The sequence below is a fragment of the Triticum aestivum genome, chromosome 3A (assembly GCF_018294505.1).
Source record: "Triticum aestivum cultivar Chinese Spring chromosome 3A, IWGSC CS RefSeq v2.1, whole genome shotgun sequence".
Lineage (NCBI taxonomy): Eukaryota > Viridiplantae > Streptophyta > Magnoliopsida > Poales > Poaceae > Triticum > Triticum aestivum.
In genome coordinates, this window is record NC_057800.1 from 64,255,037 (window position 1) to 64,327,125 (window position 72,089).

Here is a 72,089-nt window from a genome sequence, read left to right on the forward strand (position 1 = left end):
ACCTGTTCGTCCGCCACACATCCCTAGCATAGTGAACATGCAACTTTCCCCCTCCGGTTCATTTGTTCGAAAACGCGAAACAACGGGGATATTTTCCCGGATGTTTCCCCCCTTCACCGGTACCACCTCATACCGCGTTAGGGCACCCCTAGCACCGCTACTTGTCATGTCATGCGTCGCTATGCATATGTTTGCTTAATATTTATTGTTTCTTCCCCCTCTTCTCTCGCTAGACACCGAGACCGACGCCGCTGCTACCCAGTCGACTACGGTGTTGACGACCCCTCTCTCTTGCCAGAGCAACCAGGCAAGCCCCCCCTTGATCACCAGATATCGCCTACTCTTCTCTATACTACTTGCTTTAGAGTAGTGTAGCATGTTACTGCTTTCCGTTAATCCTATTTTGATGCATAGCATGTCCTTGCTACTACTGTTGTTACCTTTACCTGCAATCCTAATGCTTAGTATAGGATGCTAGTTTATCATCGGTGGCCCTACATTCTTGTCCGTCTGCCATGCTATACTATCGGGCCATGATCACTCGGACGGTGATCGCGGGTTTAAACTTATACATATATACATGCTATGCAGGTGGTGACTAAAGTCGGGTCGGCTCGTTGAGTACCCACGAGTGATTCCGATGTTGGGGGCTGAAGGGGCAGGTGGCTCCATCCCGGTAGAGGTGGGCTTGAGTTCCCGAAGGCCCCCGACTGTTACTTTGTGGCGGAGCGACAGGGCAGGTTGAGACTACCTAGGAAAGAGGTGGGCCTGGCCCTGGTCGGCGTTCGCGGATACTTAACATGCTTAACGAGATCTTGGTATTTGGTCTGAGTCTGGCTACTGGCCTATATGCACTAACCAACTACGCGGGAACAGTTATGGGCACTCGACGTCGTGGTATCAGTCGAAGCCTTCATGATGTCAGCAACTGAGCGGCGCACGCCGGGTTGGACTGGAATGCCTGCTCTTGTATAAGGGAGGCTAGGTCTGCTCACCGTCCGCATACGCAACGTGCAGGTGTGCAATGGGTGATGGGCCCAGACCCTACGGCATAGGATTTAGACTGGTGTACTGACCTCTCTGTTGTGCCTAGGTAGGGCTGCGATGTGTTGATCTTTCGAGGCCGGGCATGACCCAGACAAGTCTGTCCGGACAAAGGGGATCGAGCGTGTTGGGAAATGTGGTGCACCCCTGCAGGGAAGTTAATCTATTCGAATAGCCGTGATCTTCGGTAACAGGACGACTTGGAGTTGTACCTTGACCTTATGACAACTAGAACCGGATACTTAATAAAACACACCCTTCCAAGTGCCAGATACAACCGGTGATCACTCTCTCACAGAGCAACGAGGGGAGGATCATCGGTTAGGATTATGCTACACGATGCTACTTGGTGAACTTACCATCTACTCTCTTCTTCTGCTGCAAGATGGAGGTGGCCAGAAGCGTAGTCTTCGATAGGAATAGCTATCCCCCTCTTATTCCGGCATTCTGTAGTTCAACCCACATATGTTACCCCTTTTGCCATTTGATACCAATGCATACACATGTAGTGTAGCTCCTTGCTTGCGAGTACTTTGGATGAGTACTCACGGTTGCTTTGTTCCCCCTTTTTCCCCTTTCTATACTCGATTGCTGCGACCAGACGATGGAGCCCAGGAGCTAGACGCCACCGTCGACGATGACTCCTACTACATCGGAGGTGCCTACTACTACGTGCAGGCCGCTGACGACGACCAGGAGTAGTTTAGGAGGATCCCAGGCAGGAGGTATGCGCCTCTTTCCATCAGTATCCCAGTTTGTGCTAGCGTTCTTAAGGCAAACTTGTTTAACTTATGTCTGTACTCAGATCTTGTTGCTTCCGCTGACTCGTCTATGATCGAGATCTTGTATTCGAGCCCTTGAGGCCCCTGGCTTGTAATATGATGCTTGTATGACTTACTTTATTTGTAGAGTTGTGTTGTGATATCTTCCCGTGAGTCCCTGATCTTGATCATACATGTTTGCGTGTATGATTAGTGTACGATTGAATCGGGGCGTCACAAGTTGGTATCAGAGCCGACTGCCTGGAGGAATCCCCCTTCCAACTCCTTGGCCGAAGTTGAGTCTAGACATTATAAAACTTTTACTAACATGGTTGTGTGCCTTATGGGCCCATGTCGCAATTTGGGTGGTATTAGGATCTTTTACTGCTCGATCTTTACTCCGGGACTCTGATCTCTCTTCTATTCGGGTTAAATGATTTTACTAGATCTGATTCTAGGTTCTCGTAACTACTTCTCCCAGAGAGCCCCTTATCACAGATGATCGCCGACTGCACCAGAAGATTTGGAAGATACTCTCCGAGGTTTTCCCGAGACCCTTGTGCCCAGCGACTTTACAATCCCCTACCACTGATATACCCTTATGGATAACTACCTATAATTGTCGTTCATACCTTCATCCTCAGTTGCTCTTGTTATTACAAGATGCCCTAAATTGCTCTCCGTTGTTCCTAAAATCCTTTACGCTTACTGCCTTGCAGTTCTTTACCACATGAATACCCCTATTGAAAATTCCTCGCACTTATTGAGTATCTGTTCATCCCCAGTTGTTTGTATGCTTCATAAGATACTCTGAAATACTATCCGACCTTCTGAGCCTCCTCTTCAAACTATTGCTCTAGAAATACTTGTATGCTTACATTATGGATGCTCCCATATCACTAGCAATATTCACTAGTACCTTTTGACACCATCATTTTGATCCTCTTGATTCAACATGTGTGCGAATGCACACAATCATCAATCAACCCTTCTAAATTATCTTTCCGGCTCAAACGTCATTTTGAACATGAGCTGGTTCTCGACCAAACTATTTGTTGTCAATTGTGCCTCTGGTCTATCCAACTTATCTGTCCTTGATCAGAGCGTCTGCTTCTGATCCTTCATTTTGGAAACCGTAATTTCTTTCTATTTAAGCATCAGACTACTTTCTTCCTCTGAGTGAGTACCGATACTCACATTGGCTCTGTTGTGGATCGCCTGATCCATTGTTGGATTGTTATCCGACAGTGTCCTTCATATTCAATCACCTTGTGAGTTCTTCCCCTGATACATAATGCCTTTGGTAAATTGTATCCTCTGCTTGGCCAACCATACTCTGCTTTCGAGCTTGTGTATTTACTTTTGAAACTTGTGGTATATGTTACTAAGATGCCCGATGGGTTGAACCTATGCCTTCCCCTAATCCGTGAGAACCCAGAAGTTTTCACAAGTCATACTTTTCCGGTGTTCTACCAAATAAAATTCCAACACTACAGTTTTATCAAGACGAGAAGTGAATGAAAGGTTATGCATTGAATAAGTGGGAGTCGACCTTGAACTTTTTGCTCATGCCCATGGACCCGATGTGGAACTTATCATGGAAGCTTCTTGTAGTAATAACTATTTCCTTGATATAATATCCTTTGGTGTCGGTGAATTGATTCTTTTATAATCGTGGTTTCGACCATATGTTCTTCTTAGACCCCATTTCTCAGGCAAGTTTAAGTACTTGTCTTCTGTGGATTAATACACCAGTCCAACCTTTACTTTGATCTTTCGTCGAGTATTATCCCCCTGGTATCTCGAGATTATCTTGGAACTGCATAACCTCTTATGAGTTCTTCATCAAGTACTACATTCTCACTGATTCCAATTTTTCATGAGCTCTGAGTTATTAAACACTCAAAGACATCGATAACTGAATCGAGTCCGCATCGCGCAACTCTTGGTAACCTTCATTACTTATGAATGTGAACTCAATCACGTCATTCCTAGCCTACTCGGCTATATCATTATTGTGCTAAAATTTTAACTGTGCTACCTGGACCTTCTTCTCGGAACACAATCTTTTACGCTGAGCTAAGCTTGCGTTGATTTCCTTGTCTTATCATTCCACCTTGAACAACAAGCTTGGTTTCGAGTTCGTGTCGTACCCATGGTTCCAATAACCTCTTGCTTCATCATTCCTTTGACTTGATATCGTCGATGAGCGATTATATCTTCATGAAACCTCTCGACAAATGTGTCATGATCATCATCAACATTCCGAGCTCCCCAAGGATATCAATTGAATTCCTGATGAGAAATACCATCCGTGCCCTCGATGATTTGTGTTATCATCGACCACTCGATTGCCTTCCGTTCAACACAAACTTGCTCGTGTTTTGTTTTATACCTTGAGATCCTTGCTATCCAGCATTTGTTCTTCTTACCTTGGATTATTACCATCTTTTATGTCAAGAATGTCGTGAGAATTTCACCACCTCTTAAGAATTCTTGATATGGTAATACTTCTCGCCATCTCCGTCATTTCTTGGTCCCCGTGTTGTTTCTAACCAGAATACCGACAAGTGAATGGTGCTGCTTGAATTCTGAGCTTCTAGCAACCCAATTGCTTTGAAGTTACCAGTTGAGAGTTCATTCTTAAACTATTGGTTACTGAATCACCATTCTAGCATCGATCGTACTACCTAAGCCCATATCTCGCATGCACATTTCAACCAATGATTAATTGTGTATATTTTCCTCGAGCATGCATCAAAATAACATTTGATCTGGCAAATGTTATATCCTTGTTCTCATAATGGTGGGAATCCATCTTTTTGGAATTCTCGATAAATTGGCGCTGAGTCCATCAGCCACCTCCTCACCCTCTCCTTGATTTAATGATGAACTCTTGTTTCGGAACTCGCTTCCATAGTTCATTTTCCAAGGATCTTACAATGTCATCTCGTCAATTTGTGTTGCATCTTTTCTTCTCAGGCATCCCAAGTCTGAGTTATCCCGACACCAATCAGATCTGCATCTCGGTCAGATATGATGGTTGGAACATATTCCCAAGAGTTATAACATTGGTCCTTAACCCGATAAGGTGATGTCATCCTAACACACCTGCCCGGAGGGCCTATTGTTATAAGATTCCTTTCTAGCAAGATTAGTCATTCTTCCATGAGTAAATTGTAAGACTTATTCTATGAGTTGTTCCTGATGGATCCCTTGTGTATCCAAAGTCTGATCTTTACCCAGTGACCATGTCAATGCTATCTCGAAGCTTGTCTGTGGTACTCCGATTTTCAACGAGAACATTTGAAGCCCAATGCTAAATGTTTCCTGCTCAATTACCCAAACACCATCATATGGGTAACGTCATGAAATTCCTCTCCCCTTACCTAAGTGGTTTTCTACCTTCTATCCGATCTTGGATATCATACTCTGCTTGTTCTTGGGAAGGATATACCCCTGAAATATGTGTTTAAACACATTTTCCTTTCCATTGTTTTGTTTAATTTGATAATCACATTTTCCTTTCCATTGTTCTGTTTAACCTTCTTGAGGTTTATATGATCTAAGCAGTAATACGTCACTGCTTTTATAAGCACCTCAGTGTACAACTCTGTCAGTAAGACCCTGTTACTATTGTTGTTGACATTCCGGTAACCATCGATGGACGAGAACTTTGCCTATTAGTCCGCCTCGTTCAACGAGCAGGAAGATGGTTCTCTTCGTCCCTCGCCCTTGGTACCGACATTGTTGCCGACATAACTGGCAGGCTACCCTCTAACATGCCTTGCTATCATGACCATGCAAGATGTTATCGCTCCTCCTACTTTCAACCCACATGGTGGGCCCAAAACCCACAGGTCCCGGGATCGAAACCTGACTCTCCTGTACACCCCAGCTCCTAATGGTTATTCGTCACGCTTGGCTTCGTATTTAATTCACGGGCCACCTTCCTAGTGCTCTATTCTGGTATCAGACGCAATACTTACTCTCGCTGCTCTAAACCCCTTTCTCACTCTGGTTCAGACTTCGAGCAACTATCTATCCGCTTGGAACCTCTTATTGTACCTCCATACCTTACTCTCGATGTATTTTAAGTATGTTCAACTCGAGAGATACTCTTATGCTCATTCATGGGTTAACCCCCAGACTGTTTTCCTCATAAGCATTCTATCGTTGCCGAGCTGCCCTTACCCATTCGTAAGTACGGCGGGATAAAAAAAATGATGACGACTTCATCATGATGACCTGAAGCAGAGAATTGAAGACATCAACAAAATGGATTAACTTCTTCGAGAAGAGCAGCCAAGACCGAGAACATACGTTAGAATTTCGTGACTAGACCTTCCCCCCTTCTCTACCTCTTAAACCTCGGGACGAGATTTCTTGTAGTGGAGGAGAATTGTGACGCCCGGATAGTTAAGCTACAGTGAACCTCTGCTAATGATGCCATGTCACCTCGATTACTGTTGCTAATCTCACGTTAGTTCGAAACCGGTTCGAATTCAAATTCAAAATCTAACAAACAATAAAAGTTTTCAAATATTAAAACGAAAATGTTTGGTGTGAGTGAAATAATGCACAGGTAATTATGGTGTAGAAATCACACTTTTATTAAATGTGTGAATACTCAAAAATAAATAAAACAGTAGCAAAAGAATTAATTGAACGCCTTTTATAATTAATAAAATGTTAAACTATTTTAATTGGAGGTCTAAACTTTTTGTAGTAGAGGTATAATTAGTGATACAAATTTAGGCACAACTTCTGTGATTTATAAAACTAAATAAAATAAAATAGTAAAAGAACAAAAACAGATAAACGAGACAAATAAAAAATAAAGAAATGGGGCAAAGCCAACCCCTCTACTTGGGCCAAATGGCCCATCTGTCCATATAGGCCAACCAAGCCAGCGGTCGGCCCACCCTCGCTTCCCCTTTTCCCCCGTAACCCTAACCCACCAACCGCAACACCCCCACTCCCCCACTCGCACCCCCACTCTCCCTCTCCCCCGATCTAGATCAGGGGGCAACAGCGCCTCTCGCCGCACGCCCAGACCCCGCCGCCTCGTCCCTATGCCCCGTCGCCGGCGTCGCCCGTCTCCGCCATCGCCTCCTCGTCTCCTCCCCACGCCGGACCTTCTCCCCGACGGCCTCCCAAAGCCATGTTGCGCCCTGTCGCCGCTCAACGTCCCGGACGCTGTCACCGGACCCCGTTGTTGCCCCGAGCCACCACGATGGCCAGCCTCCCACCGCTCTGCCTCCTCGCCGCACGTCGTCCCCGACGACCTCCTCGACCCCCGTTGCCCGAATCCCTACCGCCCTTATGAGCTCCCCCTCCTATCCCCCTATCCCTCTGTCGCCGGCGCCGTTTGCGATGCCCCGGCCTCCTCTACCACGCGCATGCACGCGCTGCGCCCGTCGCGGCCCTCTGCTTGTCGCGTCGCTCGGAGCCGCGCCCCGTGCCTCGCCCTCCAGCGCCCGCCCGTGGCTCGCCGCGCATCCCCTGTCCCTGCGCTGTTCGTGCCTCCCCTGCTCGCCACGCTCGCTGCGCCACCGCACGCACACGCGCCCGCCGACATCCCCTTTACCGTAGATGCCCGCGCCCCGGCTCCTTCCGCCTGCTGCTCGCCGCCCCACCTCCATCGCCGAGCCGTCGCGGCCGTCCCTGCTTCGTCTCCGCGCCTCGTTGCGCCCTTCGCCGCTCGGCCTCTGCCCGCGGTGCCGCCCCGCGCCGCCCGGGTCCGGCACCCACAGCCGGCGTCTGTCGTCGCGGCCTCAACCTCCTGGGCGGGCTCCCCCGACGCCAGGCGGGTTCGCCCACGCCCAGGCGCCGTCGCCCGCTCACCTGCTAAGGCTCCCCCAAAGCCACTGACTAGGGGGCCCACGCCCCAGAACGTTTTATAAAAAATATTTTAAAAAAACGAGTATCAAAAAACTAATTAATTAATTATTTAATTAACTTAATTAATTTTGTTTAGATTATTAACTCTGTTTAGTTAACCTGCTAATTAAAACAGTGTATGACATGCGGACCCCACACATCAGTTTGACCAGTCAACACCTCTGTTGACTTCTGATGTCATGCTGATGCAATAATACTAATTTCGAATTAATTTAATAATAATAATTTAGAAAATGATTTAAAACTTTAAAAATTAATATAAAATAAACTGTAGCTCAGATGGAAAAACTTTGTACATGAAAGTTGCTCAGAACGACGAGACGAACCCGGATACACAGCCCGTTCGTCCGCCACGCATCCCTAGCATAGTGAACACGCAACTTTCCCCCTCTGGTTCATCTGTCCGAAAACGCGAAACAACGGGGATATTTTCCCGGATGTTTCCTCCCTTCACCGGTACCACCTCATACGGCGTTAGGGCACCCCTAGCATCGCTACTTGTCATGTCATGCGTCGCTATGCATTTGTTTGCTTAATATTTATTGTTTCTTCCCCTTCTTCTCTCACTAGACACCGAGACCGACGCTGCTGCTACCCAGTATGACTACGATGTTGACGACCCCTCTCTCTTGCCAGAGCAACCAGGCAAGCCCCCCCCCCCCCCCTGATCACCAGATATCGCCTACTCTTCTCTATACTACTTGCATTAGAGTAGTGTAGCATGTTACTGCTTTCCGTTAATCCTATTCTGATGCATAGCCTGTCCTTGCTACTACTCTTGTTACCTTTACCTGCAATCCTAATGCTTAGTGTAGGATGCTAGTTTATCATCGGTGGCCATACATTCTTGTCCGTCTGCCATGCTATACTATCGCCGTGATCACTCGGACGGTGATCGCGGGTTTAAACTTATACATATATACATGCTATACAGGTGGTGACTAAAGTCGGGTCGGCTCGTTGAGTACCCGTGAGTGATTCCGATGTTGGGGGCTGAAGGGGCAGGTGGCTCCATCCCGGTAGAGGTGGGCCTGAGTTCCCGAAGGCCCCCGACTGTTACTTTGTGGCGAAGCGACAGGGCAGGTTGAGACTACCTAGGAGAGAGGTGGGCCTGGCCCTGGTCGGCGTTCGCGGATACTTAACACGCTTAACGAGATCTTGGTATTTGATTTGAGTCTACCAACTGGCCTATACACACTAACCAACTACGCGGGAACAGTTATGGGCACTCGACGTCATGGTATCAGCCGAAGCCTTCGTGACGTTAGCGACTGAGCGGCGCGCGCCGGGTTGGACTGGACCGCCTGCTCTTGTATAAGGGAGGCTAGGTCTACTCACCGGTCGTGTACGCAACGTGCAGGTGTGCAATGGGCGATGGGCCCAGACCCCTGCGCCATAGGATTTAGACCGGCGTGTTGACCTCTATATTGTGCCTAGGTAGGGTTGCGACATGTTGATCTCCCGAGGCCGGACATGAACCAGACAAGTGTGTCCGGACAAAGGGGATCGAGCGTGTTGGGAAATGTGGTGCGCCCCTGCAGGGAAGTTAATCTATTCGAATAGCCGTGATCTTCGGTAACAGGACGACTTGGAGTTGTACCTTAACCTTATGACAACTAGAACCGGATACTTAATAAAACACACCCTTCCAAGTGCCAGATACAACCGGTGATCGCTCTCTCACAGGGCGACGAGGGGAGGATCATCGGTTAGGATTATGCTACATGATGCTACTTGGTGAACTTACCATCTACTCTCTTCTTCTGCTGCAAGATGGAGGTGGCCAGAAGCGTAGTCTTCGATAGAAATAGCTATGCCCCTCTTATTCCGGCATTCTGCAGTTCAGCCCACATATGTTATCCCTTTTGCCATTTGATACCAATGCATACATATGTAGTGTATCTCCTTGCTTGCGAGTACTTTGGATGAGTACTCACGGTTGCTTTGTTCCCCCTTTTCCCCCCTTTCTATACTCGATTGCTGCGACCAGACGATGGAGCCCAGGAGCTAGACGCCACCATCGACAACGACTCCTACTACACTGGAGGTACCTACTACTACGTGCAGGCCGCTGACGACGACCAGGAGTAGTTTAGGAGGATCCCAGGCAGGAGGCATGCGCCTCTTTCGATCGGTATCCTAGTTTGTGCTAGCCTTCTTAAGGCAAACTTGTTTAACTTATGTCTGTACTCAGATCTTGTTGCTTCCGTTGACTCGTCTATGATCGAGCTCTTGTATTCGAGCCCTGGAGGCCCCTGGCTTGTAATATGATGCCTGTATGACTTATTTTATTTGTAGAGTTGTGTTGTGATATCTTCCCGTGAGTCCCTGATCTTGATCGTACATGTTTGCGTGTATGATTGAATCGGGGGCATCACAATAACAAAGAGTCTCTTGTGTCCCCAACACACCCAATACAATGGTAAATTGTATAGGTGCACTAGTTCGGCGAAGAGATGGTGATACAAGTGGTATATGGATAGTAGATAATAGTTTTTGTAATCTGAAAATATAAAAACAGCAAGGTAACTAATGATAAAAGTGAGCGTAAACGGTATTGCAATGCGTTGAAACAAGGCCTAGGGTTCATACTTTCACTAGTGCAAGTCCTCTCAACAATAATAACATAATTGGATCATATAAGTATCCCTTGCTACCTCTTGAGCACTCCGTTGGTTTTACCCGAAGAGGAAGGGATGATGCAGCAAAGTACCGTAAGTATTTCCCTCAGTTTTTGAGAATCAAGGTATCAATCCAGTAGGAGGCTACGTGCGAGTCCCTCGCACCTGCACAAAACAAATAAATCCTCGCAACCAACGCAAATAGGGGTTGCCAATCCCTATAGGGCCACTTACGAGAGTGAGATCTGATAGATATGATAAGATAATATTTTTGGTATTTTTATGATAAAGATGCAAAGTAAAATAAAGGCAAAGTAAATAGCAAAGGAAATAACTAAGTAGTAGGAGATCAATATGATAAAGATAGACCCGGGGGCCATAGGTTTCACTAGTGGCTTCTCTCAAGAGCATAAGTATTCTACGGTGGATGAATAAACTAATGTTGAGCAATTGACAGAATTGAGCATAGTTATGAGAATATCTAGGTATGATCATGTATATAGGCATCACGTTCGAGACAAGTAGACCGACTCCTGCCTGCATCTTCTACTATTACTCCACTCATCGACCGCTATCCAGCATGCATCTAGAGTATTAAGTTAAAAGCAGCGTAACGCCTTAAGCAAGATGACATGATGTAGAGGGATAGACTCATTCAATATGAAGAAAACCACATCTTGTTATCCTTGATGGCAACAATACAATACGTGCCTTGTTGCCCTTACTGTCACCGGGAAAGGACATCGCAAGATTGAACCCAAAGCTAAGCACTTCTCCCATTGCAAGAAAGATCAATCTAGTAGGCCAAACCAAACTGATAATTCGAAGAGACTTGCAAAGATAACCAATCATACATAAAAGAATTCAGAGAAGATTCAAATATTATTCATAGATAGACTTGATCATAAACCCACAATTCATCAGTCTCAACAAACACACCGCAAAAAGAAGATTACATCGAATAGATCTCCACAAGAGAGGGGGAGAACATTGTATTGAGATCCAAAAAGAGAGAAGAAGCCATCTAGCTACTAACTATGGACCCGTAGGTCTGAGGTGAACTACTCACACTTCATCGGAGGGGCTATGGTGTTGATGTAGAAGCCCTCCGTGATCAATGCCCCCCTTCGGTGGAGCTCCGGAACAGGCCCCAAGATGGGATCTCGTGGATACATAAAGTTACGGCGGTGGAATTAGGGTTTTGGCTCCTGTTCTGATCGTTTGGGGGTACGTGGATATATATAGGAGGAAGGAGTACGCCGGTGGAGCAACAGGGGGCCCACGAGGGTGGAGGGTGCGCTGGGGGGGGGGGGTAGGCGCGCCCACCTACCTCGTGGCCTCCTCTTTTCTTTCTTGATGTAGGGTCCAAGTCTCCCGGGTCTTATTCGTTGAGAAAATCACGTTCCCAAAGGTTTCATTAAGTTTGGACTCCGTGTCATATTCCTTTTCTTCGAAACCCTAAAACAGGCAAAAAAACAGCAATTCTGGGCTGGGCCTCCGGTTAATAGGTTAGTCCCAAAAATAATATAAAAGTGGATAATAAAGCCCAATAATGTCCAAAACAGTAGATAATATAGCATGGAGCAATCAAAAATTATAGATACATTGGAGACGTATCAAGCATCCCCAAGCTTAATTCCTGCTCGTCCTCGAGTAGGTAAATGATAAAAACAGAATTTTTGATGCGGAGTGCTACTTGGCATAATTTTAATGTAATTCTTCTTAATTGTGGTATGAATATTCAGATCCGAAAGATTCAAGACAAAAGTTCATATTGACATAAATAATAATACTTCAAGCATACTAACAAAGCAATTATGTCTTCTCAAAATAACATGGCCAAAGAAAGTTCATCCCTACAAAATCATATGGTTTAGTCATGTTTCATTTTCGTCACACAAGAATGCTCTCATCATGCACAACCCCGATGACAAGCCAAGCAATTGTTTCATACTTTAGTAATCTCAAACCTATAAACTTTCACGCAATATATGAGCGCGAGCCATGGACATAGCACTATAGGTGGAATAGAATATAATGAGGGGGTTATGTGGAGAAGACAAAAGAGGAGAAAGTCTCACATTAACGAGGCTAATCAATGGGCTATGGAGATGCCCACCGATTGATGTTAATGCAAGGAGTAGGGATTGCCATGCAACGGATGCACTAGAGCTATAAATGTATGAAAGCTCAACAAAAGAAACTAGTGGTTGTGCATCCAACTTGATTGCTCACGAAGACCTAGGGCACTTGAGGAGGCCCATTGTTGGAATATACAAGCCAAGTTATATAATGAAAATTCCCACTAGTATATCAAAGTGACAAAACAAGAGACTCTCTAACATGAAGATTATGGTGCTACTTTGAAGCACAAGTGTGGCAAAGGATAGTAACATTGTCCCTTCTCTCTTTTTCTCTCATTTTTTTCTTTTGGGCCTTTTCATGGCCTTTCTCTTTTTTTGGGCCTTCTCTTCTTTTATGGCCTTTCTCTTTTATATATATATATATATATATATATATATATATATATATATATATATATATATATATATATATATATTCCTCACTTGGGACAATGCTCTAGAAAATGATGATCATCACACTTCTATTTATTTACAACTCAATGATTACAACTCGATACTAGAACAAAGTATGACTCTATATGAATGCCTCCGGCGGTGTACCGGGATATGCAATGGACCAAGAGTGAAATGTATGAAAGGATTATGAACGGTGGCTTTGCCACAAATACTATGTCAACTACATGATTATGCTAAGCAATATGACAATGATGAATGTGTCATGATGAACGGAATGGTGGAAAGTTGCATGGCAATATATCTCGGAATGGCTATGGAAATGCCATAATATGTAGGTATGGTGGCTGTTTTGAGGAAGATATAAGGGGGTTTATGTGTGAAAGAGCGTATCATATCACGGGGTTTGGATGCACCGGCGAAGTTTGCGCCAACTCTCAATGTGAGAAAGGGCAATGCACGGTACCGAAGAGGCTAGCAAGGATGGAAGGGTGAGAGTGTGTATAATCCATGGACTCAACATTAGTCATAAAGAACTCACATACTTATTGCAAAAATCTACAAGTCATCAAAAACCTCGGTACTACGCGCATGCTCCTAGGGGGATAGATTGGTAGGAAAAGACCATCGCTCGTCCCCGACCGCCACTCATAAGGAAGACAATCAAATAACACCTCATGTTTCAAATTTGTTGCATAAAGTTTACCATACGTGCATGCTACGGGACTTGAAAACTTCAACACAAGCATTTCTCAATTTCACAACTACTCAACTAGCACGACTTTGATATTATTACCTCCATATCTCAAAACAATCATCAAGCATCAAACTTCTCTAGTATTCAAAACACTCTTAAGAAAATTTTACTAATCTTGAATACCTAGCATATTAGGATTTTAAGCAAATTACCATGATATTAAGACTCTCAAAATAATCTAAGTGAAGCATGAGAGATCAATAGTTTCTATAAAACAAATCCACCATCGTGCTCTAAAAGATATAAGTGAAGTACTAGAGCAAAATTATATAACTCAAAAGATATAAGCGAAGCACATAGAGTATTCTAACAAATTCCAAATCATGTATGGCTCTCTCAAAAGGTGTGTACAGCAAGAATGATTGTGGTAAACTAACAAGCAAAGACTCAAATCATAAAAGACGCTCCAAGCAAAACACATATCATGTGGCGAATAAAAATATAGCTCCAAGTAAAGTTACCGATAGAAGTAGACGAAAGAGGGGATGCCTTCCGGGGCATCCCCAAGCTTTGGCTTTTAGGTGTCCTTAGATTATATTGGGGGTGCCATGTGCATCCCCAAGCTTAGGCTCTTGCCACTCCTTGTTCCATAATCCATCAAATCTTTACCCAAAACTTGAAAACTTCACGACCCAAAACTTAAAGTAGAAAATCTCGCGAGCTTCGTTAGCGAAAGAAAATAAAAGATCACTTCAAGTTACTGTAATGAACTCATTATTTATTTATATTGGTGTTATACCTACTGTATTCCAACTTCTCTATGGTTTATAAACTATTTTACTAGCCATAGATTCATCAAAATAAGCAAACAACACACGAAAAACAGAATCTGTCAAAAACAGAACAGTTCGTAGTAATCTGTAGCTAGCGCAAGATCTGGAACCCCAAAAATTCTAAAATAAATTTCTGGACGTGAGGAATTTATCTATTAATCACCTGCAAAAAGAATTAACTAAATAGCACTCTTCAAATAAAACTTACAGCAGTTCTCGTGAGCGCTAAAGTTTCTGTTTTTTTACAGCAAGTTCAACAAGACTTTCCCCTAGTCTTCCCAACGGTTCTACTTGGCACAAACACTAATTAAACACAAAAAACACAACCAAAACAGAGGCTAGATAAATTATTTATTACTAAACAGTAGCAAAAAGCAAGGAATAAAAATAAAATTGGGTTTCCTCCCAACAAGCGCTATCGTTTAACGCCCCTAGCTAGGCATAACAAGCAAGAATTGATCTAGGTATTGCCATCTTTGGTAGGCAATCCATAAGTGAATCTCATAAGAGATTAATAAGGTAATTTAATTTTCTTTGTAGGAAAGTGTTCCATGCCTTTCCTTAATGGAAATTGGAATCTAATATTTCCTTCCTTCATATCAACAATTGCACCAATCGTTCTAAGGAAAGGTCTACCAAGAATAATAGGACATGAAGGATTGCAACCTATGTCAAGAACAATAAAATCTACGGGCACATAATTCCTATTTGCAACAATAAGAACATCATTAATTCTTCCCATAGGTTTCTTAATAGTGGAATCCGCAAGGTGCAAGTTTAGAGAGCAATCATCAAAATCACGGAAACCTAACAAATCACACAAAGTCTTTGGAATCGTGGAAACACTAGCACCCAAATCACATAAAGCATAACATTCATGATCTTTAATTTTAATTTTAATAGTTGGTTCCCACTCATCATAAAGTTTTCTAGGAATATAAACTTCCAATTCAAGTTTTTCTTCATAAGATTGCATCAAGGCATCAACGATATGTTTAGTAAACGCTTTATTTTGACTATAAGCATGAGGAGAATTTAGCACGGATTGCAACAAGGAAATACAATCAATAAAAGGGAAATTTTCATAGTTAAATTCCTTGAAATCCATAATAGTGGGTTTAGCAACATCTAGGGTTTTAATTTCTTCAATTCCACTTTTATCAAATTTAGCATCAAGATCAAAAGATTCAGAATTCTTAGAACGCCTTCTAGGTAAAGGTGGGTCATATTCAGTCCCATCATTATCAAGATTCATATTGCAAAACAAAGATTTAATAGGGGACACATTAATAACTTTTAGATCTTCATCTTTATTTTCATAGCAACTAGAAGAACACGCTCTTATAAAGGCATCTTTCTTAGCACGCATCCTAGCGGTTCTTTCTTTGCACTCATCAATGGAAATTCTCATGGCTTTGAGAAACTCATTGATATCATGCTTAGGTGGAATAGATCTAAGTTTTAAAGAATCAACATCAAGAGCAATTCTACTAACGTTCCTAGCCAAATCATCAATCTTAAGCAATTTTTCTTCAATCATAGCATTAAAATTCTTTTGCGAAGTAATAAATTCTTTAATATTAGATTCAAAATCAGAGGGCATCTTATTATAATTTTCATAAGAATTGTTGTAGGAATTACCATAATTACTGGGAAAACTTTGTTTTTGCCACTCTAGTTTTTGCCAACTTTGCTTATGCCACTCTAGAATTTGACATCTCACTTTTGCCACTCTTAGCTTTTGACAATACATCACAAATGCCATTCCGTGGCAAAAACGATAATTTTTCATTTCACTTTTGCCACTCTTAGCTTTTGACATGTATCACAATTGCCACTCTAAATTTTTTGCTTTTGCCATGGAATGGCAAAAGTGATATATTGTCAAAAGCTAAGAGTGGAAAAAGTGGAATGTCAAATTCTAGAGTGGCATAAGCAAAGTTGGCAAAAACTAGAGTGGCAAAAACAAAGTTTTCCCATAATTATTAGAGGGGTTACTAGGATAAGGCCTAGGATTGAAATTTCCTCTATACGCGTTGTTACCAAAATTGTTCCTACCAACAAAATTCACATCCATAGATTCATTACTATTCTCAATCAAAGTAGACAAGGACATATCATTAGGATCAGAAGAAACACTCTTATTAGCAAATAATTTCATAAGTTCATCCATCTTTCCACTCAAAACATTAATTTCTTCTATTGCGCGCACCTTTTTATTAGTAGATCTTTCAGTATGCCATTGAGAATAATTAACCATAATATTATCTAGGAGTTTAGTAGCTTCTCCTAAAGTGATTTCCATAAAAGTGCCTCCCACGGCCGAATCTAAAAGATTTCTAGAAGCAAAATTCAATCCGGCATATTTTTTTTGTATAATCATCCACAAATTTAAACCATGAGTAGGGCAATTACGTATCATTAATTTCATTATCTCCCAAGCTTGTGCAACATGTTCATGATCAAGTTGCTTAAAATTCATAACATCGTTTCTAAGAGAGATGATCTTAGCGGGAGGAAAATACTTAGAGATAAAAGCATCTTTGCACTTGTTCCATGAATCAATACTATTTTTACGCAAAGACAAAAACCAAGCTTTAGCACGATCTCTAAGCAAAAAAAGGAAATAGCTTCAATTTAACAATATCATTATCCACATCTTTCTTCTTTTGCATGTCACACAAATCAACGAAGCTATTAAGATGGGTAGCGGCAACTTCACTAGGAAGGCCGGAAAATGGATCTTTCATGACAAGATTCAGCAAAGCAGTATTAATTTCACAAGATTCAGCATCGGTAAGAGGAGCAATCGGAGTGCTAATAAAATCATTGTTGTTGGTATTGGTGAAGTCACACAATTTAGTATTATCTTGAGCCATCGTGACAAGCAAGCAAACTAACACACAAGCAAACAAAAAGCAAGCGGGCAAAAAAGAGGCAAATAGAGAGGGAGGATAGAGAGAGACGGCGAATAAAACGGCAAGGGTGAAGTGGGGGAGAGGAAAACGAGAGGCAAATGGCAAATAATGTAATGCGGGAGATAAGGGTATGTGATGGGTACTTGGTATGTTGACTTTTGCGTAGACCTCCCCGGCAACGGCGCCAGAAATCCTTCTTGCTACCTCTTGAGCACTGCGTTGGTTTTCCCCGAAGAGGAAGGGATGATGCAGCAAAGTAGCGTGAGTATTTCCCTCAGTTTTTGAGAACTAAGGTATCAATCCAGTAGGAGGCTACGCGTGAGTCCCTCGCACCTGCAGAAAACAAATAAATCCTCGCAACCAACGCAAATAGGGGTTGTCAATCCCATAGGGCCACTTACGAGAGTGAGATCTGGTAGATATGATAAGATAATATTTTTGCTATTTTTATGATAAATATGCAAAGTAAAATAAAGGCAAAGGAAATAGCAAAGGAAATAACTAAGTAGTAGGAGATCAATATGATAAAGATAGACCCGGGGGCCATAGGTTTCACTAGTGGCTTCTCTCAAGAGCATAAGTATTCTACGGTGGGTGAACAAATTACTGTTGAGCAATTGACAGAATTGAGCATAGTTATGAGAATATCTAGGTATGATCATGTATATAGGCATCACGTCCGAGACAAGTAGACCGACTCCTGCCTACATCTTCTACTGTTACTCCACTCATCGACCGCTATCCAGCATGCATCTAGAGTATTAAGTTAAAAACAGAGTAACGCCTTAAGCAAGATGACATGATGTAGAGGGATAGACTCATGCAATATGAAGAAAACCCCATCTTGTTATCCTCGATGGCAACAATACAATACGTGCCTTGCTGCCCTTACTGTCACCGGGAAAGGACACCGCAAGATTGAACCCAAAGCTAAGCACTTCTCCCATTGCAAGAAAGATCAATCTAGTAGGCCAAACCAAACTGATAATTCGAAGAGACTTGCAAAGATAACCAATCATACATAAAAGAATTCGGAGAAGATTCAAATATTATTCATAGATAGACTTGATCATAAACCCACAATTCATCAGTCTCAACAAACACACCGCAAAAACAAGATTACATCGAATAGATCTCCACAAGAGAGGGAGAGAACATTGTATTGAGATCCAAAACACACTGGCCGTGTGTATGCAACGTGCAGGTGTGCAATGGGCGATGGGCCCAGACCCCTGCGCCATAGGATTTAGACCGGCGTGCTGACCTCTCTATTGTGCCTAGGTAGGGTTGCGATGTGTTGATCTTCCGAGGCCGGGCATGACCCAGAGAAGTGTGTCCGTACAAAGGGGATCGAGCGTGTTGGGAAATGTGGTGCACCCCTGCAGGGAAGTTAATCTATTCGAATAGCTGTGATCTTCGGTAACAGGACGACTTGGAGTTGTACCTTGACCTTATGACAACTAGAACATGATACTTAATAAAACACACCCTTCCAAGTGCCAGATACAACCAGTGATCGCTCTCTCACAGGGCAACGAGGGGAGGATCATCGGTTAGGATTATGCTACACGATGCTACTTGGTGAACTTACCATCTACTCTCTTCTTCTGCTGCAAGATGGAGGTGCCCAGAAGCGTTGTCTTCGATAGGAATAGCTATCCCCCTCTTATTTCGGCATTCTGCAGTTCAACCCACATATGTTACCCCTTTTGCCATTTGATACCAATGCATACATATGTAGTGTAGCTCCTTGCTTGCGAGTACTTTGGATGAGTACTCACGGTTGCTTTGTTCCCCCTTTTCCCCTTTCTATACTCGATTGCTGCGACCAGACGATGGAGCCCAGGAGCTAGACGCCACCGTCGACGATGACTCCTACTACACTGGAGGTGCCTACTACTACGTGCAGGACGCTGACGACGACCAGGAGTAGTTTAGGAGGATCCTAGGTAGGAGGCATGCGCCTCTTTCGATCGGTATCCCAGTTTGTGCTAGCCTTCTTAAGGCAAACTTGTTTAACTTATGTATGTACTCAGATCTTGTTGCTTCCGCTGACTCGTCTATGATCGAGCTCTTGTATTCGAGCCCTCGAGGCCCCTGGCTTGTAATATGATGCTTGTATGACTTATTTTATTTGTAGAGTTGTGTTGTGATATCTTCCCGTGAGTCCCTGATCTTGATCGTACATGTTTGCGTGTATGATTAGTGTACGATTGAATCGGGGGCGTCACAGTAACAAAGAGTCTCTTATGTCCCCAACACACCCAATACAATGGTAAATTGTATAGGTGCACTAGTTCGGCGAAGAGATGGTGATACAAGTGGTATATGGATAGTAGATAATAGTTTTTGTAATTTGAAAATATAAAAACAGCAAGGTAACTAATGATAAAAGTGACCGTAAAAGTTATTGCAATGTGTTGAAACAAGGCCTAGGGTTCATACTTTCACTTGTGCAAGTCCTCTCAACAATAATAACATAGTTGGATCATATAACTATCCCTTGCTACCTCTTCAGCACTGCGTTGGTTTTCCCCGAAGAGGAAGGGATGATGCAGCAAAGTAGCGTAAGTATTTCCCTCAGTTTTTTAGAACCAAGGTATCAATCCAGTAGGAGGCTACGCGCGAGTCCCTCGCACCTGCACAAAACAAATAAATCCTCGCAACCAACGCAAATAGGGGTTGTCAATCCCTATAGGGCCACTTACGAGAGTGAGATCTGATAGATATGATAAGATAATATTTTTGGTATTTTTATGATAAAGATGCAAAGTAAAATAAAGGCAAAGGAAATAACTAAGTAGTAGGAGATCAATATGATAAAGATAGACCCGGGGGCCATAGGTTTCACTAGTGGCTTCTCTCAAGAGCATAAGTATTCTACGGTGGGTGAACAAATTACTGTTGAGCAATTGACAGAATTGAGCATAGTTATGAGAATATCTAGGTATGATCATGTATATAGGCATCACGTCCAAGACAAGTAGACCGACTCCTGCATGCATCTTCTACTATTACTCCACTCATCGACTGCTATCCAGCATGCATCTAGAGTATTAAGTTAAAAACAGAGTAACGCCTTAAGCAAGATGACATGATGTAGAGGGATAGACTCATGCAATATGAAGAAAACCCCATCTTGTTATCCTCGATGACAACAATACAATACATGCCTTGCTGCCCTTACTGTCACCGGGAAAGCACACCGCAAGATTGAACCCAAAGCTAAGCACTTCTCCCATTGCAAGAAAGATCAATCTAGTCGGCCAAACCAAACTGATAATTCGAAGAGACTTGCAAAGATAACCAATCATACATAAAAGAATTCAGAGAAGATTCAAATATTATTCATAGATAGACTTGATCATAAACCCACAATTCATCGGTCTCAACAAACACACCGCAAAAAGAAGATTACATCGAATAGATCTCCATAAGAGAGGGGGAGAATATTGTATTGAGATCCAAAAAGAGAGAAGAAGCCATCTAGCTACTAACTATGGACCCGTAGGTCTGAGGTGAACTACTCACACTTCATCGGAGGGGCTATGGTGTTGATGTAGAAGCCCTCCGTGATCGATGCCCCCTCCGGCGGAGCTCCGGAACAGGCCCCAAGATGGGATCTCGTGGATACATAAAGTTACGGCGGTGGAATTAGGGTTTTGGCTCCTGTTCTGATCGTTTGGGGGTACGTGGATATATATAGGAGGAAGGAGTACGTCGGTGGAGCAACAGGGGGCCCACGAGGGTGGAGGGCGCGCCTAGGGGGGGTAGGCGCGCCCCCTACCTCGTGGCCTCCTTTTTTCTTTCTTGACGTAGGGTCCAAGTCTTCCGGGTCTTGTTCGTTGAGAAAATCACGTTCCTGAAGGTTTCATTCCGTTTGGACTCCGTTTGATATTCCTTTTATTCGAAACCCTAAAACAGGCAAAAAACATCAATTATGGGCTGGGCCTCCGGTTAATAGGTTAGCCCCAAAAATAATATAAAAGTGGATAATAAAGCCCAATAATGTCCAAAACAGTAGATAATACAGCATGGAGCAATCCAAAATTATAGATACGTTGGAGACGTATCATCCCTTAACATGCAACAAAGAGTCACTCCAAAGTCACTAATAGCAGAGAACGAACGAAGAGATTATGGTAGGGTACGAAACCACCTCAAAGTTATTCTTTCCAATCAATCCATTGGGCTATTCCTATAAGTGTCACAAACAGCCCTAGAGTTCGTACTAGAATAACACCTTAACACACAAATCAACCAAAACCCTAATGTCACCTAGATACTCTAATGTCACCTCAAGTATCCGTGGGTATGATTATACGATATGCATCACACAATCTCAGATTCATCTATTCAACCAACACATAGAACCTCAAAGAGTGCCCCAAAGTTTCTATTGGAGAATCACGACGAAAACGTGTGCCAACCCCTATGCATAGGTTCATGGGCGGAACCCGCAAGTTGATCACCAAAACATACATCAAGTGAATCACGTGGTATCCCATTGTCACCACAGATACGCACGGCAAGACATACATCAAGTGTTCTCAAATCTTTAAAGACTCAATCCGATAAGATAACTTCGAAGGGGAAACTCAATCCATTACAAGAGAGTAGAGGGGGGAGAAAACATCATAAGATCCAACTATAATAGCAAAGCTCATGATACATCAAGATCGTATCACCTCAAGAACATGAGAGAGAGAGAGATCAAACACATAGCTACTGGTACATACCCTCAGCCCCGAGGGAGAACTACTCCCTCCTCGTCATGGAGAGCACCGGGATGATGAAGATGCCCACCGGAGAGGGATTGCCTCCTCCGGCCGGGTGCCGGAACGGGTCTAGATTGGTTTTCGGTGGCTAAGGAGGCTTATGGCGGCGGAACTCCCGATCTATTATGCTCCCCGATTGTTTTAGGGTATATGGATATATATGGGCGGAAGAAATACGTCAGGGGGGCCATGAGGGTGGAGGGCGCGCCCAGGGGGTGGGCGCGCCCCCTGCCTCGTGGCTCCCTCGTTGCTTTCTTGACGTGCACTCCAAGTCTCCCGGGTTGCTTTCCTTCCAAAAATAAGTTCCGTGAAGTTTCAGGTCAATTGGACTCCGTTTGATTTTCCTTTTCTGCGATACTCTAAAACAAGGAAAAAACATAAACTGGCACTGGCAGTGGGCTCTAGGTTAATAGGTTAGTCCCAAAAATAATATAAAAGTGTATAATAAAGCCCGTAAACATCCAAAGTTGATAATATAATAGCATGGAACAATCAAAAATTATAGATACGTTGGAGATGTATCAGTGGTTCACATTTTATTCATGGTGCTTTCTGTAAAATGCTTGATAAATATGATGTTAGTCATAGAATTGCATCTCCTTATCACCCACAGTCTAGTGGTCAAGTAGAATTGAGTAATAGAGAGCTCAAATTAATTTTGCAAAAGACTATTAATAGATCTAGAAAGAATTGGTCCAAGAAACTTGATGATGCATTATGGGCCTATAGAACTGCATATAAAAATCCTATGGGTATGTCTCCGTATAAAATGGTTTATGGAAAAGCATGTCACTTACCTCTCAAACTACAACACAAGGCAATTATGATTTTAAACTTGCCGGTGAGAAGAGGTTATTTGATATTAGCTTACTCGATGAATGGAGAACCCAAGCCTACGAAAATGCCAAGTTGTTTAAAGAAAAAGTTAAAAGATGGCATGATAAAAGGATACAAAAGCGTGAGTTTAATGTTGGTGATTATGTATTGCTATACAACTCTCGTTTAAGATTTTTTGCAGGAAAATTTCTCTCTAAATGGGAAGGTCCTTACGTTATCGGGGAGGTCTATCATTCCGGTGCCATAAAAATCAACAACTTCGAAGGCACAAATCCGAAGGTGATGAACGGTCAAAGAATCAAACATTATATCTCAGGTAATCCCATAAATGTTGAAACCAATGTTATTGAAACCATAACCCCGGAGGAATACATAAGGGACACTTTCCGGAACATTTTAGACTCCGAAAAGGAATAGGTATGTGGTACGGTAAGTAAACCGACTCCAAAACAGTTTTTAAGGAAATATTTCTCCGTTTTGGAATATTTAGAAAAATAGAAAAATAATAAGCAGTCCGGGAAGGACACGAGGGCTCCATGAGGGTGGAGGGCGCGCCCTACCCCCTAGGCGCGCCCCCCTACCTTGTGGGCACCTCGTGCGCTCTCCGGACTCCGTTTTCGTACACGACACGTATTTTGGTTGGTAAAAATTCATTATATAATCTCCCGGGGGTTTTGACTCCCGTATCACGCAATTATCCTATGTTTGTGTTTCGAGCTGTTGCTGCTGCAGATTAGAGCAAGATGTCTTCGCAAGAGTCAGTCGGGGAGAGTCGGGTGTCTCATCCGGCACCGAGATCAATGACAAACAACAATGTTGACCTCTTTGGGCCAGCCACGGAGGAAGAGATGGAGGCTGATTTGAAGAGGATAGATGCTATGGAAGAGGATCAAGAAGTCACTTCCCGCTTCCGAGCTGGATTCACAATGGGAGAACTACAGAGCTCAGCTATTCCAAACTCGGTTATCCCTTCCAATGTTAGATTTCTTTCTTATGAGAATATGAAAAAGAGTGTCACTGGTTCTCCCGTAGCTATGCAGCACCCTTGGGTGCAGGGAGCTTTGGCTGTTACAGGAAAACTCCGAAAGGAAATAATGGACCTCAAGTAGCAAGTCAATAAGCTCGAGGAGGAGAATCGTATCCTGAGGGGCATCATTGCCAAGAATATCACATCACCATCCCCGAAAAGAGAGACATAATCACATGGGTATGGGCACTCCCCTTGGCAATTGCCAAGCTTGGGGGAGTGCCCCGGTATCGTATCACCATCACTTTTATCTTTACCGTTTTTCTTAGTTCGATCCTTTTGGTAATATCTTGATCTAGTAGAATAAAAGTTTATGGCATGATCTAGTTTTGAGTTTTGCTTTATAATTCCTCTATGTAATCGAGTCCGTGAGCTATATAATAAAGATTAGTGCCGAGTTAAGGGCTTGATTATTTTGCCATGATCCTAAGGGAATAAGAGAAAAGAGAAAAAAATAAAAAGAAACAAAGAGATCATGTGAATCTTATGGAGAGTAATGAGCTCACATAGAAAAAGTATGATGAATAAAAGTTTGGGAGTTGACAAGCATAGTTTTGGTCATCGTTGCAATTAATAGGAAGTAATAAGAAAGAGAGGTCTTCACATATAAATATACTATCTTGGGCATCTTTTATGATTGTGAGCACTCATTAAAATATGACATGCTAAAGAGTTGACGTTGGACAAGGAAGACAACGTAATGGGTTATATTTTCTTACATCTGAGATAAATTATATTGTCATGGATCATCCAACATGGTTGATCTTTCCTTTCCCCCTCATGCTAGCCAAATTCATCGCACGAAGTAGAGATACTACTTGTGCTTCCAAATACCCTTAAACCAGTCTTGCCATGAGAGTCCACCATACCTACCTATGGATTGAGTAAGATCCTCCAAGTAAGTTGGCATCGGTGCAAGCAATAAAAATTGCTCTCTAAATATGTATGACTTATTAGTGTGGGAGAAATAAGCTTTATACGATCGTGTGATATGGAAGAAATAAAAGCGACAGACTGCATAATAAAGTTCCATATCACAAGTGGCAATATAAAGTGACATTTTTTCGCATTAAGATTTTGTGCATCCAACTATAAAAGCGCATGACAACCTCTGCTTCCCTCTGCGAAGGACCTATCTTTTACTTTTATCTCCTACATTGCATAAGAGTCATGGTGATATTCACCCTTCCTTTTTACATTTTATCCTTTGGCAAGCACAGTATGTTGGAAAGATCCTGGTATATATGGCTAATTGGATGTGAGTTTTCATGAACTATTATTGTTGACATTACCCTTGAGGTAAAACGCTGGGAGGCAAAACTATAAGCTCCTATCTTTCTCCGTGTCCGATTAAAATTCCATACCCATAAGTATTCCGTGAGTGTCAACAATTGTGAAAGACTATATGATAGTTGGGTATGTGGACTTGCTGAAAAACTCTTATACATTGACTCTTTCCTATGTTATGATAAATTGCAATTTCTCCAACGACTGAGATTATAGTTTGTTAGTTTTCAATGAAGTTTACGATTCATACTTGAAATTGTGATTGAATTATTACTCTAGCATAAGAAATCATATGACAAGAATTATATAAGTTGTTGTTCTAAGAATGATCATGATGCCCTCATGCCCGTATTTTATTTTTATCGATACCTCTATCTCTAAACATGTGGACATATTTTTCGATTTCGGCTTTCGCTTGAGGACAAGCGAGGTCTAAGCTTGGGGGAGTTGATACATCCATTTTGCATCATGCTTTTATATCGATATTTATTGCATTATGGGTTGTTATTACACATTATGTCACAATACTTATGCCTATTCTCTCTTATTTTACAAGGTTTATATAAAGAGGGAGAATGCTGGCAGCTGGGATTCTGGGCTGGAAAAGGAGCAAATATTAGAGACCTATTCTGCACAGCTCCAAAAGTCCTGAAACTTCACGGAAGACGTTTTCAGAATATATAAAAAATACTCAGCGGAAGAAGTTCACCAGAGGGGCACACCCTGCCCACGAGGGTGGGGGGCGCGCCCTACCCCCTGGACGCGCCCCCCTACCTCATGGGCCCCCTGGCCCTCTGGTGGCCATCTTCTGCTATATGAAGTCTTTCGATGGGAAAAAAATAAGAAGCCATCTTCTCGGACGAAACTCCGCCGCCACGAGGCAGAACCTTGGCGGAACCAATCTAGGACTCTGGCGGAGCTGTTATGCTGGGGAAACTTCCCTCCGGGAGGGGGAAATCATCGCCATCGTCATCACCAACGCTCCTCTCATCGGGAGAGGGCAATGTCCATCAACATCTTCATCAGCACCATCTCCTCTCAAAACCCTAGTTCATCTCTTGTATCCAATTCTTGTCTTCAAGTCCGGGATTGGTGCTAGTAGGTTGCTAGTAGTGTTAATTACTCCTTGTAGTTGATGCTAGTTGGTTTATTTGGTGGAAGTTCATATGTTCAGATCCTATATGCATATTAATACCCCTCTGATTATGAACATGAATATGCTTTGTGAGTAGTTACGTTTGTTCCTGAGGACATGGGAGAAGTCTTGCTATTAGTAGTCATGTGAATTTGGTATTCGTTCGATATTTTGATGAGATGTATGTTGTCTCTCCTCTAGTAGTGTTATGTGAACGTTGACTACATGACACTTCACCATTATTTGGGCCTAGAGGAAGGCATTGCGAAGTAATAAGTAGATGATGGGTTGCTAGAGTGACAGAAGCTTAAACCCTAGTTTATGCGTTGCTTCATAAGGGGCTGATTTGGATCCATATGTTTCATGCTATGGTTAGGTTTACCTTAATACTTATGTTGTAGTTGCAGATGCTTGCAATAGAGGTTAATCATAAGGGGGATGCTTGTCCAAGTAAGGACGGTACCCAAGCACCGGTCCACCCACATACCAAATTATCAAAGTACCGAACGTGAATCATACGAACGTGATGAAAACTAGCTTGATGATATTCCCATGTGTCCTCGGGAGCGCTTTTCTCTATATAAGAGTTTGTCCAGGCTTGTCCTTTGCTACAAAAAGGATTGGGCCACCTTGCTGCACTTTATTTACTTTTGTTACTTGTTGCTCGTTACAAATTATCCTATCACAAAACTATCTGTTATCATTTATTTCAGTACTTGCAGAGAATACCTTGTTGGAAACCGCTTATCATTTCCTTCTGCTCCTCGTTGGGTTCGACACTCTTACTTATTGAAAGGACTACGATAGATCCCCTATACTTGTGGGTCATTACTCAACGGTTTGTTGGCGTGGCGGACGAGGCCGGCTGGTGGTGGATTGAAGATAAATATGACATGTGGGGCACAGATGTCAGTGAGAATAGTCTATAATCCCTATCGGGATCGATCTTTTCCTAGCACGCCAAAGAGGTACAGGGTTAGGCTTAACCAGGATATATGAGTATAGGGTATCGATTTCAAGAGATTATAAGATTGAGGTTAAGGTTCGATTTTGATGAGATGTATGAACTGAAGGTTCAAAACAGACCTCATATTGTAAAGTTTAATCACTCAAACAATCCACGCATACATGAATACAAAAGACGAGCACAACTAAATGATAATAATCGAGGGTCTCCTTCTAGCCCTTTGAGAGATGTAACCCGTTGATCATCAATTCTACCCACAACATGGAAGTAATCCCTACAATGCTTAAGGAGGAGGGCCAATCCATTGCATAGTGGCAGAGCTTCATAGGGCCAACATGGGCGGTGGCCCCCAACTCATAGGAGAACATGTGTATACATCTTTGGTATTAGACCTATTTGTCCACTAAAACCCAGCCCATAGTGATTGTGTTTGACCCCGCCTAGCCAATGACCCCCCTCCCATTTGACCCCGAGCCTCACTACTGCATTGCAGTGATCTTTTTTGGCAGCAGAATTGTATGAAGACTGTTATTATGTGAAACTCGTTCCGAACATTGTCCCAGAGAACAAATGGGGCAATTGGCTGTCTAGACAAAAGAAAAAGGAAAAATGTGAAAACCATTTTATATAATGTAAAAATGCATACAAATAGGGTGCGTGCGTGCGTGCGCACCAAACGTGGGTCTTTAACATGGTCACCTTAGAGCAAGTATAATACTGGGCTTATAGCCTGTTTACGTGACATTTTTGCCTACGTGGAGGAGAGAGACATGAGAAGAGCAAGTACAGTAGGGTGACATAAGCGGGCTATAAAGACTAAAATGATATATCTTTGCTTAGTTGGAGGGGAGAGAAGAGGAAAGAGAATGGAAGCGGGTTGTAGAATAAGAGCCGACTATATCACGAGACCCAAGTCACTTTGTGAAAATGTATGATGGGTCAACTATTAACAAAGTACTACATATTTAAATCTTACTATTGTACAAACCGGCTATTAGGTTGACCATAGATAACATGGCAATTTCTTGTAGCCAACTGTTGGCTATATTATTAACCATATTCGAAAATGAGAAGAGTGAGCTCTTATGCAAGAGCCAGATATATGCTAACTTGTGGGCAAATGCATTAAATGCAAAGAAAAAGAAAGATAGAGCTTAGAAGAAAAAAATAATACTAATCTTATAGCCAACTTTATAGCCCGCCTTACTATATGAGTAAGTGTAGTAGGTGACTATATTCTACTCTCTTCGTTCTAAATATAAGTCTTTATAGAGATTGCACTATGAACCACATACATATGTATATAGATACATTTTAGAGTGTAGATTCATTCATTTTGCTCCGTATCTAGTCCATAGTGAAATCTTTACAAAGACTTATATTTAGGAACGAAGTGAGTACATGACAGCTTCATGTAGCCATCAGCTGACTATACTATTAACCATTCTCTTAGTGTGAGTCAATAAGCAACCCAAGAGAAGTCGTGATGGTTGCACACACAAAAACACACGAGGGAATTCATTTCACTAAACAGTAAACACAAAAGTCAACGTGACTCGTTATGAAAGAACGATATTCCGAGGCCCTTGGGTGGAGAAATGAGAATCCTCTCGCTCGTGCTCGTTGGATCCGTAGTAGCATCACTCTCGCACAACTCGCGTGATGCCACTCTGCTCCTGCTCTGCAGTCCCTTCGCCTTGCCAAGCCAAAAGACTCGAACGCGCTCGCGCACGCGTGGCCCGCTTTCCGGGTAGCGAGCGCCGGCCCGATCGACACGCCCGTGCCCGGTGCGGGAAAAAGTCAGCAGACGCGAAAGCGACGCGTCATGCCACCACCACCAATGCAGGGGCGGGTAGACGCGCCTGCCGTTTCTGGCCCGTCATCTTTGCGAATGCCTGTCTCCTATCGAAGCACGGCCCGTCCGTTCTCGTCACCATTTTCTATCGCCAGCTGCGTGCGCACTGTAACCCAGTACAGTAGCATCAATCTAATCTGGCTACGTGTCGGCCCGTGCTTACTTAATTGTTTTCTTCTGTGTTTCCTCTTCTTCCTTGCCGGTACTGCAGTGAGATTGTTATGATTATCCTCGCCGTGAACCGGGAGTATGTCAGAGACCGACCACCTGCACATTTTTCAATTTCCGTGCAAACTGAACAGATCGTCCAGTGTGTTAATTAATCTAGCTGAGCTGACGTCTAGTTGCACCAATAGCTCGGCTTGCAGGCTGCAGCTTAGGCTATGTTTGGTAGCAAAGTATTGCAAAAACCGTAGTATTGCAAAACTACAATATTTTAGCATGTAGGCACAAGATACCACAGTTTTGACAGAACAAAGTATTTTGAAGTATTAAGAATACTGTGACATGTTTGGTTAGTGCTTGTATGCATCAACGTAACTTAGCTAGCTATAGTCGTTCGACGACACGTACGCATGGCGGCATGGGCTCCAGCGAGCTCGTCAGGGTGGAGCGCATGGGGCACATCGTGGTGCCATTCATGTTGGCGGCGGTCACGAGCAGTGCGTGCTGGATGACCAGCAGCTAGCAAGGTCGCGGCATGGCGGCGGCTGCACGGCCAGTGGCAAAACAGCACGCATACAACATAGTTTTGACCAGCAGTAACACACAACTAGGAATGCGCAGGGCACATTCAAGCTCGGACAATAGTGCGTTGGGGGTTCGCAGAGCAGCCAGTACCGCGACCATGGCGTGAGTTGGCCAGCGGGGCAACCAGCTGCTTGGGGGCATGGGGCATAGGAGCAGATACGGAGGAGCGCAAGCGGCAGTACAATGGACACCGTTTTTTCTCTTCATCGTCGTCTCTTAGTTTATCCATGATTGCCCATGGAGAAGATCTGAACAACAGGCAGGGGCGACACCTAGGGAGCGAGGAAGATACAAACGTCGTTTTTCCGCTCACTCTGTTAAAAAAAAGAGGTCCAGGGTTCTTTTTTATATGCAGAGGAAATACCACGGTTTTGACAATACTGCAGTATTAAAATTACAGTTTATTATGACAACCAAACAGCTCATTGCGAATAAAACTATGATAACATAAAAAACTATAGTATTCTTGGAATACTTAGAAAATACTTTACTACCAAATGGGGCCTTAGTTTTCGTTTTTTACTCGTGTGTCTTCTTTTTCTCCTTCTTCCTTGCCTCCCATGTAAGAGACGGTTGAGTTCGTCTTTGTTCTGCCTGCCCCTGTCGGCTGCCGCTCCGGTACTCTTTCTTGTCGACAAAACTTTCGATTTATTATCAACTGTCAAGATAGTATAAAAAACATTATAAGTAAAAATTATATCTAGATCCATACATCACCTAGCGACAACTATAAGCAATGGAGCGAGCCGAAGCCGCCATCATCTCCCCTCCCTCGTCGGAGTCGGGTAAAACATTGTTGTAGACGTAGACGAACGAAGATCGGATCCAGTCGGATCCACCGAACACAAACAATGACCGGATCCCACGAGATCCATAGGAGATAAACCTTCACACGCCTTCTGACGACGCCTGAAACATTACCGGGACGGGGGCTAGGCGGGAAGGACCTTATTTCATTTTCAAGAAGCCGCCGCCGCCTCGTCTTTTTGAACATGGCACAAACACTAACAAAATTCAGAAAAAGCATCTAAAAACAAAGCCTTTCCGCCGGCAAGGGCCAGGATGCACCGTGCCTCCATGGTCCAAGTACCATAGGAGACGAGGTGGACCAGCGTCAGCGAGAGACAGGGAACCCTAGATGAGTTTGCACGAAGGCACATGACGAACATACAATTGATTACATCTATTACAAATCAATAAATCTCCGCCGCTCGGGCGGAGAGGGCATTCTACATGTCTTGCTCCGATTAGCAGTTGATTGAGTTTTTTTAGTCTTTCTGAAGGTGTCATTTAAACAGATGACATTGCTTTTTCTTTAAGTTGGTCTTTCAAACTTTGATCTTTGTTGCGATTGTTCGCCTGGACTAAGTCAATGGAACTCCTTCGTAGATTCTGTCGTCTTTATGGGACGGTGAAGTTAGGGTTTTTGTCGTGCGTTCACAATGACAAGATCCGATGTCAACATTTCAGATGCTCAATAATGACGACTGCAACTTCAGGATGCTGGTCCTTAAGGCAGTAGGCACACACACATGGACTTACCGATGATCACCGACAAGTCCAAATTGATTCGATCTATTTTTCAGAAAAAGGAAATTCTCATTCTCTTTCACTATGATCAAGAGTGAATACCTTTTCATTTATAAAAAAAAGTGAATACTTTTTCAACTTTGAAAAAGGGTGAATACCTTTATGGTGCCACTCCTGTTCACGGGTCACACACAGGCTCGACACAGACGTGCTCTCGCGTTGGTGGGTCCTCGGAAATCTAGGGGCGCGGGCCGGCCCCACCGGTCAGCCCACGTCGTCCGGCCCCACAGAAAGCGGCCTCGCTTTGCTTTGCCCCGCAGGAGAGGCGCAGCGCAGGTGCGCAACACGCACCCGCAAAAGCTCGTTCCCTAGTTCTCTCGCCGTCGCCCGAGGCGATCAGACGAGGCGGCGGCGGCGGCGGCGACGACGACTCCAGCGGCGACCGCCGGTTCGCAGCGCCACAGCGAGGTGAGCGATCCCTCCCTCCCTGCCGACTCCGTCCCCTGATTTGGGCGCGATTCGTGCTGGATTTCCCCGTTTCGGCGCGGGTTTTGGTGGGGTTTTAGTACCACTGCTTTTGTTCGCGGTGCGAGCGGCCCGCTTGGGGGTCTGCGTGCGGTTGTCGCGGGTCGATTTGGAGCGGGTGGCGGCCAATGCGGCCATGGCCGCTCGGTGTTCTTAGGGCCGGCTGCGGGTGTACGGAAGTTGGGGGTCGCGGAATGTGAGCTTCGAGTGGAGCAGGTTGAGGGTAGGCGTGCTCGATGGTTCAGGTGCGCGGCCGCGTGAGCGCGGCGATTCGGTTTGATTTTTCCACGGGGGAACGGTGGAATTTTCTGGTGTTTTCTAAGCAACTGGTGGGTGGCCGTGGGCACGCCTTTGGATATTTTTGGCATTCCAGCGTTTTCCCCGTGCTGCGACACTGGTCGCTGCCATTTCTGATGTTGTTGGCGCCTAGTAACCGTGTGGGATCTGCGAAGTCAGGGTTTATGGGGACGATTTTTACCTGTTGGGTTTCATTGGAAAAAATAATTCACGGAAGTAGGGGAGCAGAATCCTGTCGAAACACGTCCATTCCGGGGTTGCTATTTTGTTGCTGCGGATGTTGTGAAGCAACTCGAGCTAGTAGCATAACTTGTTCTAATTTTGCAGTTCTGAATTGGAGGATTTCCTGTAGCGAGCCTTTCGTGACTGACATCCTCGAGTTTTGAGGTGGAAATGGCATGTAGGTGTGGTGTCCTACTGTTGTGTGTCCCTTCCAGTTGCATTGCCGACTGCGAGGTAGCTCGCTGTAATTTTTTTGCCGTGGAGCTCGTGCAGTGAATCTATTTTCTGGTGCTGTTTTAGGTGTTGCTCCGATTGCACATCTTGTGGAATTTCTTGGTTGCTGCAGGCAGTGTTTGTATGGTGCCCTTGAAATTTTATCAAACAGTGGGTGTTTGGCGTCAGAAATAGAACCATAAATCTTTTGACAGAAACACAACTACAGTCTTCTACATTCCCATTGATCTGGTTTCGAGGTACTTGACAAGCTCGGGTTTACGGACGTCATGATGTTTTTAAGGAGCCACTTTTGATTTTATTTTATTTTTTGGTACGATCTTGCTGTCAGATATATTATGATGTTGGTTATGTCAGTACTCTTTTGATCACTAGTTTCAGATTTGTGCTTACTATAGTAATTTGTGCTGATCGGTGTGATAATTTATCTATATATAATTTTGTTGCTGCAGTACACCCTTATGTTTACTAATGGTTGTTGTTTTCTGTTTTGTGCATTTTTGATAATTTTTCAAAGAATGGGTACTGGACGGAAGGCAGAGACCTACAATGTCGCAGCACCAAAACAAGATCGAAGCAATACTCGGTGGTATGGTGACCAATCTTTTCCTGCACGTAATCTTGGGGAAGATGCGCTAGCAGGAGTTATTTTCGGCTGCACCAACAAAACAATGAATGAATGCCTCTCTAAACAGCTATTTGGTTAGTACATTTCTTTTAATTCGTACCATTTGCAATTTCGTTACAGTGAATATATGTTGCTGACATCATATCTTGGTTAATTTTCGGAACATTAGCCTGTTTCTCGTCATTACTTTGTTGAACTGCTCGTTAACTTCTAATGGTCTTTCTACCTTGTGTTTGATAGGTTTGCCTGCATGCCATTTCTCCTATGTGAAGAATATTAAACCTGGACTGCCTCTGTTTCTGTTCAATTACAGTGACAGAAAACTGCATGGCATTTTCGAAGCTGCCACTCCTGGCCAGCTTACCATTGACCAATTTGCTTGGAGTCATGATGGTAGAACAAAGACACAATATCCAGCACAGGTATCAGCATATAACAACTAGTGTTCAATGTATCTGGCACTTCAGTTTGTATGTATTTTGTAAACTGATTGTGATGTGTGAGTGACTTGATTTTTGTTCTGAAGGTTCGGGTCTCTATCAAAACTCAGTGCCTACCACTTCCAGAGAACATATACAAAGGCGTGATTAGTAGCAATTATCACAAGTTTCGCCACTTCCACTTTGAGCTAGACCATGCACAAACAAGAGACTTAGTTTCTTTGTTTGTACCTGCTCCTGTTGGTGCTGTTCCAAACGAGCGGAATCTTTCTGTACCTCCTGCTCTCGTTGACGCTGCTCCAAACAGATGCAGTCTTTCTGGACCTCTGCCATCTCCAACAGGAGCACAGCTTGTTCGTGGCGCAGTGTCGACCGAGTCTGGTTCAACGGATGGTGAACAGTTTGCTGGTTCAGCATATTCACTTGATAGAAATGCTGACCATGCCAGCGCAAGTAGAACATCAAAGAGCAACTTTGATGAAGAGTCTTCTGAGTGGGATGATTTGGGTGATGGTGTGACTGAGAAAGGAACAAAGTCTGTGAATGATGGCCATCCACATATCAATCCAGTGCATGGTCAACAGCATGACCCAATGGATGTTTTGCAGAAGTTGCAAGAACTGTCTCTTTTACGGCAGGAGAAGGCCCAATCCTCAGAGGTTGCTGTTGATTCTACTTCAGGTGGAACCAGACTTCAAGAATCACCACTAGGTGCTACTTTTGCCAAAGATCCATCAAACGCCACCTTGGGCGGTGATGAACCTATGAAGGATAGCACATCCTTTGAGCAACGTTGTGGAAATGATGAGGTGCCCTATGCTATTGTGTTTTCTTGATTACCTGTTGCCCTTAGTTATTTTCACATTATGCTCCAGATTTTCAAAATTATGGTTTGTAATATTCCGTATGCACACACTTATATAATGCTATTTCTGGTACTGTATGCAGCTGCTTCAGATCATCAATGAATTATCCAAAAAGACTCAAGCAATTGGGAAAAAACAGGTATTACCTTGTTTACTTTGAACTTTTGGGTGCAAATCATTATCTGCTGGAGAAGAAAGTATAAATAGACGAAGCTGCTTTCCTCATTGTCTTAAGTTCTTATTGGCATGTCCGTAACTATGTGATTTTAAATCATGTTCAAATGTTTATTGGAAATACGAAACCATATTTATTCTCTTTACGTTATGTTGAGTTAATTATGTTACCCATGCATGTTCGGTATGCATTCCCTCTGTTTTGATTGTGCTCGTGCATTCCAGATTGAGTCAGATGCAGAAATACTTGTATTGAGGGCAACTGTAAAGGACATGGAAAGAAAAATTCAGGAACTGCAGTACCAATATGGAAAATTACAGTTGGAGTATTCAGCAGCACTTCTTGGTGAACCACGCAATATTCTGGAAGGGCCATCAATTTTCCTAATAGGTGGCCATAATGGAATCACCTGGTTGCCATCCCTCGATTCCTTTTACCCTACAGCAGACAGACTAGTGCCACTGAGGCCAATGAGCTCAGCCCGTTCATATGCTGCTGTTGCTGCATTGAATGATCATCTCTTTGTTTTTGGTGGAGGCGATGGCGATTCATGGTATAACACAGGTAAACATTGTTCAGCGTGACAAATAAAGATCTCTGTAGAAGTTCAAGGTGTTTGACTATCTGCATTGCTTTTATCAGTGGAATGCTACAACAGGGTGAGCAATGAGTGGATGGCATGCCCATGCTTGAAACAGAAGAAAGGAAGTCTTGCTGGAGCCACATTGAATGGTAAAATATTTGCTATTGGTGGGGGCGATAAGTCGAGATCTTTTTCAGAAGTTGAGATGTTTGATCCAGTACTTGGGAGTTGGATATACAGCCCGTCTATGCAGCAATGTGTATGGTCTCATGCTCCCTCTAACACTTATATTCAGTGGGATGTTCTAAACCTAATATGCAATTTGAATTATTGGTGTATTCTCATTTGTGATATGTGGTCAGGGTTAGATTCTATAAGCTAGAGCAGACAAAAGAAATGCTATGAAGGGAGGAGGCTGTTTTAAAACTTCAAAACTGCATATTTGATGTTCTTAATCACTTAAATCTGGTGGATTTTTCATCTTTTAAAGGATGGAGTTCCTGGCATTATTGTATTATGGTTTACTTGCATATGATCAATAGGAAAGAAGCCAGACATCTGTTTTGGCATTACAGGTTTCTATGCATCTACTCTAGTCTATCCTTTTAGCACTAGCATAGATCATATTGTTTTTTTTCTGGAGAGATATTGATGCCAACATATGGTCTGTAGAAGTAACGATAGATGTTTGATATTTCCACGTCACTTTTTGGGTGCTACATTAATCCACTCCATTATGCATTTTCCCGCTATGTCGATGTTAGAACTAACAGTTATTTTTTCCACTGCTATGTTTGTTCCAGCGATTTGCTCCTGCTGCAGCCGAATTAAATGGCATCCTTTATGTTGTTGGTGGTTATGATTTCAGCGACGGCTCATACTTACAGTAATGATTCCTCAGCATTCTCTACATTTTTTTCATGATTATACCATTTAAACCTGTTAATAAATGAAAGATTTTAATACCCACAGATCAGCAGAAAGGTATGATCCAAGGGAAGGTTTCTGGACCCAGCTTGCAAGCATGAAGACAAAAAGAGGATCCCACTCTGTTACTGTCCTGGGGGAAGCACTGTGAGCCCCCCCTCTCCCTCCCTCTCTCTCTCTCTCTCTCTCTTGACCCTGTGATCATCAAGTTCCCAAAATGCCAACAAATTACCTTAGGCAATATAATTGAATGTATAATTTTGAATTCTTCCATTCACTCAGGCAATGAGATGTTAGTAAGTTTGACGTCTCTTAAACATACAACTACATGCTCAGCAGTATAATTTTTTCTTACAGTGCACATATCAATCTATGTTTCAGATATGCTCTGGGAGGGTACGATGGAGACCAAATGATGTCCACTGTGGAGATCTTTGACCCTCGTGCCAATTCGTGGAGGATAGGCAGCCCGTTCAGCGTCCCAAGAGGATATGGGTGTGCAGTGACAGCGGACGATAATGTGTACCTCATTGGCGGGTCTGAATCCAATGGAGAAACTGTTGAAACTGTATAGTTTCTGACTGCTTACTCTGGATCACTGATTGTTTCGTCTACGTATTCAAGCCTCACTCATTTCCTTCTTTTGTGTGGATTCGCAGGTGGAAGTTTACAACGAGAGGCAAGGCTGGACTATCCCTGGCTACAAGGCGATAGGGAAGAGGGCCTTCGCCTCTGCCATCGTCGTTTGACAGGGCTGCAGATCTCATATCCTGCCCACATTTTGCTTTTTGCCGGAGCCATATGGACCCCTTCTCCCGTTGCCGGTGGGTTCTGTACAGTATGAGATGCCGATCACAGTATAACCCTCTTCTTGAAATAGCCGCTGGGGGTTTGAGGATTTTTTTGCGGCACGCCCCTGTGCCGATGTACAGATGTAACCCATCAGTTTGGTGCTTGTCTCAGACACCATAGGATTGATCTTACAGCAACACAAGGTCTTGACGCTAACAGAACACATGCAGCATATCCTCCTGCCGCGTTCTTGAGTGGGCGCAGACGCGTGGTTCCTTGTTTCTGTTTGTTTTTTTGGGCGATACTTGATGGTGCCTGAACAAATTGAACTGATCGCGATTCATGAGTGGCTACTCCGAAATTTGGAATGGAAAAACCCAAACTGTTTTTGCAATGTGTGACCTTTTATTTTTTATGATGCGACCCGGGGATTCTTAGTGCTAAAGCACCATGTCTTTGTTCTGTTCTTGTACCTAGCTTAGCTAGTAGCTCTGCCTTTTCTGGCAGCCGGCGGAGATAAATAGTTCCGCAGCGTCTGTGGCTGTCGAAAAGTGGCTGCAGCTCCCGGTCTCCATTGCTCTTGGTATTTGAAATTTTTTAAAAACACACTTTTCTTGCTAAAAAAATCCTAAATCAAATACGTGGATACATACACACATTCCTAAGGCCTGGTAAAAAGCTGAAAAAGAAATACTTTGTATTTTGAGAAATATTTAAAGAGAAATTTCTGACATAAATGGGATCCATTTTCTCCTATATACTGTCAGAATTTTGTTTTTTTTCTATAGCTCAAAACAAAGCGAGATTTGTACCAAAACTTGCCACAGGTATTTGGAATGTGTATATGTATCCCCGGGGAAAAAATCAGATTTTTTTGAAACTTCAAAAACACAAATTTCAAAATGTTAAATATAGAGAGCAGTGGAGCTCGGGTGCTGCAATCCCTCTCTCCTGTGGCTGTAAGCAGGGCCGGTCCTGAGGGGCCCGGGGCAAGACAATGCAGAGGGGCCCCAAGGCCATATTTGTTTCCTATTTCAAGTGCAAATAAATACTCCTACTACTTATACAATAGAATTTCTGTTACCCAATCACCTTGATTGTCCAAGAAAATTGGGATCATAAATATTTACAGTAGCTCTTGTCAATCAACAATTATATATTTCGTATTATGCAAGTTCGTAACACTTTCATGGCTACTAAAATATCATCATATAATTTTTACAAGGTTGTTCTTCGATGGTAACTTAAGGTAATTCCTTGGAATTCCTAGAGGTAGAAGTAGTTATATATGTTTAGAAAAATGTCAATATGTCCTTTCTGGAACTCAATCAATTCGTATGCATGTTTTCCTTTCTGCCCTATTATGGATTCTAGCTATGTTTCTACATTAACAACGGATCTTGCTAATTAACACCCAAACATATGATACAAGTAACTAAGAACAAATGCTAAGAAAGGCATGGAACAAGGTACCTAGGTGGCTAGAAAATTAGAAATTGCAATATTTTGCCGCTGCTTACGAGTCACGAAAAAAAAAATCAGAGTTTCACTTTTCTAATCCCAAGCAACACAAGAAATAGGAGTATGAAGAGGACAGATATACGAGGATGAATTTCTTCGAACAGATGAACGGTCTGAGAAGACTAATGAAATAGGGGATTTGTGTTCAAGATGATGATGAGGTCGACTGGAATCAGGAAAATCACTAATCTCGCCCAGCAGCCGAAAACACAATTGGAAGAAGCGGGCGGGGCCCCATAGACCTTGGCATGGTTGATTTGTTGCCAAATTGAGGGGCAGGAGTAGTAGGCAAGAAGTCCGCGGCGTACATCAAGCCTTGAAGTAATTGATCTGCTACGATTCCATTTTCCTTTTCTAAAATCATCAATCGATCGATCTACTATATGGTGGGCCAAACATCACGTACAGAGCCATCGGGGGCCCGGGGCGGCCGCCCCGTCCGCCCCCCTCAGGGCCGGCCCTGGCTGTAAGCTTCCTGTTTGGAATGTTGGACTATTCTGACGGTTTAGGTGGGAAAGTTTGGGATGGAATGCAACGCTGCTAAGCGAAGAATATGGTCCTAACTCACAGCCACTAACCCCGCCTAACTGTCTATCTATTGTAGGGGCAAAGCTTTGTTCGCTCAAGCTTGAGCAGCAAGGCACCTTGAGAGATTGCCAACCAGTGGATAGTTCCCATGGTGCGAAGCGACGGGGAGAAATTCACGAGTACGTCCTTTTGGAGACCGAGCTCCATAGAGGCTTGTATTTTTAAATTTTCTTTGATTGCAAATTTGTGTTGATAGCTTACCAAGATCACCTCTTGGTATATTAATTTTAAATTTTCAGTTTCAAAAAATCCTGAAAAACATATATACATGTATATAAGGATGCAACGTACATGTGTGTGAAATTTCAAGATGAAATACCTTGAATTGTGACTTGTATAAAAGAACAAAATCATGGACAAGCAATGAACCGTGCATGTGCTGAAAAGCCACAGGGTTATTTTATTGCGCATCCCTCATTTCAAGCGCATTTTGTCATGAAAATTCACAAACATGTACATTATGCCTCTAGGTATATGTGTACTTTTTTTAACATGAAACGTAAAGGTATGGAGTTGAATTTTTCAAAATTCGGCCTCTATGGAGCTTATCCACCGTTTAGGATTTTCGATGCAACAAGATACTCCTCCGTACCGGATAGTTACTCCATTTTACAAATCCACCCTCCAGAATTCAAAACCTTCCCAGTTCACACCCTCCAGGCCGCAATGACGCCTCCCCGCATATGCCTCCGCCGTGGTCCAGCTCGAGCTCCTCCTGTGCGACGTCACCTCCACTAGCGCATCAGGCTGAGCTCCAGGCCGCGCTCCAGCGTCTCAGGCCGAGTTCAAGCGGCCTCCTGCGCCTCAGGCTGTGCTCCAACACCTTCCAAGCCGTGCTCCAGTGTGTTGCCTCTGCACAAGCTGCAGCTCCAGGCCACAACTCCAGGGACTCGTCCGCCTAGCTCACGCTCCAGGCTCAATCGAGGGACAATCTCACAGAGGAGGATGGTGATGTCGGATCTGAACTTGACTCCTCCACAAGAGGAGGACGATCAACAAAATTATCCTGAAGATAAGCAAAACCAAGAAGAGGAGGCAGATGATCATGCAACATGTACGTGTGCAATTTACAATAATCAGGTAGAAGTAGAATTTACAACAGCACCAAATTCTATAGACATGCAATTTACAACGGCGCCAAATTTTACAGTGAATTATACTGAATGAGTAGTTTCAGGGAGTAGATTGACATAATCCACGAGTGCACTGAGTAAATTACATTGTTCAATCAGGGAGTACACTGACTAAACTTACATTGGAGTACTTTGACAAATTGTGTAAACTTGACTATCAAACAATTTACAGGGAGTTTGTAATTTGACACACAGTTCAAAGTGAAGTACATTGACTAAATCTACTCCTGTAAATTTGAGTAATTTGACAGGAGTAAATCACCCTCACTTGAGTCTTGCTAACTTCAATTGTAATCAAAACTGAAACAATACTCAAACAAAATTCAATTTTTAAATTGAAACTGAAACTTGTATACTCCTAACTTCAGTACTGAAACTGAAACTTGTTGTATATTGAGACAAACATGAGTAACTAATGTTGTGAAACTGAAACTGATGACCCATAAATATAGGGGATCAATCGTAGTCTTTTCGATAAGTAAGATTGTCGAATTCAACGAGGAGCAGAAGGAAATGATAAGCGGGTTTCAGCAAAGAATTCTCTGCAACTATTGTAAACAGTAGTAACAGATAGTTTGATAGCAAGGTGATTTGCAATAAATAACAAGTAAGAATAGTAATAAAGGTGCAGCAAGGTGGCTCAATCCTTTTTATAGCAAAGGACAAGCCAAAACTACTTCTTATATTAGACAAAGCATTCTCGAGGACACATGGGAATTCTTGTCTAGTCACGTTCATCATGTTTAGTTGATTCGCGTTCACTACTTTGATAATTTAATATGTGGGTGGACTGCTGCTATGGTGTTGTTCTTACTTTAACAAGCAACACTTTTATGATCAAGCATTCGCAACTACGAAATAAGAATTAAGATAAATCTAACCATAGCATGAAACATATGGATCCAAATCAACCTCTTACAGAATAATGCATAAACTAGGGTGTAAGCATCTGTCACTCTCGCAACTCATCATCTACTTATTACTCCTCAATGCCTTCCCCTAGGCCCAAACATGATGAAGTGTCATGTAGTCGATGTTCACACGACACCACTAGAGGAAGAACAACATAGATACCATCAAAATATTGAACGAATACCAATTTCACATGATTACTTATAACAAGACGCCTCTCATGTCCTCATTAACAAATGGAACTACTCACAAATCATATTCGTGTTAAAGATCAAAGGATTATTGTATATGATTAAGGATCTGAACATATAATCTTTCACCAAATAAACCAACTAGCATCAACTACATGATGTAATCAACACTACTAGTAGCCCACATGTACCAATCAAAGGTTTTGAGAAAAAAATGAATACAAGAGATGAACTAGGGTTTGAGAGGAGATGGTGTTGATGAAGATTGGTCCTCCCACAGTGAGAGGAACGTTGGTGATGTTGATGGCTTTGATTTTCCCCTCCCTAAGGGAAGTATCCCCGGCGAAATCGCTTCGCCGGAGAGGAAAAGTGCTCCTGCCCAGGTTTTGCCTCGGGATGACGGCGCTTCGTTCCGAAAGTCTTCCTTTTATTTTATTTCTAAGGCAAAAGGCTTCATATAGCAGAAGGAGGGCTGTTGAGGGCCCCACAAGGCATCAGGGCGCACCTTGTTGCCTTGTGGACAGCAGGTGCCCCCCGCCTCTGGTGATTCTTCATTCCGGTATTTTTATATATTCAATAAAAAATCTCCGTGAAATTTCAGGTCATTTGGAGCTCTATTGAATAGCTATCTCTATTGTAGCTCCTTTTAGGTCTAGAATTCCAGTTGTCGGTAATTTCCCTCTTCATATATAGATCTTGCAAATTAAGAGAGAAAAGGCATTAGAATTGCATCATGAAGTGAAATAATGACGAAAAATATTATAAATAACAGTAGGAAACATGATGCAAAATGGGCGTATCAGAAATTTGTTGTATATTGAGAAAAACAGGAGTAAACCTAAATCTTGATGTATACTCGGTTTAAATTTAATAAAACTTGTTGCATGCTGATACATCTCCAACGTATCTATAATTTATGAAGTATTCATGCCATGTTTGCAACAATTTTATATGGTTTTGATATGATTTGATTAGACCCGGACTGACTCTGTTTTCAGCAGAATTACCGTGGTGTCATTTTTTGTGCAAAAATAAAAGTTCTCGAAATGGGCTGAAAATATATGGTGATTTTTATGGACCAAAAGAGAACCCCGAAGCACCGGAGCTGGGCCAGGAAGTGGACGAGGAGGACACAAGCCCTCTAGGCACGCCCTACCCCCTGGGCGCTAGCTCGGGGCTTGTGGGCCCCTCGAGAAACCCCCTGACTTGTTTCCAACGCCAAAAATTCTTATAAATATAGAAACCCCGGAAAAGAATCCTAGATCAGAAGTTCCGCCGCCGCAAGCCTCTATATCCATGAAAAACCAATCGGGAGTCCGTTCCGGCACCCTGCCGGAGGGGGAAACCATCACCGGAGGTCATCTTCATCATCCCGGCGGTCTCCATGACGAGGAGGGAGTAGTTCACCCTCGGGGCTAAGGGTATATACCAGTAGCTATGTGTTTGATCTCTCTCTCTCTCTCTCATGTTCTTGATTTGGCACGATCTAGATGGATCACGGGCTTTGTTATTATACTTGAATCATATGGTGTTTCTCCCTTTCTACCTTCTTGTGATGAATTGAGTCTTACTCTTTGAGGTTTCGTTATGTTGGATTGAGTATTGGATTTGAGAACACTCGATGTATGTCTTGCGATGGGATATCTGTGGTGACAATGGGATGTTCTATTGATTCACTTGATCTATGTTTTGGCACTCAACTCGCCGATTCCCGAGAAGACATTGGGGTAATCTATGCATAGGGGTTGATGCATGTTTTCGTCTTATGGTATCCGCGATAGGAACTTTGGAGTGACTCTTTGTCGCATGTTGAGGGATTGCCATATGATTTAGTTATGTTATCATTGTTGAGAGAACTTGCACTAGTGAAAGTATGAACCCTAGGCCTTGTTTTCAAGCATTGCAATACCGTTTTTGCTCACTTTTGTTACTAGTTACCTTGCTGTTTTTATATTTTCAGATTACAAAAACCTAGATCTACCATACATATTACACTTGTATCACCATCTCTTCGCCGAACTAGTGCACCTATATAATTTACCATTGTATTTGGTGTGTTGGGGACACAAGAGAATCTTTTTTATTTGGTTGCAGGGTTGTTTGAGAGAGACCATCTTCATCCTACGCCTCCCATGGATTGATAAACCTTAGGTCATCCACTTGAGGGAAATTTGCTACTGTCCTACAAAACTCTGCGCTTGGAGGCCCAACACAAGTCCACAAGAAGAAGGTTGCGTAGTAGACATCAAGCACAAAGAAGTTCAACTACATCAACCACATTGAGAAACGCTTCCGCTTATGGTCTACGAGGGTGCGTAGACACACTCTCCCCCTCGTTGCTATGCATCTCCATGGATAGATCATTGCGTGTGCGTAGATTTTTTTTGTTTTCCATGCAACTTCCCAACAGCACCTGCACAAACAATCAAACAATTGCACCCAACGCGATAAAGGGGTTGTCAATCCCTTCACGGTCAATTGCAAAGGTGAGATCTGATAGAGATAGATAAAACTAAATAAAAGACAACTAAATATTTTTGGGTTTTTTGGTTTATAGATCTGAAAATAAAAGATTACAAAATAGTAGATTGGAAACAAATGATAGAAAATAGACCCAGGGGCCATAGGTTTCACTAGATGCCTCTCTCATGAAGGCAAAAAATAAGGTGGATGAACAAATTACTGTCGAGCAATTGATAGAAAAGCACAAAGTTATGATGATATCCCAGGCAATGATTATGCATATAGGCATCACGTCCGTGTCAAGTAGACCGACTCCTGTCTCCATCTACTAATATTACTCCACACATCGACCGCTATCCAGCATGTATCTAGAGTATTAAGTTCATAAAGAACGGAGTAACGCCTTAAGTAAGATGACATGATGTAGAGGGATAAACTCAAGCAATATGATGAAAACCCCATCTTTTTATCCTTGATGGCAACAATACAAATACGTGCCTCGCTACCCCTACTTTATCACCGGGTGAGGACACCGCAAGATTGAACCCAAACTAAGCACCTCTCCTATTGCAAGAAAAACAAATCTAGTTGGCCAAACCAAATCGATAATTCAAAGAGAAATACAAATATATCAAATCATGCATATAAGAATTCAGAGAAGATGCAAATAATATTCATAGATAATCTGATCATAAATCCACAATTCATCGGATCTCGACAAACACACCGCAAAAGAAGATTGCATCGGATAGATCTCCAAGAACATCGAGGAGAACATGGTATTGAGAATCAAAAAGAGAGAAGAAGCCATCTGGCTACTAGCTATGGACCCGTAGGTCTGAGGTAAACTACTCACGCTTCATGACAAGGGCAGTAGGATTGATGTAGAAGCCCTCCGTCATCGAATCCCCTCCGGCAGGTCGCCGGAAAAGGCCCCAAGATGGGATCTCACAGGTACAGAAGGTTGCGGCGGTGAAAAAGTGTTTTCGTGGCTCCCTCTGAGGGTTTTGGAATATATGTGAATTTATAGGACGAAGAGGTAGGCCAGGAGATCCCCGAGGGGGCCACAAGGCAGCGCGCCCTCCACCCTTGTCGCCGCCTCGTGGCTCTTCTGGCTTGGACTCCAAGTCCTTCGGGTGTCTTCTGGTCCAAGAAAAATCATCGCAAAGTTTTATTTCGTTTGGAATCCGTCTGATATTCCTTTTCCGCGAAACTCAAAAACAAGAAAAAAATAGAAACATGCATTGGGCTCTAGGTTAATAAGTTAGTCCCCAAAATAATACAAAATAACATATTAATGCATATAAAACATCCAAAATAGATAATATAATAGCATGGAATGATAAAAAATTATAGATACGTTGGAGACGTATCAAGCATCCCCAAACTTAATTCCTGCTCGTCCTTGAGTAGGTAAATGATAAAAACAGAATTTTTGATGTGGAATGGTACCTAACATATTTATCCGTGTAATTTTCTTTACTATGGCATGAATATTTAGATCCATAAGATTCAAAACAAAAGTTTGATATTTACATAAAAACAATAATACTTCAAGCATACTAACTAAGCAATCATGTCCTCTCAAAATAACATAGATAAAGAAAGTTATCCCAACAAAATCATATAGTCTGGCTATGCTCAACTTCATCACATAAAGTATTAAATCATGCGCAACCCCAATGACAAGCCAATCAATTGTTTCTTACTTTTGATTTTCTCAAACTTTTTCAACTTTCACGCAATACATGAGCGTGAGCCATGGATATAGCACCATAGGTAGAATAGAATATGATGGTTGTGGAGAAGACAAAAAGAAGGAGATAGTCTCACATCAACTAGGCGTATCAACGGGCTATGCATATGCCCATCAATAGATATCAATGTGAGTGAGTAGGGAATGCCATGAAACAGATGCACTAGAGCTATAAGTGTATGAAAGCTCAAAAAGAAACTAAGTGGATGTGCATCCAACTCGCTTGCTCACGAAGACTAGGGCAATTTGAGGAAGCCCATCATTGGAATATACAAGCCAAGTTCTATAATGAAAAATTCCCACTAGTATATGAAAGTGACAACATAGGAAACTCTCTATCATGAAGATCATGGTGCTACTTTGAAGCACAAGTGTGGAAAAAGGAAAGTAACATTGCCCCTTCTCTCTTTTCTCTCATTTTTTGATGGGCTTCTTTGGCCTCTTTTATTTTTTGGGGCTTCTTTGGCCTCTTTTATTTTTTGTAAAGTCCGGAGTCTCATCCCGACTTGTGGGGGAATCATAGTCTCCATCATCCTTTCCTCACATGGGACAATGCTCTAATAATGATGATCATCACACTTTTATTTACTTACAACTCAATTGTAGAACAAAAATATGACTATACGAATGCCTCCGACGGTGTACCGGGATGTGCAATGACTCAAGAGTGACATGTATAAAAGATATGAAAGGTGGCTTTGCCACAAATACGATGCCAACACATGATCATGCAAAGCAATATGACAATGATGAAGCGTGTCATAATAAACGGAACGGTGGAAGTTGAATGGCAATAAATCTCGAAATGGCTATGGAAATTTCATAATAGGTAGGTACGGTGGCTGTTTTGAGGAAGTTGATGGTAGGTTTTAATGCACCGGCGAAAGTTGCGCGATACTAGAGAGGCTAGCAATGGTGGAAGGGTGAGAGTGCGTATAATCCATGGACTCAACATTAGTCATAAAGAACTCACATACTTATTGCAAAAATTTATTAGTTATCAAAACAAAGTAATAGACACATGCTCCTAGGGGGATAGATTGGTAGGAAAAGACCATCGCTCGTCCGCGACCGCCACTCATAAGGAAGATAATAAATAAATAAATCATGCTCCGACTTCATCACATAACGGTTCACCATACGTACATGCTACGGGAATCACAAACTTTAACACAAGTATTTCTACCAATCCACAATTACTCACTAGCATGACTCTGATGTTCCCATCTTTATATCTCAAAACAATCATAAAAAATCAAACTTCTCATAGTATTCAATGCACTTTATATGAAAGTTTTTATTATATCCCTCTTGGATGCCTATCATATTAGGACTAAATTCATAACCAAAGCAAATTACCATGCTGTTTAGGGAGACTCTCAAAATAATATAAGTGAAGCAAGAGTGTTAAAAAATTTCTATAAAATAAAGCCACCGCCGTGCTCTAAAACGATATAAGTGAAGCACTAGAGCAAAATTGCCTAGCTCAAAACATATAAGTGAAGCACATAGAGTATTGTAGCGACCAGACCTCAAACAGTCTGATCTCTGTGCTCCGGTGTCATCCCTGGATCAGTAATGCTGACACCACACAGTACTCGGAGGATTTATAGCAGAGTAGCAATCACACACTTATTACATCGAGTGTCTCAAAGAGAACTTATTACAATAAATATGGCTTAAGGCCATCTAATAACGATAACAGCGGAAGGCTTGGAAGATAAGTGAGTCCATCAACTCCAACGGCATCACTGAGTATAGAACCACGACCTAAAAACTCCTTAATCGTTGTCTGAAAAGTCTGCAACATTAACGTTGCAGCCCGAAACGGGTCAGCACATGGAATATGCTGGCAATGTAACACATAGAGAGTAATGGAATGAAACAGCTATACTATATGCATATTTGGCTGGTGGAAAGCTCTATGGTTACAGTTTTGCGTAAAGCCAATTTTTCCCTACTTCAAAGGAATAAATTTATTTAACTATCATGGTAGTTGTTAAACATTGAGAATGGTTGACAGCATTCTCAATCCCAATTAAGCATCATCATTAAACATAACCCAACAAAATTAATTTAGAGTAACATGTTGAGATTCACATGATAATCCAGGTACTAGATACTCAAGATGTCCATAACCGGGGACACGGCTAACCATGATTAGTTTATTACACTCTGCAGAGGTTTGCGCACTTTTCCCCACAAGACTCGATCGCCTCCGTTTGGTTTCTCGCACTACATGGTGTTTGAGAAGACGGATGACCGAGACATAGTCTTTCAGAAGCGCTAGCACCTTACGATCGGGTAGACCGTACCACCTACATCCCCTACATCTGCTAGTCTACCACTGTAAGAGTTCGCACAACTTAGTCAACTATGCTAGAGCCCATAATAGCTTGTGGCTGCACACGGAAGTTTCTAGTATGAATAGTCTCATGATCCCTTTGAGCCTGGGTGGCGGTCCAAAAGAAAACAGGCAAGTCCTGGAATACCCAGGTGCCTCAATCCACCCAGATGTGTGTTTAAGTTGCCACCTTAGATAAACCATTAATTAATCAAAACTCACATCTGTCATGGATATCACTCACCCAATCCACGTCTACTAGCATAGCATGGCATAATAAGCAAACATAGAAGTAACTCCCAAAGGTTTGATAATAAACAGGTAATAGGTACTACCTCATCTACTTCCCATCCCACAATTTAATTAGATCCTAATCATGCAATGTGTGAGGATTGATCTAATGCAATAAAACTGGGTAGTAGGAAAGGTATGATCAAAGTGTTACTTGCCTTGCTGATGATCCGGGAAACCTAGAGATTCGAAGTAACAGGCGGCGCACTCCAGGTATTCTATCGCAGACAAACAAACAAGCATACAATAAGTTCTCAACTAATGCACAGGTAAAACTCAAATAAGAGATCTAACCAGAAGGTTCAACTTAAGAACTCCGGTTGGCAAAAAGAACCAAATCGAACGAAGCAACAAAAGTCAAACAGCGAAAGACAACAACTTCGTTCTACTAATCTGGATCTATGGCAAATTTTACAGTAGCAAAATCTTGTTTAAGTTGGTTAAACGGATAGAGAGTTTCGAGACGAAACTCTAGGCGCTTGAATCGCCTGATTCCGATAAACGAGCGAAAAGTTATACTAAAACGAAAATCGGATCAGGAATCGCGATCAGAAAAATCACGGATTTAATCCGAGAAAAAGTAAAACGACGAACGTTCGCTAGAACGAATGAACGGACGAACGCTCACTATTTAAATAAACCGGAAAAAACCGATCTATTTTAAAAAAACCGAATCTAAAAAAACCGACGGAAAAACCGAACAGTTTTTTCGGAAGAAAAAAAACCGGCGCGGATTTCGAGGCGGCGGCGAACCTCGGGTAGCGTGCGGCGGCGGCGGGGCGGCTGCGGCGGTGGCTTGGGGCTGGGGCGGCTAGGGTTTGCCCGGGTGGGCTGCCCCGGCTTATAAAGCCTGCCCTGGCCGGTGTCCAGGTCGGACACGGCCCGTAGGTCGGTGCGCGTTTTTTTAATAATTACGCGTAGAAGAAAAAAAACTGAACGGACTCCAAAAATTCCGAAATAAATTTTCACGGGCTTCTAAAATCAAGTCGCACAAGGTGAACATTTATTTGGGACCTAAATGCAATTTTGAAAAACACACATTTTTCCTAAATTCAAATAAAACACCGAAAAACTCCGAAATAAAATCTTATTTGATTTTATTATTAAATCCTCAATATTTCTTTATTTTGGGAAAGTCATTTTATTCCCTCTCTCATATTTTTGTAATAGAAATAATTGATGATAAAATAAATAAAATCAAATGATCCTATTCTCAAAATTTGAGAAAACTCAAATATGAAAATAACGAAATCCCCAACTCTCTCCGTGGGTCATTGAGTCGCGTAGAATTTCTAGGATCAACCAAAAATGCAAAATAAAATATGATATACTAGGATGATCTAATGTATAACATTCCAAATTGAAAATTTGGGATGTTACAAACCTACCCCCCTTAAGATGAATCTCGCCCTCGAGATTCGGGTTGGCTAGAAAATAGGTGAGGGTGGTCCTTGAGCAAATCTTTCTCTCGTTCCCAGGTGGCTTCATCCTCCGTGTGGTGGCTCCACTGAACTTTGCAAAACTTGATAACCTTGCTGCGGGTAACTCGGCTGGCAAACTCGAGGATCTTAACTGGTTTCTCCTCGTAGGTCAAATCGTTATCCAACTGAATAGTTTCCAATGGCACTGTGTCTCTCAAAGGTATGTCAGCCATCTCCGCGTGACACTTCTTTAACTGAGAAACGTGGAACACATCATGAACTCCTGACAATCCTTCGGGCAATTCCAACTTGTAGGCCACTTCTCCCATACGCTCCAAAACTCGATATGGTCCTACAAATCGTGGCGCTAACTTCCCTTTAACTCCAAAACGCTTTGTTCCCCGAAGTGGAGATACTCGAAGATAAGCTCTATCTCCGACTTCGTAAACTGTCTCCTTGCGTTTAGAATCTGCATAACTTTTCTGTCTGGACTGGGCTACCTTGAGCCTATCGCGAATCAACTTCACCTTCTGTTCAGACTCTTTAATCAAGTCAGGTCCAAACAACTGGCGGTCTCCAACTTCGTCCCACGATAACGGTGTCCTGCACCTCCTTCCGTACAATGCTTCGAAAGGGGCCATCTTTAAACTGGTTTGGTAACTGTTGTTGTAAGAGAACTCTGCATATGGCAAATTATCGTCCCAACTAGATCCATAATCTAGCGCACAAGCTCTCAGCATATCCTCCAAAATCTGATTGACTCTCTCGGTCTGTCCATCTGTCTGTGGATGAAAAGCTGTACTGAATTCTAGCCTGGTACCCAAAGTTTCGTGCAACTGCTTCCAGAACTTTGAGGTAAACTGGGTTCCTCTATCTGATACGATACTCCTTGGAACTCCATGCAAACATACGATCCTGGTCATGTATATCTTTGCCAACTTAGCACTGGTGTAAGTGGTCTTTACTGGGATGAAATGAGCTACTTTCGTCAATCGATCGACTACAACCCAAATCGAGTCATAGCCTGAACGAGTCCTGGGTAATCCCGTGATAAAATCCATGCCTAGCTTATCCCACTTCCATTCGGGTATCGGCAATGGTTGTAACAATCCTGCTGGCTTCTGATGCTCTGCCTTTACTCTCTGACATACATCACAAACTGCTACATACTCCGCAATATCCTTCTTCATTCCGGTCCACCAGAAAATATCCTTCAGATCCAAATACATCTTGGTATTTCCTGGGTGAATTGAATATGGTGAGTCGTGTGCCTCTTGCAGTATCAACTTCCTGATCTCCGGGTCATTGGGCACGTAAACGCGGTCTTCAAACCATAGGGTATCGTGCTCATCCTCACGAAATCCTTTAGCTTTTCCTTTGCTCAAGTTTCTCCTTAATAGAGGCAATCTCTTTGTCAGTCTTCTGAGCTTCTCTGATTCTATCCATCAAAGTTGACTGAATCTCCAATGCTGCTACATAGCCTCTCGGAACTATTTCCAAACATAGTTCACGAAGATTTTCTGCTAACTCCCTTGTCATTTCTCCCGTCATTAATGTATTGACATGGCTCTTACGGCTTAATGCGTCAGCTACTACATTAGCCTTTCCGGGATGGTAATGCAATCTCATATCATAATCCTTGATGAGCTCCAACCATCTCCTTTGTCTGAGATTCAACTCCTTCTGTGTGAAAATGTACTTCAAACTCTTATGATCCGTGTACACCTCACAATGATTTCCAATGAGGAAATGTCTCCATGTTTTCAATGCATGCACTACGGCTGCTAACTCCAAATCATGCGTGGCATAATTCAACTCATGAGGCTTCAGTTGTCTTGAGGCATATGAAACAACTCCCCCTTCCTGCATAAGCACTGCTCCAAGTCCTCGACGTGAAGCATCGCAATACACCTCATAATCTTTGGTCTGGTCTGGCAAAATCAACACTGGTGAGGTAACCAAACGTTTCTTCAACTCCTGGAAACTAGCCTCACATTCCTCCGTCCATATGAACTTGGTATCTTTCTTCAACAACTCAGTCATAGGCTTCGCAATCTTTGAGAAATTCTCAATAAATCTCCGGTAGTATCCTGCGAGTCCAAGAAAACTCCGGATCTCTCCAACTGTTGTTGGGGCTTCCCACTTGGTCACGGTATCAACTTTAGTGGGATCAACTGCTATACCTTCTCCAGATATAACGTGTCCGAGGAATCCTACTTCCTTCAACCAAAACTCACATTTGCTGAACTTGGCATATAATTGATGTTCTCTGAGCTTTCCAAGTACCAAACGCAAATGCTCCTTATGCTCCTCTTCATTCTTCGAGTAAACCAGGATATCATCAATGAACACTACGACGAACTTATCCAAAAACTCCATAAATACTTTGTTCATCATGTTCATAAAATAGGCAGGTGCGTTAGTCAGACCAAATGACATAACGGTATACTCGTACAGCCCATACCTGGTGGTAAAAGCTGTCTTAGGAATATCCTGTTCTCGAATCTTCAACTGGTGGTATCCTGATCGCAGATCGATCTTGGAAAATACCTTAGCTCCTTGCAATCGATCAAACAGATCATTGATCATTGGTAGTGGGTACTTGTTCTTGATCGTTACTTCATTCAATCCTCGATAATCAACAACCATCCTTAACGATCCATCCTTCTTCTCCACTAGAAGTACTGGCGATCCCCAAGGTGAAGAACTTGGGCGAATATATCCCTTATCCAGTAACTCCTTAATCTGCTTCTTAATTTCCACCAAATCCTTTGCTGGCATCCTATATGGTCTCTTTGATATTGGCCCTGTGCCTGGCAATAGCTCAATCAAAAACTCAATATCTCTATCCGGTGGCATGCCTGGCAACTCCTCTGGAAATACTTCAGGGAAATCCCTTACCACTGGTACTTCCTCCTGCACAACTCCTGTTAGGCAATTTACTTGAGTCCTCTTTGGCACATGCCGGGATACATACTTGATCCTTCTCCCTTCTGGGGTGGTAAGCAAAATTGACTTACTAGCACATTCAATATTCCCTTCATACTTTGATAACCAATCCATGCCTAATATCACATCCAATCCTTGGGATTCCAATACTATTAGGTCTGAGGGAAAAACATAGTTACCAATCCTTAATGGTAACCGATCACACCATAGACTAGCCACATACTCTGCTCCAGGCGAGGTTACTAACATGGGTGACCTAAGGGCTTGGGTTGATAGGTTATACTTATCCACAAATCCCCTTGAGATGTATGAATGCGATGCACCAGTATCAAAAAGAACGAGTGCAGTAAATGACTTAACCAAAAACTTACCTATTACTGCATCGGGCTGAGCTTCAACCTCCTCCACGCTAACGTGGTTCACCTGTCCCCTGTTGAAAGGGTTCGGCTTCTTCCCAGAACTTCCATTGCCATTTTGGCCTTCAGGACATTCATTGGCATAATGTCCGGTCTTCTGACACTTAAAGCAAGTGACTTGGCTCAGGTCCTTCTTGGCTGGGGTTGATGGGTTGGTGCGGTTCTGGCCGTTGCTTCCTCCATTGCCATTACCATTCTTGGTGCCATTGTGATTGTGCGAGCTACCTCCTCCATGGGTATGCTGAAAATGTCCTCCCGGTCTAGGGGTAAAACGTGGCTTCTGCTGAGCTCCTGAATTGTACTTCCCTTGTCCATACTTCCTCTTGCGATTCTCAATTTGCTGCTGCTTCCCTTCAATCATAAGAGCACGATCTACCAACTCCTGGTAGTTGTTGAAGGTTGCTACCATCAACTGCATGCTCAACTCATCATTCAGTCCTTCCAGAAACTTCTCCTGCTTAGCTGCATCCGTAGCGACGTCATCTGGGGCATAACGTGCTAACTTACTAAAGTCCTCCACATACTGGCCAACTGTCCGTCCTCCTTGGCGCAAGTTGCGAAACTCACGCTTCTTCATGGCCATAGCTCCTGCTGAAACATGTGCAGTACGAAAAGCCTGCTGAAACTGGTCCCATGTGACAGTGTCGACTGGGAAAGTGGCTGTGAAATTCTCCCACCATGATGCTGCGGGTCCTTCTAGCTGATGTGCGGCAAACTTCACCTTCTCCGCATCTGTGCATCCTGCTGTGGTCAACTCCCTAGCTGTCTTGCGGAGCCAATCATCTGCTACTATCGGCTCGGTGCTACTGGAAAACACCGGCGGATTCAGCCTAAGAAAACGGGCTAAGTGGTCAACAGGTGGTGGTGGTGGTGGTGGGTTGTTGTTGTTGTTCCCCTGATTCTGATTCTGGACTAGCAACTGCATCAATGTGTTCTGCTGCTGGATCAACTGGGTGAGCTCCGGTGGAAAGGCAAATCCGGGGTCACGTCTCGGAGGCATCTGAGGGTTTAGAAAAGATGAGATGTAAGAATAGAGGGGGTCTAAAGAGAAAACACTACCCATATGCACATGAGGCAAAAGCAAACAATTCACTTCATTCAATCAAACAAGGGCATACAATCGATCTATCTATCGCAAAAGTGCTCGGACTACTATATTTACATGGTGGACTACTACTACTGATGAGGTGGTCTACTAGAAATATTCTTCGGTTGCAGACTCCATGATATCTGCTCCAGCTTCATCAACATAGTCATCATCGCTACTATCTGGATCCGAATCGGTGCCGTCGATGATGATGTAGTCTTCCGGGCTAATCTCCTTGGGTTCTTCGTCTTCCTCTACTGGCGTAGGGCCTCCCATAAATATTCCAATCTTCTTGATCAGGTCGTCATTCTTCTCCACCAATACTTCAATTTCCTCTTCATAATCTTCACGTGTAGCCTTGAGTTCTTCCTCCAGTTCCTTGATTCTAGTCTTAGCCTTCTTCAGATCTATCATGTCGGCGCACATCTGGTTCTCCTGTCGTCGAATGTGCTGGTTTAACTCCTGGATAAAAGCTGCGATTGATCTATCCTTCCTGGTGCTGATCATCTCCCAGTGCTCATCTCGGCGCCCACAAATCTGGTAGATAGTATCCTTGAGATCCTTGCGGTAGACTTCTCCAATGCGTCCCATGGCGATGTGAGCTGCCATGCTCTTTCCTAGACTCCAAGTTGGTGCATCAAAAGAAAACTCTATGGGCTCAGTGACTGGCATGAACGTCCTTCCTGGAACTTGAACTTGAATCATCCAGCGCTCTTCTTCAGGTAAAGTGGCGTTGTAGGTTCCGGTGAAGCTTGGTACTCCTATGTTCAGGTATCTAGTGACTTCCTTCAAGTGACGTCCAAAGGGTGTATCTTCATCCGGTTGCGTGAACTTGTTCCTTGCATCCGCCATCCTAAAGAGTAGAAAAGATGAGAAGTCAGAAGAGAAGAGAGTGGATAGTGATCTAGGTCTTTTAGCTTAGTGGTCGTGTCCTACAGTCAGCGTGTGCTCTGATACCATCTCTGTAGCGACCAGACCTCAAACAGTCTGATCTCTGTGCTCCGGTGTCATCCCTGGATCAGTAATGCTGACACCACACAGTACTCGGAGGATTTATAGCAGAGTAGCAATCACACACTTATTACATCGAGTGTCTCAAAAGAGAACTTATTACAATAAATATGGCTTAAGGCCATCTAATAACGATAACAGCGGAAGGCTTGGAAGATAAGTGAGTCCATCAACTCCAACGGCATCACTGAGTATAGAACCACGACCTAAAAACTCCTTAATCGTCGTCTGAAAAGTCTGCAACATTAACGTTGCAGCCCGAAACGGGTCAGCACATGGAATATGCTGGCAATGTAACACATAGAGAGTAATGGAATGAAACAGCTATACTATATGCATATTTGGCTGGTGGAAAGCTCTATGGTTACAGTTTTGCGTAAAGCCAATTTTTCCCTACTTCAAAGGAATAAATTTATTTAACTATCATGGTAGTTGTTAAACATTGAGAATGGTTGACAGCATTCTCAATCCCAATTAAGCATCATCATTAAACATAACCCAACAAAATTAATTTAGAGTAACATGTTGAGATTCACATGATAATCCAGGTACTAGATACTCAAGATGTCCATAACCGGGGACACGGCTAACCATGATTAGTTTATTACACTCTGCAGAGGTTTGCGCACTTTTCCCCACAAGACTCGATCGCCTCCGTTTGGTTTCTCGCACTACATGGTGTTTGAGAAGACGGATGACCGAGACATAGTCTTTCAGAAGCGCTAGCACCTTACGATCGGGTAGACCGTACCACCTACATCCCCTACATCTGCTAGTCTACCACTGTAAGAGTTCGCACAACTTAGTCAACTATGCTAGAGCCCATAATAGCTTGTGGCTGCACACGGAAGTTTCTAGTATGAATAGTCTCATGATCCCTTTGAGCCTGGGTGGCGGTCCAAAAGAAAACAGGCAAGTCCTGGAATACCCAGGTGCCTCAATCCACCCAGATGTGTGTTTAAGTTGCCACCTTAGATAAACCATTAATTAACAAAACTCACATCTGTCATGGATATCACTCACCCAATCCACGTCTACTAGCATAGCATGGCATAATAAGCAAACGTAGAAGTAACTCCCAAAGGTTTGATAATAAACAGGTAATAGGTACTACCTCATCTACTTCCCATCCCACAATTTAATTAGATCCTAATCATGCAATGTGTGAGGATTGATCTAATGCAATAAAACTGGGTAGTAGGAAAGGTATGATCAAAGTGTTACTTGCCTTGCTGATGATCCGGGAAACCTAGAGATTCGAAGTAACAGGCGGCGCACTCCGGGTATTCTATCGCAGACAAACAAACAAGCATACAATAAGTACTCAACTAATGCACAGGTAAAACTCAAATAAGAGATCTAACCAGAAGGTTCAACTTAAGAACTCCGGTTGGCAAAAAGAACCAAATCGGACGAAGCAACAAAAGTCAAACGGCGAAAGACAACAACTTCGTTCTACTAATCTGGATCTAGAGCAAATTTTACAGTAGCGAAATCTTGTTTAAGTTGGTTAAACGGATAAAGGGTTTCGAGACGAAACTCTAGGCGGTTGAATCGCCTGATTCCGATAAACGAGCAAAAAGTTATACTAAAACGAAAATCGGATTAGGAATCGCGATCAGAAAAATCGCGGATTTAATCCGAGAAAAAGAAAAATGACGAACGTTCGCTAGAACGAACGAAGGGACGAACGCTCACTATTTAAATAAACCGAAAAACCGATCTATTTAAAAAAACCGAATCTAAAAAAACCGGCGGAAAAACCAACGGTTTTTTCGGAAAAAAAACGGCGCGGATTTCGAGGCGGCGGCGACGGCGGCGGGGCGGCGGCGTCGTCGTCGTCGACGGCGGCTTGGGGCTGGGGCGGCTAGGGTTTGCTCGGGTGGGTTGCCCCGGCTTATAAAGCGTGACAGTGCCGGTGTCTAGGTCGGACACGGCCCGTAGGTCGGTGCGCGTTTTTTTAATAATTACACGCAGAGGAAAAAATAAAAAGAAATACTAAACGGACTCCAAAAATTCCGAAATAAATTTTCACGGGCTTCTAAAATCAAGCCGCACAAGGTGAACATTTATTTGGGACCTAAATTCAATTTTGAAAAACGCACATTTTTCCTAAATTCAAATAAAACACCGAAATAAAAACTTATTTGATTTTATTATTAAATCCTCAATATTTCTTTATTTTGGGAAAGTCATTTTATTCCCTCTCTCATATTTTTGTAATAGAAATAATTGATGATAAAATAAATAAAATCAAATGATCCTATTCTCAAAATTTGAGAAAAGTCAAATATGAAAATAACGAAATCCCCAACTCTCTCCGTGGGTCATTGAGTTGCGTAGAATTTCTAGGATCCACCAAAATGCAAAATAAAATATGATATGCAATGATGATCTAATCTATAACATTCCAGATTGAAAATTTGGGATGTTACAAGTATTCTAATAAATCACGATTCATGTGTGTCCCTCTCAAAAGGTGTGTACATCAATGATTATTGTGGAAAACTAAAAAGCAAATACTCATATCATACAAGACGCTCCAAGCAAAACACATTTCATGTGGTGAATAAAAATATAGCCTCAAGTAAATTTACCGATAGACGAAGACGAAAAAGGGGATGCCTTCCGGGGCATCCCCAAGCTTAGGCTCTTGGTTGTCCTTGAATATTACCTTGGGGTGCCTTGGGCATCCCCAAGCTTAGGCTCTTGCCACTCCTTATTCCATAGTCCATCAAATCTTTACCCAAAACTTGAAAAATTCACAACAGAAAACTCATGAGATCCGTTAGTATAAGAAAATAAATAACCACTTTTGGTACTGTTGTGAACTCATTCTTTATTTATATTGTTGTAATATCTACTTTATTCCAACTTCTCCATGGTTCATACCCCCTGATACTACCCATAGATTCATCAAAATAAGCAAACAACACATAGAAAATAGAATCTGTCAAAAACAGAATAGTCTGTAGAAATCTGTAAATCTCAAATATTTATGTAACTACAAAAATCCTGAAAAATTAGGACAACAGAGGAAATTTGTATGTTAATCTTCTGCAAAAAGAATCAGTATTTTATCGCGCTTCTGTTAAAAACTAAAATTATTTTACTCGGCGCAAAAGTTTCTGTTTTTTAGCAAGATCAAATCAACTATCACCATAAGCCATCCCAAATTTCTTACTTGGCACAAACACTAATTAAAACATGAAAACACATCTAACCAAAGGAAAGATGAAAAATTATTGAAAAACAGAACCAAAAAAGTAAGAACAAAAATAAAATTGGGTTGCCTCCCAACAAGTGTTATTGTTTAATGCCGCTAGCTAGGCATAATGCAATAGATCTAGGTATTGGCATCATAATAAGGGAGATCATCCATACTCATATCATACTCCCTTATTTCAGCAGCAAGTTTCCTTTGTGGTAAGCAAAAATAATCAAAAGGGCTAAATTTAATAGGATAGGGATCCCTAAGATCGAGTGCGGGAGGATTAGGTTCCTCCTTCGGCCCCTTATAGTTTATAATCAACTCATCATTATAAGCTTTCCGTTGGTAAAATGTCATAAGCTTATCTCCTAGCACGAACCCTAATCCGTTGTTTTGTATAGCAAAATTATCATTAAGTTCAAAGATCTTATCAACCAAAACTTCGGTAGGGACTCTTTTTCTCAAATTTTCATTATAAACAAAATAATCAGGAGATTGTAGTCTCATTATTTCCTCTTGATTAAAAAGGATCTCCTCTATGGGAGGACAACCAACATTTATTTTATAATGAGAAAAAAAATTCGCTAGCTTCTTTCATGATAAATCTAAACTCGTGAGCTAAAAATATAGTGGCGGCACGCTTAACTTGAGAGTGCTGAATATTAGAAAACTCTAGGAAAATCATTTGTATGCAGGGATGCATATGAACAAATTGTCTTTCAAGTTTAATTATGGGAAAATTTATAGCATCCGCAATACTATTAGTTTTATGAAGAATAGATCCTCCTAACATACACAGCGTACCAGCACACGTAAAGGAATCTTGAATAACACTTCTCCAATAATATTACTGCTACCTATGCGGAATTTTTTGTATGCATGATGGTAGGTTCTTCATGAGGCTCGTTATTAGCAAAGTCATCAAAATTTTCCTCAAGATTACTACTATCTTTTTTGATGAAAACCTCCACAGATTCAGACATGGTGGCAACAAACTGATCTAGCAAATGAGCAAACAAAAGGCAAACGAAAAGACGAACGGAAGAAGGGCGAATAAAAAGGCAAATATTTTTGTGTTTTTTTGAAAATCATTTTGGAGAGAGGAAAATGAGATGCAAATGGCAAATAATGTGATGCAAGAGATGAGAGTTTATGATGGGTGCTTGGTAGGCTTGATGTAGACCTCCCCGACAATGGCGCTAGAAATTCTTCCTGCAACTTCTTGAGCTTGCGTTGGTTTTTCCCTTGAAGAGAAAAGGGTGATGCAGGAAAGTAGAGAGTATTTCCCTCAGTTAGAGAACCAAGGTATCAATCCAGTAGGAGGTATAAGAAAGTCCCCAATCTATGCACCTGCACAAACAATCAAACACTTTCACCCAACGCGATAAAGGGGTTGTCAATCCCTTCACGGTTGATGACCCACAAGTATAGGGGATCAATTGTAGCTCTTTTTGATAAGTAAGAGTGTCGAACCCAACGAGGAGTAGAAGGGAATGACAAGTGGTTTTCAGCAAGGTAATGTCTGCAAGTGCTGAAATTATAAATAACAGAGTAGTTTGATAGCAAGGCAATTTGTAATGAGCAAGTAACGATTGAAGTAAATATGCCGTAGAGGAAATAATAAAGTTGTTATTTATATTTCCTTATATCATGATAAATGTTTATTATTCATGCTAGAATTGTATTAACCGGAAAATTGATACATGTGTGAATACATAGACAAACAGAGTGTCCCTAGTATGCCTCTACTTGACTAGCTCGTTAACCAAAGATGGTTAAGTTTCCTAGCCATAGATATGTGTTGTCATTTGATGAACTAGATCACATCATTAGAGAATGATGTGATGGACAAGACCCATCCGTTAGCTTAGCACTATGATCGTTTAGTTTACTGCTATTGCTTTCTCCATAACTTATACATGTTCCTATGACTATGAGATTACGCAACTCCCGAATACCGGAGGAACACTTAGTGAGCTATCAAACGTCACAATGTAACTGGGTGACTATAAAGATGCTCTATAGGTGTCTCTGATGGTGTTTGTTGAGTTGGCATAAATCGAGATTAGGATTTGTGTCTCCTTATCTCTGGGCCCTCTCGGTAATGCACATCACTATAAGCCTTGCAAGAAATGTGACTAATGAGTTATTTGCGGGATGATGCATTACGGAACGAGTAAAGAGACTTTCCGATAACGAGATTGAACTAGGTATTGAGATACCGACGATCGAATCTCGGGCAAGTAACATATCAATGACAAAGGGAACAACATATGCTGTTATGCGGTTTGACCGATAAAGATCTTCGTAGAATATGTGGGAGCCAATATGAACATCCAGGTTCCGCTATTGGTTATTGACCGGAGACGTGTCTCGGTCATGTCTACATAGTTCTCGAACCCGTAGGGTCCGCACGCTTAACGTTCGGTGACGGTCGGTATTATGAGTTTATGTGTTTTGATGTAGCAAAGATAGTTCGGAGTCCTGGACGTGATCACGGACATGACGAGGAGTCTCAAAATGGTCGAGACATAAAGATTGATATATTGGACGGCTATATTCGGACACCGGAAGTGTTCCGGGTGATTTCGGGGAAAACCAGAGTGGCGAAGGGTTACCGGACCCCCCCCCCCCGGGGGAACTAATGGGCCACATGGGCCTTAGTGGAGAGAGAGAGGGCCGGCCAAGGCAGGGCCGCGTGCCCCTCCCCCTCTAGTCCGAATTGGACTTGGGAAGGGGGGCAGCGCCCCCCTTTCCTTCTTCCTTCTCCTCTCCTTCCTTCCCCCTTCCTCCTCCTAGTTGGACTAGGAAAAGGGGAGTCCTACTCCTACTTGGAGGAGGACTCCTCCCCTCCTTGGCACGCCCCAAGGGCCAGCTGGCCTCCCCCTTGCTCCTTTATATACAGGGGCAGGGGGCACCCTAGAACACACAAGTTGATCATTGATCCCTTAGCTGTGTGCGATGCCCCCCTCCACCACAATCCACCTCGGTCATATCGTCGTAGTGCTTAGGCAAAGTCCTGCGCCGGTAGCTTCATCATCACCGTCATCACGCCGTCGTGCTAACGAAGCTCTCCCTCGACACTCAGCTGGATCGAGAGTTCGTCGGATGTCACCGAGCCGAACGTGTGCAGATCGCGGAGGTATTGTACTTTCGGTACTAGGATCGGTCGGATCGTGAAGATGTACGACTACATCAATCGCATTGTCATAACGCTTCCACTTACGGTCTACGAGGGTATGTGGGCAACACTCTTCCCCTCTCGTTGCTATGCATCACCATGATAGATCTTGCGTGTGCGTAGGATTTTTTTTTGAAATTACCGTGTTCCCCAACAGCGGCATCCGAGCCAGGTTTATGCGTAGATGTTATATGCACGAGTAGAACACAAAGGAGTTGTGGGCGTGGGTATATACACATCGCTTGCCGTCACTAGTTGATTCTTGAGTTGACGGTATTGTTGGATGAAGCGGCCCAAACCGACATTATGCATACGCTTACGCGAGACTGGTTCTACCGACGTGCTTCGCACATAGGTGGCTAGTGGGTGTCAATTTCTCCAACTTTAGTTGAATCGGGTTCAATGAACAAGGTTCTTTCTGAAGATCGAAAAGCAATCACTATATCGCGTTGTGGTTTTTGATGCGTAGGTAAGAACGGTTCTTGCTCAGCCCGTAGCAGCCACGTAAAACTTGCAACAACAAAGTAGAGGACGTCTAACTTGTTTTTGCAGGGTATGTTGTGATGTGATATGGTCAAGACGTGATGAGATATAAATTGTTGTATGAGATGATCATGTTTTGTTGAAGTTATCGGCAACTGGCAGGAGCCTTATGGTTCTCTCTTTATTACATAAGATGCAAGTGCCATACAATTGCTTTACTTTATCGCTATGCGATAGCAATAGTTGGCGAGACGCCCATGTGACAACACGTTGATAGAGATCAAGATGATGGAGATCATTGTGTCATGCCGGTGACGATGGTGATCATGACGGTGCTTTGAAGATGGAGATCAAAGGCACAAGATGATGATGGCCATATCATAGCACTTATGTTGATTGCATGTGATGTTTATCCTTTATGCATCTTATTTTGCTTAGTACGTTAGTAGCATTATAAGATGATCCCTCACTAAATTTCAAGGTATAAATGTTCTCCCTGAGTATGCACCGTTGCGACAGTTCTTCGTGCTGAGACACCACGTGATGATCGGGTGTGATAAGCTCTACGTTCACATACAATGGGTGCAAGCCAGTTTTGCACACGCAGAATACTCGAGTTAAACTTGACGAGCCTAGCATATGCAGATATGGCCTCAGAACACTGGAGACTAAAAGGTCGAGCGTGAATCATATAGAAGATATGATCAACATAGAGATGTTCACCATTGAAAAATACTCCATCTCACGTGATGATCGGACATGGTTTAGTTGATATGGATCACGTTATCACTTAGATGATTAGAGGGATGTCTATCTAAGTGGGAGTTCTTAAGTAATATGATGAATTGAACTTTAATTTATCATGAACTTAGTCCTGATAGTAATTGCATATCTATGTTGTAGATCAATAGCTTGTGATGTAGCTTCCCATTTAATTTTGATATGATCCTAGAGAAAAAGAAGTTGAAAGATGATAGTAGCAATGATGCGGAGTTGGTACGTGATCTGAGGATTATCCTCATTGCTGCACAGAAGAATTATGTCCTTGATGCACCGCTAGGTGACAGACCTATTGCAGGAGCAGATGCACATGTTATGAATGTTTGACAAAGATCGGTATGTTGACTACTTAATAGTTTAGTGCACCATGCTTTACGGCTTAGAACCGGGACTTCAAAAACGTTTTGAATGCCACGGAACATATAAGATGTTGTAAGAGTTGAAATTGGTATTTCATACTCATGACTGTGTCGAGAGGTATGAGACCTCTGATAGTACGTTGCCTACAAGATGGAGGAGAATAGCTCAACCAGTGAGTATGTGCTCAGATTGTCTGTGTACTACAATTGCTTGAATCAAGTGGGAGTTAATCTTCTAGATAAGATAGTAATTGATAAAGTTCTCTAGTCACTATCAACAAGTTACTAGAACTTAGTGATGAACTATAATATGCAACGGATGACGAAAACGATTCCCGCGCTCGACGAAGGTAGAAATCAAGAAAAGCATCAAATGTTGATGGTTGACAAAACCACTAGTTTCAAGTAAAAGGGCAAGGGAAAGAAAGGGAACTTCAAGAAGAATGGCAAGCAAGTTGCCACTCCCATGAAGAAGCCCAAAGATAGACCCAAGCCCGAAACTGAGTGCTTCTACTACAAAGGAAATGGTCACTAGAAGTGGAACCGCCTTAGATACTTAGCGGATAAGAAGGATGGCAAAGTGAACAAAGGTATATTTGATATACATGTTATTGATGTGTACTTTACTAGTGTTTATAGCAACCCATCAATGTTTTATACTGGTTCAGTTGCTAAGAGTAGTAACTCGAAACGGGAGTTGCAAAATAAACAGAGACTAGTTAAGGGTGAGGTGATGATGAGAGTTGGAAGTGATTCCAAGGTTGATAAGATCACCGTCGCACACTCCCTTTACTTTCGGGATTAGTGTTGAACCTAAAATAAATGTTATTTGGTGTTTGTGTTGAGCATAAATATGATTGGATCATGTTTGTTGCAATACAGTTATTCATTTAAGTCAAATAATAATTGTTGTTCTATTTACATGAATAAAACCTTCTATGGTCATACACTCAACATAAATTGTTTATTGAATCTTGATCGTAATAATACACATATTCATAATATTGAAGCCAAAAGATGCAAAGTTAATAATGATACTGCAACTTATATGTGGCACTGCCTTTAGGTCATATTAGTGTAAAGCGCATGAAGAAACTCCATGCTAATGGACTTTTGGAATCACTTGATTATGAATTCCTTGATGCTTGTGAACCATGCCTCATGGGCAAGATGACTAAGACTCTGTTCTCTGTAACAATGGAGCAAGCAACTGACTTATTGGAAATAATACATACTGATGTATGCGATCCGATAAGTGTTGAGGCTCGCAACGGGTATCATTATTTTCTGACCTTCATAGATTATTTGAGCAGATATGGGTATATCTACTTAATGAAACATAAGTCTGAAACATTTGAAAAGTTCAAAGAATTTCAGACTGAAGTGGAAAATCATCGTAACAAGGAAATAAAGTTTCTACGATCTGATCGCGGAGGCGAATATTTGAATTACGAGTTTGGTCTTCATTTGAAACAATGTGGAATAGTTTCGCAACTCACACCACCTGGAACACCACATCATAATGGTGTGTCTGAACGTTGTAATCGTACTTTATTAGATATGGTGCGATCTATGATGTCTCTCACCGATTTATCACTATCGTTTTGGGGTTATGCATTAGAGACAACTGCATTCACAATAAATAGGGCACCATCTAAATCCGTTAAGATGACACCCTATGAACTATGGTTTGGCAAGAAACCCAACTTGTCCTTTCTTAAAGTTTGGGGTTGCGATGCTTATGTGAAAAAACTTCAACCTGATAAGCTCGAACCCAAATCGGAGAAATGCGTCTTCATAGGATACCCAAAGGAGACTATTGGGTACACCTTCTATCACAGACCCAAAGGCAAGATATTTGTTTCTAAGAATGGATCCTTTCTAGAGAAGGAGTGAGTGGGAGGAAAGTAGAACTTGGTGAGGTAATTGTACCTTCTCCCGAATTAGAAAGTAGTTCATCACAGAAATCAGTTCTTGTGATTCCTACACCAATTAGTGAGGAAGCTAATGATGATGATCATGAAACTTTAGATCAAGTTACTACCGTACCTCGTAGGTCAATCAGAGTATGGTCTACACTAGAGTGGTACGATAATCCTGTTCTGGAAGTCATGTTACTAGACCATGAAGAACCTACGAACTATGAGGAAGCGATGATGAGCCCAGATTCCGCAAAATGGCTTGATGCCATGAAATCTGAGATGGTATCCATGTATGAGAACAAAGTATGGACTTTGATTGACTTGCTCGATGATCGGTGAGCCATTAAGAATAGATGGATTTTCAAGAGGAAGACGGACACTGATAGTAGTGATACTATCTACAAAGCTCGAATTGTCGCAAAAGGTTTTCAACAAGTTCAAGATGTTGACTACGATGAGATTTTCTCACTCGTAGCGATGCTTAAGTCTGTCCGAATCATGTTAGCAATTGCCACATTTTATGAAATCTGCCAAATGGATGTCAAAACTGCATTCATTAATGGATTTCTTAAAGAAGAGTTGTATATGATGCAACAAGAAGGTTTTGACAATCCTAAAGGTGCTAACAAAGTGTACAAGCTCCAGCAATCCATCTATGGACTGGTGCAACCATCTCAGAGTTGGAATATATGGTTTGATAAAGTGATCAACGCATATGATTTTATACAGACTTGCGGTGAAGCCTGTATTTACAAGAAAGTGAGTGGGAGCACTACAACCCTTCTGATAAGTATATGTGAATGACATATTGTTGATCAAAAATGATGTAGAATTTTCTAGAATGCATAAAGGAGTGTCTGAAAGGAGTTTTTCAAAGAAAGACCTCGGTGAAGCTACTTACATATTGAGCATCAAGATCTATAGACATAGATCAACACGCTTGATGTATTTTTCAATGAGTACATACCTTGACAAGATTTTGAAGCAGTTCAAAATGGAACAGTCAAAGAAGGGGTTCTTGCATGTGTTGCAAGGTGTGAAGTTGAGTAAAGACTCAAAACCCGACCACGACAGAAAATAGAAAGAGAATGAAAAATCATTCCCTATGCTTTAGCCATAGGTTCTATAAAGTATGCTATGCTGTGTACCAGACCTATTGTGTATCTCACCAAGAGTTTGGCAAGGGGGTACAATAGTGATCCAGGAGTGGATCACTAGACATCAGTCAAAATTATCCTTAGTGGAATAAGGATATGTTTCTCGGTTATGGAGGTGACAAAAAGTTCGTCGTAAAGAGTTACGTCGATGCAAGTTTTGACACCGATCTGGATGACTCTAAGTCTCAATCTGGATACATATTGAAAGTGGGAGCAATTAACTAGAGTGGCTCCGTGCAGAGCATTGTAGACATAGAAAAAATTGCAAAATACATACGGCTCTGAATGTGGTAGACCCGTTGACTAAATCTCTCTCACAAGCAAAACATGATCACTCTTTGGGTGTTAATCACATAGCAATGTGAACTAGATTATTGACTCTAGTAAACCGTTTGGGTATTAGTCACATGGATATGTGAACTAATCACATAAAGATGTGAACTATTGGTGTTAAATCACAGGACGATGTGAACTAGATTATTGACTCTAGTGCAAGTGGGAGACTGAAGGAAATATGCCCTAGAGGCAATAATAAAGTTGTTATTTATATTTCCTTATATCATTATAAATGTTTATTATTCATGCTATAATTGTATTAACCGGAAATTGATACATGTGTGAATACATAGACAACCAGAGTGTCCCTAGTATGCCACTACTTGACTAGCTCGTTAATCAAAGATGGTTAAGTTTCCTAGCCATAGACATGTGTTGTCATTTGATGAATGGGATCACATCATTAGAGAATGATGTGATGGACAAGACCCATCCGTTAGCTTAGCACTATGATTGTTTAGTTTAATGCTATTGCTTTCTCCATAACTTATACATGTTCCTATGACTATGAGATTATGCAACTCCCGAATACTGGAGGAACACTTAGTGTGCTATCAAACGTCACAATGTAACTAGGTGACTATAAAGATGCTCTACAGGTGTCTCCAATGGTGTTTGTTTAGTTGGCATAGATCGAGATTAGGATTTGTCACTCCGTGTATCGGAGAGGTATCTCTAGGCCCTCCCGGTAATGCACATCACTATAAGCCTTGCAAGCAATGTGACTAATGAGTTAGTTGTGGGATGATGCATTACGGAACGAGTAAAGAGACTTGCCGGTAACGAGATTGAACTAGGTATTGAGATACCGACGATCAAATCTCGGGCAAGTAACATACCGATGACAAAGGGAACAACATATGTTGTTATGCGGTTCGACCGATAAAGATCTTCGTAGAATATGTGGGAGCCAATATGAACATCCAGGTTCCGCTATTGGTTATTGACTGGAGACATGTCTCGGTCATGTCTACATAGTTCTCGAACCCGTAGGGTCCGCACGCTTAACGTCCGGTAATGATCAGTATTATGAGTGTATGTGTTTTGATGTACCAAAGATAGTTCAGAATACCGGATGTGATCACGGACATGACGAGGAGTCTCAAAATGGTCGAGACATAAAGATTGATATATTGTACGGCTATATTCGGACACCGAAAGTGTTCCGGGTGATTTCGGAGAAATTCGGAGTGCCGGAGGGTTACCGGACCCCCCGGGAACTAATGGGCCACATGGGCCTTAGTGGAGAGAGAGAGGGCCGACCAAGGCAGGGCCGCCCCCCTCCTCTAGTTCGAATTGGACTAGGGAAGGGGGCGGCGCCCCCCTTTCCTTCTCCCTTCTCCTCTCCTTCCTTCCCCCTTCCTCCTCCTAGTTGGACTAGGAAAAGGGGAGTCCTACTCCTACTAGGAGGAGGACTCCTCCCCTCCTTGGCACGCCCCAAGGGCCGGCCGGCCTCCCCCTTGCTCCTTTATATACGGGGGCAGGGGGCACCCTAGAACACACAAGTCGATCTTTGATCCCTTAGCCGTGTGCGGTGCCCCCCTCCACCATAATCCACCTCGGTCATATCGTCGTAGTGCTTAGGCGAAGCCCTGCGCCGGTAGCTTCGTCATCACCATCATCATGCCGTCGTGCTGACGAAGCTCTGCCTCGACACTCAGCTGGATCGAGAGTTCGTGGGACGTCACCGAGCCGAACGTGTGCAGATCGCGGAGGTGCCGTACTTTCGGTACTAGGACCGGTCGAATCGTGAAGACGTACGACTACATCAACCACGCTGTCATAACGCTTCGTCTCGTTGCTATGTATCACCATGATAGATCTTGCATGTGCATAGGATTTTTTTTTGAAATTACTGTGTTCCCCAACAACGATAGTAGTAACAGAAGTGCAGCAAGGTAGCCCAATCCTTTTGAGGCAAAGGACGGGCCGAAATGATCTCTTATGATAAGCAAAGCATTCTTGAGGGTACACGGGATTTTCATCTAGTCACTTTCATCATGTTGGTTTAATTCGTGTTCGGTACTTTGATAATTTGATATGTGGGTGGACCGGTGCTTAGGTGTTGTTCTTACTTGAACAAACCTCCTACTTATGGTTATCCCTCCCGCAAGCATACACAACTACGAGAAAAGTATTGAGAATAAATTCTAACCATAGCATTAAACTTTTGGATCCAATCGGTCCCCTACGTAATAGCGCATAAACTGGGGTTTAAGCATCTGTCACTCTCGCAACCCATCATCTAATTGCTTCTCCACAATGCATTCCCTTAGGCCCAAATATGGTCAAGTGTCATGTAGTCGATGTTCACATGACACCACTAAGGGAATCACAACATACATACTATCAAAATATCGAACACATATCAAGTTCACATGATTACTTGCAACATGATTTCTCCCATGACCTCAAGAACAATAGTAACTACTCACAAATGATAATCATGCTCAAGATCAGAGGGGTATTAAATAGCATATTGGATCTGAACATATAATCTTCCACCAAATAAACCATATAGTAATCAACTACAAGATGTAATCAACACTACTAGTCACCCACAAGGACCAATCTATAGTTCTGGTAACAAGATTGAACACAAGAGATGAACTAGGGTTTGAGATAAGATGGTGTTGTTGAAGATGTTGATGAATATTTCCCTCCCCAAGATGGGAGAGTTGTTGGTGATGATGATGACGATGATTTCCCCCTCCGGGAGGGAAGTTCCCCTGGCAGAATTGCTCCGCCGGAGGGAAAAAGTGCTCCTGCCCAAGTTCCGCTTTGATTATATGGGACCGTTTCCTTCCTCTAATGGGTATACACATATTTTAGTTGTTGTTGATTACGTTACTAAGTGGTAGAAGCTATTCCAACTAGTAGTGCTGATCATAACACCTCTATTAAGATGCTTAAAGAAGTTGTTTTTCCGAGGTTTGGAGTCCCTAGATACTTAATGACTGATGGTGGTTCACATTTTATTCATGGTGCTTTTTGTAAAATGCTTGCTAAGTATGATGTTAATCATAGAATTGCATCTCCATATCATCCATAGTCTAGTGGTCAAGTAGAATTGAGTAATAGAGAGCTTAAATTAATTTTGCAAAAGACTATTAATAGATCTAGAAATAATTGGTCCAAGAAACTTGATGATGCATTATGGGCTTATAGAATTGCATATAAAAAATCCTATGGGTATGCCTCCGTATAAAATGTTTTATGGAAAAGCATGTCACTTACCTCTCGAACTAGAACATAAGGCATATTGGGCCATAAAAGAGCTCAATTATGATTTCAAACTTGCCGGTGAGAAGAGGTTATTTGACATTAGCTCACTTGATGAATGGAGAACCATGCTTATGAGAATGCTAAACTGTTTAAAGAAAAAGTTAAAAGATGGCATGACAGGTAATTATGTTTTGCTATACAACTCTCGTTTAAGATTTTTTGCAGGCAAACTCCTCTCAAAATGGAAAGGTCCTTACATTATCGAGGAGGTCTATCATTCCGGTGCCATAAAAATCAACAACTTCAAAGGTACAAATCCGAGGGTGGTGAACGGTCAAAGAATCAAACATTATATTTCAGGTAATCCTATAAATGTTGAAACTAATGTTATCGAAACCGTAACCCCAGAGGAATACATAAAGGACACTTTCCAGAATGTTTCAAACTCTGAAAAGGAATAGGTATGAGGTACGGTAAGTAAGCCGACTCCAAAACAGTTATAGTAGCAATTTTTCTCCGTTTTGGAATATTTAAGAAAATAGAAAAATAAGAAGCAGTCCGGGAAGGACACGAGGCGTCCACGAGGGTGGAGGGCGCGCCCTACCCCCTGGGCGTGCCCCCTGCCTCGTGGGCACCTCGTGTGCCTTCCGGACTCTGATTTTTTGCACGATACTTCTTTTGGTCGGTAAAAAATCATTATATAATCTCCCGAAGGTTTTGACCACTGTATCACGCAAATATCCTATGTCTTTGTTTTGAGCTGTTTCTGCTGCAGATTAGAGCAATATGTCATCCCAAGATTCGGAGGGAGAGAGCTATGTGGCTGATTACCTTGCAGATTATAAGGTCTACGGGGACTTGGAGCATTGTGGTTGGACCACGGAGGAAGAAGAAGACTATGAACCCACGGGAAAGGAGGAGACGAGCTCAGATGAAGATGAAGTCCCATTACCTCAACCTAGGGACATGCATGTGGAGTTTAAAAAGTCAAGCCTACCCAGTAGAGCAAAGAAACCTAAGATCGAGTTTATCCCTTTTCACCTTTTGCACGAGAACAAACAGGAACTATGCAAAAAGGTATTAAGCCTTGAGCAGGAGATTGATGACCCGAGGGAGCAAAATTCTATCCTCAAGCGCAAATTAAGGAAGAAGCACACGCCATCAACAACTCCATCATCACCACCTCCGAAGAAAGAGACATAAGCATATGGGTATGGGCACTCCCCTTGGCAACTGCCAAGCTTGGGGGAGTGCCCCGGTATCGTATCACCATCACACCTTTATCTTTACCATTTCTCTTAGTTCGATCCTTTTGGTAATATCTTGAGCTAGTAGAATAAAGTTTTAGTATGATCTAGTTTTGATTTTTGCTTTATGATCCTTCTATGTAATTGAGTCCATCAGTTATATAATAAAGATCAGTGTTGAGTCAAGGGCTTGATTATCTTGCTATGATCTTGAGGGAATAAAATAAAAGAGAAAGAATAAAATGCAATAAAGATATCATATGGATCTTATGGAGAGTAATGACTTCACATATAAAAAGTATGATGAATAAAAGTTGTTGAAAGTTGACAAGCATAGTTTTGGTCATCGTTGCAATTAATAGGAAGTAATAAAGAAAGAGAGGTTTTCACATATAAATGTACTATCTTGGACATCTTTTATGATTGTGAGCACTCATTAAAATATGACATGCTAAAGAGTTGATGTTGGACAAGGAAGACAACGTAATGGGTTATGCATTCCTACATCTGGAATAAATTATATTGTCTTGGATCATCCAACATGTTGAGCTTGCCTTTCCCTCTCATGCTATCCAAATTCTTTGCACAAAGTAGAGATACTACTTGTGCTTCTAAATATCCTTAAAACCCAGTTTTGCCATGAGAGTCCACCATACTTACCTATGGATTGAGTAAGATCCTTCAAGTAAGTTGTCATCGTTGCACACAATAAAAATTGCTCTCTAAATATGTATGATTTATTAGTGTGGAGAAAATAAGCTTTATACGATCTTGTGATGTGGAAGAAATAAAAGTGATGGACTGCATAATAAAGGTCCATATCACAAGTGGCAATATAAAGTGGCGTTCTTTCGCATTAAGATTTTGTGCATCCAACCATAAAGCACATGACAACCTCTGCTTCCCTCTGCGAAGGGCCTATCTTTTATTCTTGT

General features: G+C 42.4%; 1 protein-coding gene across 2 annotated transcripts; it reads left to right on the plus strand.

Moving 5' to 3' along the window:
- Nucleotides 1–31,695: 31,695 nt before the first annotated feature.
- LOC123060314 (uncharacterized) lies at nucleotides 31,696–37,564 on the plus strand. Of its 2 annotated transcripts, none has more exons than XM_044482973.1 (11): nucleotides 31,696–31,949; nucleotides 33,277–33,461; nucleotides 33,628–33,809; nucleotides 33,914–34,636; nucleotides 34,776–34,832; nucleotides 35,093–35,432; nucleotides 35,511–35,710; nucleotides 36,255–36,337; nucleotides 36,424–36,525; nucleotides 36,760–36,946; nucleotides 37,038–37,564. In XM_044482973.1, exons 2-11 carry the CDS (start codon nucleotides 33,278–33,280, stop codon nucleotides 37,125–37,127), a joined length of 2,148 nt encoding a protein of 715 aa, XP_044338908.1. In that variant the 5' UTR covers nucleotides 31,696–31,949; nucleotide 33,277; the 3' UTR covers nucleotides 37,128–37,564. The 2 variants fall into 2 exon arrangements, with proteins under 2 accessions (XP_044338908.1, XP_044338909.1); XM_044482974.1 differs by lacking the exon at nucleotides 31,696–31,949 and adding an exon at nucleotides 32,826–32,998.
- The last annotated feature ends 34,525 nt before the right edge of the window (nucleotides 37,565–72,089 follow it).

Excerpts from the sequence above, each read along its gene's own strand:
- LOC123060314 (XM_044482973.1), top strand. The coding sequence starts at position 33,278 with ATGGGTACTGGACGGAAGGCAGAGACCTACAATGTCGCAGCACCAAAA. Across the intron at positions 33,810-33,913 it reads AGACACAATATCCAGCACAG|GTTCGGGTCTCTATCAAAAC; the intron begins GTATCAGCATAT and ends TTTGTTCTGAAG. Across the intron at positions 35,433-35,510 it reads CGATTCATGGTATAACACAG|TGGAATGCTACAACAGGGTG; the intron begins GTAAACATTGTT and ends TGCTTTTATCAG.